Raw genomic sequence first — 71,899 nt, forward strand, 5'->3', positions numbered from 1 at the left:
CATCTAGCTAATAACTATGGACCCAAAGGTCTGAGGTAAACTACTCACACATCATCGGAGAGGCTATGGTGTTGATGTAGAAGCCCTCCGTGATCGATGCCCCCTCCGGGGGAGCTCCAGAACAGGCCCCAAGATGGGATCTCACGGGTACAGAATGTTGCGGCGGTGGAATTAGGTTTTTGGCTCCGTATCTGGTAGTTTGGGGGTACGTAGGTATATATAGGAGGAAGGAGTACGTCGGTGGAGCAACAGGGGGCCCACGAGGGCGGAGGGCGCGCCTGGGGGGTAGGCGCACCCCTACCTCGTGCCCTGCTGGTTGATGTCTTGACGTAGGGTCCAAGTCCTCTGGATCACGTTCGTTCCGAAAATCACATTCCCGAAGGTTTCATTCCGTTTGGACTCCGTTTGATATTCTTTTTCTGCGAAACTCTGAAATAGGCAAAAAACAGCAATTCCGGGCTGGGCCTCCGGTTAATAGGTTAGTCCCAAAAATAATATAAAAGTGTATAATAAAGCCCAATAATGTCCAAAACAGAATATAATCTAGCATGGAACAATAAAAAATTATAGATACGTTGGAGACGTATCAAGCATCCCCAAGCTTAATTCCTGCTCGTCCTCGAGTAGGTAAATGATAAAAACAGAATTTTTGATGTGGAATGCTACTTGGCATAATTTCAATGTAATTCTCTTAATTGTGGTATGAATATTCATATCCGAAAGATTCAAGACAAAAGTTTAATATTGACATAAAAATAATCATACTTCAAGCATACTAACTAAGCAATTATGTCTTATCAAAATAACATAGCCAAAGCAAGTTATCCCTACAAAATCATATAGTCTGGCTATGCTCCATCTTCCCCACACAAAATATTCATATCATGTACGACCCCAGTTTTGGCCAAGCAATTGGTTCATACTTTTAACGCGCTTCAGCCTTTTCAACTCTTACGCAATACATGAGCGCAAGCCATGGATATATCACTATGGTGGAATAAGGTATAATGGTAGGGGTTATGTGGGAAGACAAAAAAGGATAAAGTCTCACATCAACGAGGCTAATCAACGGGCTATGGAGATGCCCATCAATTGATGTTAATGCGAGGAGTAGGGATTGCCATGCAACAGATGCACTAGAGCTATAAGTGTATGAAAGCTCAAAAAGAAACTAAGTGGGTGTGCATCCAACTTGCTTGCTCACGAAGACCTCGGGCATTTGAGGAAGCCCATCATTGGAATATACAAGCCAAGTTCTATAATGAAATTTCCCACTAGTATATGAAAGTGATAAAATGAGAGACTCTCTATTATGAAGATCACGGTGTTACTTTGAAGCACAAGTGTGGTAAAGGATAGTAACATTGTCCCTTCTCTCTTTTTCTCTCATCATTTTTTTATTTGGGCCTTTTCTCTTTTTTTATGGCCTTTTTTTATTTAGTCCAGAGTCTCATCCCGACTTGTGGGGGAATCATAGTCTCCATCATCCTTTCCTCACTTGGGACAATGCTCTAATAATGATGATCATCACACTTTTTTTTACTTACAACTCATGAATTACAACTCAATACTTAGAACAAAATATGACTCTATATGAATGCCTCTGGCGGTGTACCGGGATATGCAATGAATCAAGAGCGACATGTATGAAAGAATTATGAACGGTGGCTTTGCCACAAATACAATGTCAACTACATGATCATGCAAAGCAATATGACAATAATGGAGTATGTCATGATAAATGAAACGGTGGAAAGTTGCATGGCATTGTATCTCGGAATGGCTATGGAAATGCCATGATAGGTAGGTATGGTGGCTGTTTTGAGGAAGATATAAGGAGGTTTATGTGTGATAGAGCGTATCATATCACGGGGTTTGGATGCACCGGCGAAGTTTGCACCAACTCTCAAGGTGAGAAAGGGCAATGCGCGTTACCGAAGAGGCTAGAAAATTGCGGAAAGGTAAGTGTGCGTATAATCCGTGGACTCACATTAGTCATAAAGAACTCATATACTTATTGCAAAAATTTATTAGCCCTCGAAGCAAAGTACTACTACGCATGCTCCTAGGGGAAGGGTTGGTAGGAGTTAACCATCGCGCGATCCCGACCGCCACACAAAGGAAGACAATCAACAAATACTTCATGCTCCGACTTCGTTACATAACGGTTCACCATACGTGCATGCTACGGGAATCACAAACTCCAACACATGTATTTTTCAATTCCACAATTACTCAACTAGCACAACTATGATATTACTACCTTTATATCTCAAAACATTATCAAGCATCAAATTTCTCATGATATTAATTAAAGCAAATTGCCATGCTATTTTAAGACTCTCAAAATAATATAAGTGAAGCATGAGAGATCAATAGTTTCTATAAAACAAATCCACCACCGTGCTCTAAAAGATATAAGTGAAGCACTAGAGCAAAAACTATATAGCTCAAAAAATATAAGTGAAGCACATAGAGTATTCTAATAAATTCCGAATCAAGTGTGACTCTCTCAAAAGGTGTGTACAGCAAGGATGATTGTGATAATAACAAATAAAGACTCAAATAATACAAGACGCTCCAAGCAAAACACATATCATGTGGTGAATAAAAATATAGCTCCAAGTAAAGTTACCGATGGAAGTAGACGAAAGAGGGGATGCCTTCCGGGGCATCCCCAAGCTTTGGCTTTTAGGTGTCCTTATATTATCTTGGGGTGCCATGGGCATCCCCAAGCTTAGGCTCGTGCCACTCCTTGTTCCATAATCCATCAAATCTTTCACCCAAAACTTGAAAACTTCACAACACAAAACTCAGCAGAAAATCTCGTAAGCTTCGTTAGCGAAAGAAAACAAAAGACCACTTCAAGGTACTGTAATGAACTCATTCTTTATTTATATTGATGTTAAACCTAGTGTATTCCAACTTCTCTATGGTTTATAAACTATTTTACTAGCCATAGATTCAACAAAATAAGCAAACAACACACAAAAACAGAATCTGTCAAAAATAGAACAGTCTGTAGTAATCTGTAACTAACGCAAACTTCTGGAACTCCAAAACTTCAGCCAAAATAGGAAGACCTAGAAAATTTGTTTATTGATCAGAAGCAATTGGAATCAATATTTTATCACTCTCTGGTGATTTTTAACAATTATTTTTGTGAACAGAAAGTTTCTGGAATTTACAGCAAGATCAAATAACTATCATCCAAGAAGATCCTATAGGTTAAACTTGGCACAAACACTAATTAAAACATAAAAACACATCTAACCAGAGGCTAGATCAAATATTTATTCCTAAACAGAAGCAAAAAGCAAAAAACTAAAAATAAAATTGGGTTGCCTCCCAACAAACGCTATCGTTTAACGCGCCTAGCTAGGCATAAAAGCAAGGATAGATCTAGGTATTGCCATCTTTGGTAGGCAATCCATAAGTGGCTCTCATAATAGATTCATAAGGTAATTTTATTTTCTTTCTAGGGAAGTGTTCCATGCCTTTCTTTAATGGAAATTGGAATCTAATATTCCCTCCCTTCATATCAATAATTGCACCAATCGTTCTAAGGAAAGGTCTACCAAGAATAATAGGACATGAAGGATTGCAATCTATGTCAAGAACAATAAAGTCTACGGGCACATAGTTCCTATTTGCAACAATAAGAACATCATTAATTCTTCCCATAGGTTTCTTAATAGTGGAATCCGCAAGGTGCAAGTTTAAAGAGCAATCATCAAATTCACAGAAACCTAATAAATCACATAAAGATTTGGAATTTTGGAAACACTAGCACCCAAATCACACAAAGCATAGCATTCATGATCTTTAATTTTAATTTTAATAGTAGGTTCCCACTCATCATAAAGTTTTCTAGGGATAGAAACTTCCAACTCAAGTTTTTCTTCGTAAGATTGCATCAAAGCATCAACGATATTTTTGGTAAAGGCTTTATTTTGACTATAAGCATGAGGAGAATTTAGCACGAATTGCAACAAGGAAATACAATCTATCAAAGAGCAATTATCATAATTAAATTCCTTGAAATCCAAAATAGTGGGTTCATTAATATCTAATGTTTTGATCTCTTCAATCCCACTTTTATCAATTTTAGCATCAAGATCTAAAAACTCCGAATTTCTGGAACGCCTTCTAGGTAAAGGTGGATCATATTCAGTCCCATCATTATCAAGATTCATATTGCAAAACAAAGATTTAATAGGGGACACATCAATAACTTTTAGATCTTCATATTTATTTTCATAAAATTTGAAGAACACGCTTTCACAAAGCAATCTTTCTTAGCACGCATCCTAGCGATTCTTTCTTTGCACTCATCAATGGAAATTCTCATGGCTTTGAGAGACTCATTGATATCATGCTTAGGAGGAATAGATCTAAGTTTTAAAGAATCAACATCAAGAGAAATTCTATCAACGTTCCTAGCCAATTCATCAACTTTAAGCAATTTTTCTTCAAGAAAAGCATTGAAATTCGGTTGTGAATTCATAAATTCCTTAACACTAGTCTCAAATTCAGAAGGCATCTTATTAAAGTTTCCATAAGAATTGTTGTAGGAATTACCATAATTATTAGAGGAATTACTAGGATAAGGCCTAGGATTAAAGTTTCCTCTATACGCGTTGTTACCAAAATTATTCCTACCAACAAAATTCACATCCATAGGTTCATTATTATTCTCAATAGAAGTAGACAACGGCATATCATTAGGATCAGAAGAAACACTCTTAGTAGCAAATAATTTCATAAGTTCATCCATCTTTCCACTCAAAACATTAATTTCTTCTATCGCATGCACTTTTTTATTAGTAGATCTTTCAGTGTGCCATTGAGAATAATTAACCATAATAGTATCTAGGAGTTTAGTAGCTTCTCCTAAAGTGATTTCCATAAAAGTGCCTCCCACGGCCGAATCTAAAAGATTTCTAGAAGCAAAATTCAATCCGGCATAAATTTTTTGTATAATCATCCATAAATTCAAACCATGCGTAGGGCAATTACGTATCATTAATTTCATCCTTTCCCAAGATTGTGCAACATGTTCATGATCAAGTTGCTTAAAATTCATAATATCATTTCTAAGAGAGATGAACTTAGCGGGAGGAAAATATTTAGAGATAAAAGCATCTTTGCACTTATTCCAAGAATCAATACTATTTTTGGGCAAAGATGAAAACCAAGCTTTAGCACGATCTCTAAGCGAAAAAGGAAATAGCTTCAATTTAACAATATCATTGTCCACATCTTTCTTCTTTTGCATATCACACAAATCAACGAAGCTATTTAGATGGGTAGCGGCATCTTCACTAGGAAGGCCGGCGAATTGATCTTTCATGACAAGATTCAACAAAGCAGCATTGATTTCACAAGATTCAGTATCGGTAAGGGGAGCAATAGGAGTGCTAAGAAAATCATTGTTGTTGGTATTGGTGAAGTCACACAATTTAGTATTATCTTGAGCCATCGTGACAAACAAGCAATCTAACACACGAGCAAACAAGAAGCGAGCGAAAAAGGCGAACTGAAAAGAGAGGGCGAATAAAACGGCAAGGGTGAAGTGGGGGAGAGGAAAACGAGAGGCAAATGGCAAATAATGTAATGCGAGAGATAAGGGTTTGTGATGGGTACTTGGTATGTTGACTTTTGCGTAGACTCCCCGGCAACGGCGCCAGAAATGGCTCGTTGACGGGAAATCAAATCTTGACTTGACTTAGTGTGAGTTTCCCCGGCAACGGCGCCAGAAATCCTTCTTGCTACCTCTTGAGCACTGCGTTGGTTTTCCCTTGAAGAGGAAAGGGTGATGCAGCAAAGTAGCGTAAGTATTTCCCTCAGTTTTTGAGAACCATGGTATCAATCCAGTAGGAGGCCACGCACGAGTACCTCGCACCTACACAAACAAATAAATCCTCACAACCAATGCGATAAGGGGTTGTCAATCCCTACACGGTCACTTACAAGAGTGAGATCTGATAGAAATGATAAGATAATATTTTTGGTATTTTTATGATAAAGATGCAAAGTAAAATAGAAGCAAAATAAAAGGCAATGGAAATAGCTTGTTGATGGGAGATTAATATGATGAAAAATAGACCTGGGGGCCATAGGTTTCACTAGTGGCTTCTCTCAAGAGCATAAGTATTACGGTGGGTGAACAAATTACTGTTGAGGAATTGACAGAATTGAGCATAGTTATGAGAATATCTAGTTATGATCATGTATATAGGCATCACGTCTGAGACAAGTAGACCGACTCCTGCCTGCATCTACTACTATTACTCCACACATCGACAGCTATCCAGCATGCATCTAGAGTATTAAGTTCATAAGAACAGAGTAACGCTTTAAGCAAGATGACATGATGTAGAGGGATAAACTCATGCAATATGATATAAACCCCATCTTTTTATCCTCGATGGCAACAATACAATACGTGCCTTGCTGCCCCTACTGTCACTGGGAAAGGACACCGCAAGATTGAACCCAAAGCTAAGCACTTCTCCCATTGCAAGAAAGATCAATCTAGTAGGCCAAACCAAACTGATAATTCGAAGAGACTTGCAAAGATAACCAATCATACATAAAAGAATTCAGAGAAGATTCAAATATTGTTCATAGATAAACTTGATCATAAACCCACAATTCATCGGTCTCAACAAACACACCGCAAAAGAAGATTACGTCGAATAGATCTCCACGAGAGAGGGGGAGAACATTGTATTGAGATCCAAAAAGAGAGAAGAAGCCATCTAGCTAATAACTATGGACCTGAAGGTCTGAGGTAAACTACTCACACATCATCGGAGAGGCTATGGTGTTGATGTAGAAGCCCTCCGTGATCGATGCCCCCTCTGGCGGAGCTCCGGAACAGGCCCCAAGATGGGATCTCACGGGTACAAAAGGTTGCGGCGGTGGAATTAGGTTTTTGGCTCCGTATCTGGTAGTTTGGGGGTACGTAGGTATATATAGGAGGAAGGAGTACGTCGGTGGAGCAACAGGGGGCCCATGAGGGTGGAGGGCGCGCCTTGGGGGGGTAGGCGCGCCCCCCTACCTCGTGCCCTCCCGGTTGATGTCTTGACGTAGGGTCCAAGTCCTCTGGATCACGTTCGTTCCGAAAATCACGTTCCCGAAGGTTTCATTCCGTTTGGACTCCGTTTGATATTCTTTTTCTGCGAAACTCTGAAATAGGCAAAAAACAGCAATTCTGGGCTGGGCCTCCGGTTAATAGGTTAGTCCCAAAAATAATATAAAAGTGTATAATAAAGCCCAATAATGTCCAAAACAGAATATAATCTAGCATGGAACAATCAAAAATTATAGATACGTTGGAGACGTATCAATAATGTCTCAGTTAATATGAATGAATCACACTGATGGAGAATTGCTACTCTCCTGCTTTGTTTCCCATTAAGATAAGGTAGATCAATAGATGTTTTTCTTCTGGGAGTACAAGTCATCAACCGTTATTTCTCATTAATTGTTTCCCTTATACCTATTGTTGCTTACAGGGATATCAAAATTAAAACTCGGTTTTATTCCGACTTTGATTTTAGTTGAACTTCACAAAAGGAGCCAATGTGTCTAAGGTGCTGCATTAGTGGGTCCAGTTGGTTTTACCACTTTGCAGAAAGAAGCAGTCACTGTTTGCGCTACATTACAAAAGGAATGATCGAGAAGCTTTACAGAGTATTAGTAGACGCTGGTGACATGACTAGTCTGCAAAGAGCATAGGCAACTCTACAACACGTGGAGGGCACTGGGCAAAAAGTGCCCAAACAAGTACAAGAAGCCATGACAGGACTCCAAGTCTGTCAATGTCATTCTAAGCAACAATGATGGGGCATCTGGGTATGGTATTCTGTTTACCGTACTTTCAGTTTGTTAGTCCACCGATTGGTGGGTTGACACTGGGTCAATATTCATGTGTGTGCTGATGTGTCTTTGTTTTCTTGCAGCATATAAATATGAAATCCACAGGGATGCTCAGCTTGATTTTAGTGGAACTGCACAAAATGTTCAGATGGTTCGTGTCCTCCATAATACTTCATAATGCACAATACATCGAATGGTTCTCTAATCATTCATCGTCACCTTGACCCACCGGACTATCGGATGACAAACTGATGACAAACCCTGCCCATTCCACAATCATAGGCATTACATATTTTGAATGGGAAAAGCTTGTCAAAGTTTAATCATTGATGTTAGCAAGAAGACATTAGTTTAATATATTGGAATTAGAAAACCTTGTCAAATTTTGCTCATTGATGTTAGCCAGAAGACATGCATTTGATATTTTTGAGTGGGACGCCCTTTGCTGAGCAACGTCGATCTTTTTTCCTATTCCTGTCTTCAGTTCAGAAGTAAATATTTACTCTGCTGAGATGCATAGTCACATGAATGTTGACTTATGTAAGGTATTTTAAGAGTTTGTTCCGAATGTTGTCTATGTAATGCCAGGCCTTGTGAGTTTGATTGCAAAGTTGAGCTTGGAATGCTGTGGCATGCAGCATTACGAGCTGTTCACCATGCCTCCTGAGAATAATGCTTCATATTGTTTTGCATGTTGAGCTAATGCCTGTGATTTGCATATTAAGAAGATCATCCTCTTCTGTTGTTTCTGTGATTAAGAAGTTCACTGTCTTATGTTTCATTCATAGCCTATACGACAACTTGGGTAGGTTAGAGGTGAAACCATATGATCTTCCAACCAACTCATCATCTTAGACCGTGATTGGATCGTCATTTTCCAACCAAAACCACTTTTAAAACTGACGCTTGTAAATAAAAGCAGATGGTCTCGGGCGAAGCGTTTGGTTGGTCGATTTCGACTAGTAAAATATACACTGGTCTCTCAAATTACACGTGTAACTCGCCGGGTTTTGTTACAGACCTCGGGCCCTCGGTTTCATTATGCCTGTATTTTACGCGTTGTTTCCGATGACGAGTAAATTACACTTGTATCTTAATACAGGTGTGAAATAAACCAGAGCTCCCAAGCGCAGCCTTACCGTTTCATGCCGTCTCAGTCTCTCGAAGGTGCTCATAGGTGTCCGATGATCCTGGCTTCCTGAATGAGCAGCGGGTGTTGTATCAGACCATCTATAGGGCCTGCGAGGCCCTCTCCGTCGTCCTTCGAGTTGTTGCGCTCGCCGTGGCGCTGAGCATTGTCAACATGGTCAATGAACATGAGGATTCAGGAGATGACTTTATTTTGACTGGATGACAGTAGGGACCCACTAGGGCCATAGCCGTACATACGCAAGTGCCTCCTTATTATGTACAACTATTTTTTTTGCTTCCTCCTGGTTTCCTGACATCACGGTCCCACACCATTGTCAACCTATGTAGTCAATAAACGAGAGAATTGCACAAGGAGCGGCCGACAGCTGGGACCAAGCAGTTCTAGCAGTATTTGCTTTTTTGAGGTGTGAGCACTACAGAGTTTTTCTTGAGCGATGTTTTCGTTGTTGTTCAGAGGAGAGCAGGGTATTAACTGGGCGGGCTGTGGCCCGTCTAGCCCAGGCCAGATATCCAGCCCAGGTATTAATTTTTTTCAAGCTGAAAATGGCTAGCCCAGCTATACTTTTTTTGAGGAATACCCAGGCAAGGTCAACTTGTTATTCTCCGCCCCGCTGGGCTGCAAATCTTTCCTAGGAGGGATGCATTAGGCTTAATAGGAAAATGGGCTTTAAGAAATAATAAATTGGATGTAATTATAAAAACTGGGCAGTAACTATAAAAAAATGCACCAAACACGTAATTAGTTTATAAAATATTATTTTTGGATTTTGTCGACTTATAGTCAACACACGGCTCTAGCGGCAGTGGCCGTTGGATGTCCATCCAACGGATGTCGTGCTTCTTCTTCAATCCCGGATATTCTTGCTTCAGCCGCCCAAAAAATTATTCCTCCCCGTGACATCTGGGGCGCACCGTTTCGGAGGCTGACTTGTGGGCCTACTAAGTTGACGCGTACCAAGGGCTTTGTCAACTTAGTCAATATAAACGATTCTAGCTGCAGTGACCGTACGATGTCCATCCAACGGCCGTAGTGCTTCTTCAACCTCTGGTCTTCTTGCTCCAGCCGCCCAAAGCAGCGCCGGTCGTGCCGCGTGCTCCTACCTCCCGTGGCCGGCTGTGATGCCGCGGAGGCCTCACCGCCCCCTACTACTCCCACCGCTGGCCAGACCATCCGCCTCTACTCACCCACACCCCCTGTTATTCTGCGGCGACGGCAGCCTCACATCGCAGCCGAACCAGTGAACCCTCGTACTCCTCTCCGCGTGGGCTTCCGTTGCCGCGTCTTCCCCGGCTTCGCGTCGTCCCCTTCCTAGGCCTCGCCGTCGTCCACCGCCGTGGTGCTCTCGGCGCGGCGTGGTCAACGTGGTCAAGGAACGACTTCCATCGGAAGGGTATTGTACATGGAGAGGCTGACAGCTGGATCCACGGCCGCAGCAAGGAAGTGCCTCCTTATTACGCGCAAAATAATTATTCCTCCACCTGACAGCAGAGACCCACCGGACGGGCCACCGTATTTCGCAAAAAAAACGTTTCCCCCCTGACTGCTGGGACCCACCAGCTACATCTTCGCACGCAAGGAAGTGCGTCCATATTACGGGTAAAAAAAAGATTCGCCCCCTAACTGCTGGGACCCACTAGCTACATCTTCGCACGCAAGGAAGTGCCTGACAGTCGGGACCCACCTGGTCGAAGCATACGTAGCGCTGTCATTCTGGTCGCGAATGTGTATGTACATACGATCGGTCTGTCTGCAGGCCGCAGCGATGAACCGTGGCCGTGCAAGGAAGGGCACGTGTCGTAGTAGAGGCGCGCACGTGTCGTAGTAGAGGCGCGCACGTAGCATGTACACGTACGTACATCGGCCAGGGTGCAAGAAAGAAAATACGGCCACGTACGTACATACGGGCGGGGTCTCGAACGCCTACTCACGCATACGTACGGCCAGGGCTCGTGTACATGGCTGGGTCGGAACGGAGAAACTGCGTCGTCGCCGTGTTCATGGGGAGGCAACGGAATGCGTCGTGTTCATCGGGAGGCAACGGAACGCGTGCTGTTCATCGGGAGTCAACCGGCTTGGACGGAACAGCCGATGGAAACGAGGCCTGGCGTACCGCAGAACGGAGGAAACGGCCTTGGGTTCGACCGACCACGGTCGAAACGGGATCCTGTTCATCGGGAGGGGTCTGGCGTATCGCAAAACGGAGGAAACAGACCTCCTACGATGGAAACGGGGTCCTGTTAATCGGGAGGGGTGTGGCGTACCGCAAAACGGATGAAACGTACTTGTGTTGGAGCGCTACGGTCGACACGGGGGTCCTGTTCATCGGGAGGGGTGTGGCGTACCGTAAAACGGGACTCCACGGGATACTGTTCATCTCCACCGTCGACTGCCTCCACGGGCTACTGTTCATCCACCGTCGACTGCCTCCACGGGCTCCTGTTCATCCACCGTCGACCTCCTCCAGCCTCCACCTGCGACTGTTCATCCACGGGCTCCTGTTCATCCAGCCTCCACCGCTCCTCCACCGACTACTGTTCAACCAGCCCTCTCCACGGGGTCCTGTTCAACCACCCCTCCACGGGCTACTGTTCATCCAGCCCTTCACCGGCTACTATTCAACCAACCCTCCACCGGCTACTGTTCAACCTTCCCTTCACGGGGTCCTGTTCATCCACGCCCAACCGGCTCGATCGATCGGGGTCCTGTTCATCCAGCGGCAACACCACGGGGTCCTGTTCATCCACGCCCAACCGGCTCGATCGATCGGGGTCCTGTTCATCCAGCGGCAACACCACGGGGTCCTGTTCATCCAACCCTCCATCGGGAACTGTTCCTCCAACCACCCTCCCAACAACGCTCATTGTTCATCAAGGGAAGGAGGCAGCAGGTTCGATCGGCTTCAGTTAGCAGCAGTAGCGAACGAAGGAATCGCTCGATCGGGTTCAGTTAACAACCATCGATCGATCGCTCGGATTCAGTAACGCGTAGCCTGTAGTGCAATCGCTCGGGTTCAGTTAGGCGAACGCCTCGCTCGGGTTCAGTTAGAGCCCAATGCCTCGCACCCACGCGCGTACGTGTACGAGAGAAACGAACATCGCTCGGCCCCCGACCACCCACCGTAACCGGGAACTCCTCGACATTTTCCTCGCCCTCGCTTCTACCACGGTTTTTTCCGTCATGGACGGCCCAAAGAATGTCATGCAGCTGCGTCTCCGGCCCGCCCAGGACAAAAAGCCCATTTTCTGTCATGATTTTTTATCATAGAAGTAGGAGCCCACCACATCTATGATGATACCGGGTTTTGTCACAATTATCGTCATAAAAGTGTCATAAGCATGACAGAAAAAAATTCGTTCTGCCCAAAATGTCACGGATGTGTCTTTTTTTTGTAATGACTCCCTCCGTCCGGTGAAAAATGTACATCTAGAAATTTTAGGACAAATTATAGAGTAAAGTAAAAAATGCATTGGGAAGATGCAAGCCACCATCTCTCTCCTCTTTAATTACCCAACCCCCAATGAGCTAAGTGCATGTAAAAATTAAGAAGACTATGTATAGAATGCTATTGGTCTTGATTACCGTGTGATGGGAGAAAATACTTTAAAGTGCATTGGAAAGATAGAAGTACACACTTTTGTGGACAAATTTTAAATCCAAACATACACTCTTCACCGGACGGAGGGAGTATACGACTATATGTGAAATATATCACACAATGCAAGGATTACAAGGATCAAAGAATGTATATATCGCTTACATGGTTGCAACAGTTACCCTAGCGCAAACACCACAATACTCTCCTACTTAGCAAAAGATGTACACATGGCATTTGAAGTTGAAGCTTGGGATCAACTAGGGATTCAAAACATCAGAACACGACTATTGGTTCATTCACCATACAACTGCAACACAGACTTGCCTTTGGATAAGAGTATTTTGTTGTTTTTATCAAATTAGGTAAATCTAAGAGTATTTTGTTGTTTTTATCAAATTAGGTGAATCAATCATGTTTGTTTTGAGTATGTGGTTGCTAAGAAGATTACATATTTCATTTCAAGAAGTTTTTTCAATTCTTGGGGAGGGGTACAATTTGGAAGATATTTGTGGCAGAATGTTGGATTAGTGAAAGAACTACGCGTGTTAATGACATTCCGCATTATATTGTTCGTTTGGTCTTTATGTAAAAATTGCGGAACAATGTATGCTTTCGGGCATCACACTCGATATCTTACGATAATTGTGGTGATTCGGAACTCAATGATGTGCAACATTAGCAAGTAGATGGATCAATGCATAGGCTCTCTAATTAATTAGCCAAGCTACATTCAAGATTTGGGGTCAATTAACCATATATAGTTTCTAAAATAATTTAGCTTCTCATATAAAGATGGTGACACCACTTGAAGAATTCTTGTACCACAACAGCGCTGAAGTGTTCATGAAGGCACCCAACCTAACATCAAAGATTCCCTATCTTGGTTGATGGCATGGTTTGCATAGAGCATAGGTAGTTTAGCCATGTTTTGCACATAGAGAATCTCATGATTCATGTAGAGTGTACATATGAAAAATAAGAGCTAGCCAACAAGCAATGAAAACAAATCAAGAAAATTTGCCAGTAAAATCCTTAGCATAACCAGAATATATATGTGATGATATGTGAATTGTATTGTTGAGTTACTCCGTGGCTATAATTGACTCCCTTTAAATGCAGGTGGGGCAAGACAGCTGAAGTGAGAAACAAGTATAAACTCCATATATTTTTAGGTGAACTTTTATTACTTGGAGTAACACATAGGCAACACCCGAATATAAATACCACAAGGCTAAAGAGCAATACCATACAAAATCTAAGTTATGGCTATAGAATGTCTAAGGCAAATCCTTCGAGGTTCACCTCACCATGCTGGCATAGTAGGTTTGGGATGCATTCGGGATTAACACAACACCAATCTTATCCATTGGGTAAGCAAAGTAGTGCAAAGCCTACATGTTCATTAGATATGACGCAATTCATAGTTCTAAACTTTTGAGACTGTAGTTTGCGTATTGTTTAACCATTAAAGATGCCACCATTATTTTATAGTAGAATAAAGGATCTATAGCACTTGACGACGAGCCAGGATAATTGTATATTCATAAATCACTATATTTTTTTTCTATACTGTTTTGTAGGTGTTGAAATTTCCAGGTCCAACTATACAGTCCACTTGGTTATGCTCGACGAGAGCTTGGCAAGGGAGCATGTCCATGACGGCAAGCCCAAAATCATGGAAGCAACCAAAGCTCAAGTCTATTAATTTGGAACTAACTGAGTATAGTTGTTAGACTATGATTGTTTTTGTTTGGGCTACAACTTCCAGGGCTGCAAGTGCGCCATCTTTGACTTGAAGGAGCAACTGTAACGGCTAGAGATGGCTGGGAAGTTCGAACTCAAGTGCAGTCGTTTGGAGCACCGCACACCAGATTTGTAGCCGCAAAAATGGTCGAATATAACCAGCTCTGTGCATTATCCATTTTACCGGCTACTGGGATCTCTAACAAACACGTTTTGCCAAATATTACGCGCTGCCGTTGCTTGTTCCTTTGAAAAGAAAAAGGCGAGTCTGGCCTCTGTATCCACGTATGCCTCGCTAGTCCCGCTCGACACGTCGCAGAGCACGTGCCAGTGCCAGCCCCATCCCCGGATAGGAACTCTCACACCTACTACCTCCGATTCAAAACTCAACCATCCAGATCCCGCCACGTCCCCAACGATGACGGGCAGGCCCTTCATCGCGTACCGCGCAGCAGAAGCCTGACCCGACGCGACACAACCAGCAGACCCCACTGACACGGCCGGCCCCAGGATGGCGTCCCCACACGTCATTGACGTGACCCCTCCGCCGCTCAGGTGCAGGTGAGCGCGCACCGCCTAACAGCGGGCTAGAACCGTCCAGAAGCCGGCACGGCCCCCCGCGCCGTCTGCCCCCCAGGTCGGCCGCGCACGCTGCGTGCGCCCGGTCCATGGACCCCCCGTGCGAACCCGGACGCACCAACCCATCCTCCGGTGCATAGACCGGGCGCAGGCCAGAGTCCGGGCCGGTCACGCCGTCCGCGTGGCGCAGCGCGCAGGAGGCCACGGGCGCGACGGGCACGCGGCCACCAGAGGAGAACCGTTATCTTTACCGTGCCCCCCCGCTCCCCATAATCCCAAATCGCGCAAGGAGGAACTCAAATCCAGAGCCCTCTCCTCCCCAAACCCTCCCCTCCCCTAGCGGATCCACACTCGCGGCGGCGGCGAGAGCGGGAAGCGAAAACTCGAAGCAGCCCCCGAGCGGCGAGGAGCATGGCCAGCGAAGGCGAGCACGCGGCGGCGGGCGAGCAGACGCCGCTCAAGAAGGCGGGCGAGGCGGAGCAGGGCGAGGAGCTCCAGGCCCCCTCCGGCTGGACCAAGAAGGTAGCGCGCTTTCCCCGCCCGCTCCAGCTCCCTAGTCCGGCGCCGGCTTCTTAGATGCGTCCGAGCTCGGATTCGAGGGTTCCCGGCTTCGATGCGTGGGGGAAATCTGGCCCGAGCGTTCCGGGTCGCGTTCTAGGGTTTCGGAGCTTAGTCGAGCTGGGATCCCCCGCTGGTCGTGTGGGTGTGCCTGTTGACTTTTTTGTTCCGCGGAGTTCCAGCTCGGGTTGTTGCATCCGAAGCTTAGTTAGGGTTCGTAGTAGTTCCTTGGCCGATTCGTTTAGCTAGGGTTCGTAGTTCACGATCTATTCAGCTAGCGACGTTTCCAGGTTAGGGTTTGTAGCTCCTTGGCCTGTGGTTTCTAGTACTGTCGCGATTCGTGTAGCTAGGGTTTCTAGTTCACGGTCTCTTCAGCTAGCAATGGATGTACGGCTTTGATGTGGCCCTGGCAGGATTTGTGATGCCGAGCCTATGTGCAGTTAGTTTAGGGTTCATAAGCCCTATTGGCATAGGTTTAGGGTTCCGAGTTTTACTATAGCTATATGTTTTGGTTATATTGCATTCTTTTGGTACATGGTGAAGAGCGGAAGTTCAGCATTACTGAAGCTGTATGAATTGTGATGTTTGAGCTTTTGATTCACAGTCATGTCTACTAGTACCTTTGTTTGAACGAGCTAACAGCAGCTTTTAGCGATTCACCATGTTTCTGGTATAACTTATGAAATATCCTCCCAGATACATGCGAGTGAATGAGTCTTGCTCAAGTCTCCTGGAAGCAGCCAGGCAGTCACTAGCAAATAATACCTAGGTTTAACCTGCCATTTCTGGTATTTTGATAGTCAAAAAAAATTCTACCTCCAGTACGGTTTTACTTGGACAGGGTTGTCCACTTCTTATGCCACATAAGATGCCCTTAATCCATGTCGGATTCGGAAACCTGCATCCATGTCCGAGTTAAATTTGACATGTCCTACCCGAACCCGAGTCTGATTCGGACACTCGTATACGTGTCCAAGTGCTAACCAGGCAGTTTTTGTCGCGTTGTGGTTCTGCTTGTTGATTTGTTCGTAGTGCAGGTCTCATGAGTTTAATTTATACCATGTATAGCTTGGTCAGCTTCACCAAATTAATGTTTGTGTGTGGTAAGGTTGGGGTCAGGGATTGTGTTGTATAGGTATAGTAAGATGCTATTTATTAAAGCGTCCCGATGATGAAATCATTTTAGAGTGAACCGTTTTCCAACTGAAAGATTCTATTATATGGTGAATATTACTTCGTCAATTAATTAGAGTGAACCGTTTTCCAACTGAAAGATTCTATTAGATGGTGAATATTACTTTCCTCAATTAATTAGGTTTTGTCCTCATTCCTAATAACGTGTTGTTATGTCTGTCTTGGATCATTAAATCATCTGAGGATGGAAAATTAAATTCTAAAAGTTACTATCGTGGCATCCAAGGTTGGCTGGCCAGTTTTTCATTCTAATCCAGGCTGCAGTGGTCTGGTGGCCTGTGAGAAAGGGCACCGCTTATTGACAATTCTACGAGGATGTGGTTGGAGCCTTGGACGTAGATGGTAGATGAAAAAGTTTATTGGATATCAGGGAGACCGTGTTACGAAAGTGGGGCAGGATTCTCTGTTTGTGACTAACAGTCTCTGTAAAACCTACCCGTTTGCGATGTTATTTCCAAGTCAAATCTGGTTCTGTGTTATCTAGCTAAGTTTCTATCTTTGTGAGTCCGCTAGCTGGTTTTGCCTATTTGGTAAGTGCAGTGTGATTAAAATGATGGTTGCATCGTACTGTATATTTTGCCATGGTTGCAGTATTCTTGAATTTATGTTTGTTACTCTTACTGCTGTTATATTCTCTTGAGATCTAGCTTCTCAACCTATCCTATTGATATACTTACTGTCATGTCTTAGCTAAATATTTAATTGAATAATTGTGTAATGCTTGCTAAATTATTGTATTTAATAGTATTATCTAGCCAGTCTTGTGCATGCTTTAAATAAGATGTCGTCCTCTTTTTAAAAAAAAAATCACTTTAAGTTGTGTCCAAGACTTCAGTCTTGGATGAATTTATGGTACAAGTATCATGTGCAATTTGTAGGCTTAGTAAAATTCATGGCGGAACTGTTTCTTTAATAATATTGTGATAGAATGGTAAAACACACACACAGTCAGCCTCAGCATGAAAGAGTGCTACTGCTGTGTTGGCATAATCTATTGTGGTTATCTTGTTGTTTTGTTTCTCCACGCATATTCAAAGCAGATCAGCATGGCTATTGATGTCATTTTGTAGCATGTGTTGGTTATGAAAACATATTTTTGTGGCTTGTTTAATTGCATTTATATACTTTGTCGATTCTCAAATTATGGTGGCAGCCAGTTAAACAAATACTCCCTCTGTAAAGAAATATAAGAGCGTTTATATTTCTTTACGGAGGGAGTACTGGAGAATGCTTGAGGGATGATACCTCTCTGGGACCCAGACACTGAAGACTTGGTTGGACTATCTATATACTAATGGGAATCCATGTTATAGCACATAGTGTACTACTGTCGTAGTGAAGCATTTACATGGTAGTTAGGCTACTAGACCATGTTTTTAGTATAGTTGTCTTCTTGTGTGTATGAACATTATTTTTTCTTGGTGATCATCTTGGAAAGTGAAATGATCTATGGAGTTGCAGTTTCAATTGAATAATAGCTTGTGCACTTATTGGGCTGCATGGAGATTGATCCTGCAGGCTGGGATGTACTTATTGGGTGTGCTCTTTTAAGGCCACTGACTTGGTATTTTTTGGAAGTACTGCTTCAAGGATTGCACAGAAATAATCATAACATGTTTAAGGAAACATTGCCGCTAAAAGAATCATGTGTATTGAATCTTGTTTGACAGGCTAGTCCTTAGGTATATTCCGCTTCTAGGCAGAACTAGTTAGGGTTGACATATGGTGTAACTAACTTCATTACTGATTACCGACATGTGTATGTATAATCTGAAATTCATTCCCTCTTGAACAATATATCTCTGAATAATCACGTTTGTTTTGGTTGCCATTTGGTACAATGTGCAACTGATGGGCTAGGGAGATGCACTCACTAAAGTGCATGATATTCTAGTGTTGAGTCTCTTGGTTGGTTTTCATCTGGTGCTCCTCTGCTCCAGTTGCTTTCATACAAAGTTCTTGCAGTCAAAGTTCACGGTTTGTCTGGTTCAGTGTTCCCTTTTTGGTGATGATAGTTCATATCTGTTTTTTGTTCAGGGCAAATGTTTGATTATTTAGAATGGTTGTTGAGAGTACTTCAGTTTACTTATCTTCTGCCGGTGGTTTAGTTGGAATATTCCCTTACACTTGAATATGCATTACCAGTACATGTATGAACAAATTGACAGATGCCATGTGGGATTGGAATTTATTCTCTTTAGGTTTATGTAGCGTTTTTCCATAATGGTGCTGAAATAATATGTTTGCTTCCTGTGCAATTGCAGCTTAATCCCACTCGGGGTGGGAAGTTTGAGGTTGTTTTTGTTGCACCAACTGGCGAGGAGGTCAAGACCAAGAGAGCTTTAACCACATACCTAAAAGCACACCCTGGAGGCCCTGCTCTTTCAGAGTTCGTCTGGGCAACTGGTACATGCATTATCTCGTCATTCCTTGATTACTTTATTTATGATTTAGGTAGGACTATCATTATCCAATCAAAGTCTTGCCTATACTGAAAGATCCATAAGCAGGCAATACTCCCAGACGGTCCTCACGTCTAAGTGCAAAGCCTAAGGCTACTGAGAGCCCAGAAGACGAGAAACCCTCACGCCGAAGTGGAAAGTCTAAGGCTACCGAGAGCCCAGAAGATGAGAAGCCTGCCAAACGGGGAAGGCCCTCAAGCTCTAAGAAAGGCAAAAAGGGGAAACAGGAGGATGCAGAGGACGCAGAAGCTGAAAGTGGAGATCATGCTGATGCTGAAGAAGCCAAAGGCACTGAAGTGGAGATGAAAGATGCTGAAGAAGCCAAAGTCACTGACCTGGACCTGGAGATGAAAGAAGCTGACAGTGCTCAGGAAGAGAAGAAAGAGGAAGAGGCTGGAAGTTCGGTTGGAGAGAAGAAAGAGACCGACACTGTTGCTCAGGAAGAGAAGAAAGCGGCTGACACTGTTGCTCAGGAAGAGAAGAAAGCGGCTGACACTGTTGCTCAAGAAGAGAAGAAAGCGGCTGACACTGTTGCTCAGGAAGAGAAGAAAGCGGCTGACACTGTTGCTCAGGAAGAGAAGAAAGCGGCTGACACTGTTGCTCAAGAAGAGAAGATAGATGCCCCTGTCGCTGATGCTCCAGAGAAGACTGAAGAAGTGGAAGGTAAGGCAACTGAATCTGAAGTAGCTCCCGTGGAGGCTGAGATGTCTGACCCTGTAACAGAGAACAAGGAAAACGAGAAGCCAGCTGAATTTGAAGAAGTTCCCGTGGAGTTTGAGATGTCTGACCTTGTATCAGAGAACAAGGAAAACGAGAAGCCAGCTGAATCTGAAGAAGTCCCCGTGGAGTTTGAGATGTCTGCCCCTGTATTAGAAGAGCACAAGGAAGATGAGAAGGCAGCTGAATATGAAGTAGCTCCCGTGGAGGGTGAGAAAAGTGAAAACGGTATGGCAGTCGAATCCACAGTGCCACCTCCAGCATCTTCAGAGGAAAAGAAAGTAGAGGCAGATAGCACCATCAATCCGGCGACCCCTCCTCCAGTGGAGGTGAAGGCAGATGCTCCAGCGGCAGAGGCAGCAAAAGCCACGGAGAATCCAGCAGACAACACCGTCCCCGAAGAACAATCCGCCGTGAACGTCGACAACAATGGACAGATTCATCCAGGTGTTTCTCCCGTGAGGTGCATCTGAAGGTAGGTTCCGTGGACGACAGGCGAGGCGAGGCGAAACGGGGAACAAACCTGGTCTCTGTTTGCTTTGAGAACTGTAAGCGTGTTTAACCTGACAGCGCCTGTAATTGTAGGCCCTTTCCGCATACTTCACAGCTTGTTGTCTTATGAGGTGCTGCAGGGCAGCAGGCTGGCTTGTGCCGCCTCGGTCATTATTATCATTTGTAACTTGTTAGAGTGCACATTAATCTCAGGAGGACATAGACATAATACTTATGCTGCTGTTGTTGTAACCTGACGACCTTTATGCCTTTGCCTTGTGTTGTTATTCATAAATAAGCCATGGAGGCTTGAACATGTTTTGGGTTGGTAGCTGGGTAGGGTTCAGTTAATCTCTTCTGAAGATGTTTTAAGAAGATCAATTATAAGTTTGTTCTCAGATGTTTGCAGTACATCGTGAGTTTTCTTACTCCTGCAGTACAGGTGCAACCGCAACCATTTTATTGACAATATTTTGATCCTAGCGAGAAGATACATGATATTTACTAAAAATTGCGCTCGCTATAAAAATACTCCTTTCGTCTCAAAATAAGTGCTTAAAGTTTAGTATAATTTTGTATTAAAGATAATATAAATTTGAGACACTTATTTTGAGACGGAGGGAGTAGAAGTTTTTATTTTGATTTTTCTGCAGCCATTATAAGTTTTTTCTCAAAGCATCTGCACCTGTCATGAAAATCCGACCCAGACGGGCCTCAAACGCTGAACGCTCGGGCTCCTCATATCTAGCTTAAATATGGGGCTGATATGCGGCGCCCTGGCGCGTTTGTAATGTAGGACTGACGATGGAGTCCCACACGGAATCGTTCAAAAACCAGGGCAGTCTGACGGACGCCTCCTCCGTCGTTGTAGTGTGAACATCACGTGGAGCCGCTCCGACTCGTCGATTGAGGCAAAATTTGGCTATTTAAGCCGGCCGGCGTGTCTCATACCTAGCCTATCCACCTTCTCCCTCTCTGTGCCACCATTCAAGCCCGTTCGTCTCCTCTTCCCCGTTCTCCCATGCTCTCCGGCATCGCCATGGTCCGATGAAAGATCACCATGTACGATATGCTCACGCCGGAGCACCGGAGGCAGATCGCGAAGGAGATCCAATCAAGGCGCGCCGCCCGCATAGTTCTCGGGCTGCCTTCGAACTTACCGGAGCCGGAGGAGAAGCAGGGGCAGCAGCCGGAGGAGGAGGAGGGGGAGGAGGAGGAGGAGGAGGGAGAGCAGCTCCCGGAGCCGATGAAGGTGGCAGATCCGGAGGAGGCCAAGGCGGAGCAGCCTGCTTCGGGGTTCATCATGGCAGAGGCGGAGGCGGAGTTCGCAGTCGTCCAAGCCACGGTGATGGCAGAGCAGCATGCTATTCTGGAGTCCATCCAAAATGAGGTCTATGTGGAGGCCAACTGGCAGTTCCTCCGGCTGGAGCAGACAGCGACCGACGTGCTCTTCGTCGAACTTGACACAGAGATAGAGGAGGAGGATGCCGGAGCGAAGGAGCCGGAGCTGCAGCTGCCGTCTATGTACCCGGAGGCAGGACAGAGATAGTCAACATCTCCGACGAGGAGTACCTAGATCGTCTATGTAGTATGTAGGTTATTTCGTTTGTATAATTTTGTATGGATTTGAGAATCTAATATAAAATATTCGGATATAGCTGTGCTAATTTGAGAAGTGACCAGTCACTGCCCGCAGACGCGTCTGGACACATTCACGGACGTTTGAAGGTCATATTTGTCATATGTGGCTGTAGATGGTCTCATGGTACATCGTTGTTTCATGGCCTGTCGTACATGGTTTCTGGACTTCTGGTTTTATATCGCATTGCTCTCTCTAAATAGTAATTGATCGTCGAAATACTCGATGAAATTATTATACCCGATTGTGCTAACATACTCCCTACTTCCTCTGTACATAAATATACGACGCTTTAGAGATTTGACATAAAATGGCTTATATTTATGTACAGTGTGATTAACTCATATGTCTTGTCCTTCTTTTTTTGTTTGACAATCAATACCATGATATATTTATAGTAACTTCATATGTCTTGCCCTTGAACGCCTATAGTTTTTCCTAGTTCTTCCGCAACTTAAAGAGAGAATGAAAAGTACGAGACCTTCTTTAGCCCGAGTGCTTATTTCTGTTTCAGGATTGCTATGTGTTGAAACTTTTATTTATGTTAGTACTGGTAGAGAGGAGTAGGGCATAGCCGGAGATGACTCATTTGCCCGTCGTGTCGCTGACCTAGGAATGACATTGGATGATTGGTTCGGGGAGGGCGAAGAGGGTGCGTGGTTGTCATTGTCGTCGCAAATACAATTGGTGGGGGGCCTTTTCAAGGGAGGGGGCAGCACAATGAATACGATAACTTGGGTACGGCGAGCGATGCGTGGATGGTGGGGGCATGTAGTTCCGCCGGCATGTACGTGGGTGGGTGGGGTGGGGGGGGGGGTTGAACAACAACATGTTGACTTGTTCGGGTGCACAGTCGTCAGTGATACAACACAATTTTTTTCTAGAGTACGCCAAAGGCGTACCTTACTTTTATAGAAGAGAAGAGCAACGAACAATGTACAAGAGAGTTACAGATGGAAGCGAACTTCCATCGGGGACACACACCCTACCACACCCTACAATTAACCTATGCCTACACTCTCACAAAACGTGCCATAGCCTCCTCCTCCCAAGCCCGCCAACCTCCACTCTTTGAGTTCCGCAATGATGGCAAGGGCCAAATCTGGCGCCGTCATCTGTTGATGAGTCCTGTGGAACACTCTAGCGTTGCGTTGCTTCCATAAAGCCCAAGTGGTCGCAATGATCACCGTGTCGAAACCACGCTTGGAGCCCTTCCTAAATTGAGCTCTCCTTGCCAGCCACCACTCCAGCAAACAGTCCTCCGGCTCCGGGATGCTGCCCTGTAGGCTCAGCGCCTCGAAAATGTAGTGCCACACTTCTCTAGCGTAAACGCACTGAGCAAGAATGAGTTCCGCGTTATCGTCTTCTTGAAGGCACGTGAAGCAGGCAGAAGAGGCGTCCTGAAGGCCGTGCCTCGCTCTTCTATCAGACGTCCAAATCCGGTGTTGAACTGCCAGCCAGACAAAAAAATTGCACTTGAGGAGGGCCCAACTCTTCCATATGCATGAGGCGTAAGGGACCCTCTCCGCACCCAAACAGAGCCTATGATACGTGGACTTGGCAGTGTGACTGCCAGAAGGGTCCGCCGGCTAGGAAAAGGAATCTTCACTGGAAGGGTCACGATTTACCGTACTGATCGCAAGGTTGAGGTGTAAAAGTTGCATGTGGCCACCAAAGTTAACTTCACCGGCAATGTCAAGCAACCATCTCGCATTTTCTAAGCCTTCCTCAACCGTGCGGCGGTTGATCGTTCTTATGTCCACCAAAGCATGAATGTAGGGTGCAATGTCTTTAACCGCGAAGCAATGAATCCATCTATCTCTCCAGAACAGAACTTTATTGCCCACCCCAACCGCAATGTGCACCATACTATCAAAGACCGCACGAGCCTCTTTGTCCACAACCATGGGTAGCCCTTGCCACGGCCTCTCGGGATCCGTCCTTCTCAACCACTCCCACCTCACTCTCAAAGCCAAGCCTTGAAGTTGCATGTTGCGCACACCCAAACCTCCAAGCCAACCGAGTTCCAAGCCACCAAGCACTGACCCCCATTCACTTTCTCTTTGCCGGCCCAAAAGAAGGAGCGCATCCATTGGTCTAACTCTTCGAACACCCAGGATGGGGCCTCCGTGACCATGAAGTGATGGATTGGCTTGGCTGCGATTACGGACTTGACCAGCACGAGACGTCCCGGGCGGTGCAACAACCCCCTTTGCCAGGCCGGGGCAAACTTTTTGGCTTGATCGATCAAACTTTTTGGCTTGATACAACACAATTGTTTGGGTCCTTCCATGGAAGAGAGAAGGGAGGGAGGGAGGGGGGGGGGGGCAACACAATGGAGACGACGATTTAGGCAAGGAAGGCGGCAGCAGGCACCGTCGGTTAGAAGCGTGCCTGGTGTGGATGGGTGGGGGATATATAATCGATTTTGAAACCAAAACTTTTTTTCCAGACAATTGTTGTACAGGTGGTCCCATTTTTCCTTCGTAGGTGCGGGCGCGCAAATTTGCCGAGCAAAGAGGTGGACAAATTATCGCGGTGAGTTTGGGCAAATTACCTTTTGCGCTCCGCATCGCAACTTAAAGTTTTGTTATGCTCGCCCTTTCTTTTCAATTTCCCCGTGGGTCTCGGTCGCCCCGGTAGCCGTTGCTCCCACGTCCCCTCCCCTCGGCTGCTCTGCTCCGTCAGCCGATGCTTTAAAAACGGCAACTCACATTTTCCCCTGCTCTTCTCTTCTAGCCGTTGCGCGACCCCCTCTTGTTGCCATCTTGGCGTCTGCGCCCGCAATTTTAATTGCCAGCATAGAGCGGAAGCATCCTAAGCAGCAGCAATCAGTGCCCCCACCCCACAGCCGCACTGAATCAAGACGGGGATCGCATTGCCGCCGCTGCGCAGTGTGTGAGAGAGGAGATTGATCGGGGAGGAGGATGAGAGGCCTCAGATCGCGGATCCTCCGGACCTTGCAGTCCTTCCCCAACGCCGCCGCCGCGCAGTCCAACGCCCTCCTCCCGCCGCCCGACGCCGCCGCACCCGCGCCGTCGGAGGACGTGCCCGAGCCGGCCGATGGCGACTGCCGGGGCGGCGGCGGCGGCGACGACGACAAGGAGAACTTCTCGCCGAAGGCCAAGAAGATGAAGGTGGGCTCCGGCCGCGAGGGTGACTGTCCCGGGGAGCCTGGCAGGGGCTACCGCCGGCCCGAGCTCGAGTCGCCGAGCCTCTTCGACCCGGACCTCCTCGCCGCCTTCCGCGGCGTCGTGGACGCGTACGCCCAGGCGCTGGAGAAGACCCAGCGCCACGGTGACGACTTCGACGACGCGGACGACGACATCGCCGCCGCGCTGGACGCCGGCGGCCGCGACGAGGACCCCCTGGCCGGGCTCGAGAGCCGGTGCCCGCCCGGCGGGGCGCGCGCCGTGGTGCTCTACACCACGTCGCTGCGCGGGGTGCGCAAGACGTTCGAGGACTGCGCCACCGTGCGCCGCCTGCTCGACGGGCTCCGCGTCGCCTTCCTGGAGCGCGACGTGTCCATGCACGCGCCCTACCGGGACGAGCTCCGCGCGCTGCTGCCGCCTCCGCCCGGTGGCGCCGGCGACGGCGCCAGCATGCCCCTGCCGCCGCGGCTGTTCGTGGACGGGCGGTACGTGGGCGGCGCGGACGAGGTGGTGGCGCTGCACGAGCGGTCGCGGCTCCGGCCGATGCTCCGGCGCGCCGCGCGCCGGCGCGCGGGCGACGCGGCCTGCGCGGTGTGCGGCGGCGCCTGGTTCGTCGTGTGCGGCGGGTGCAGCGGCCGTCATTGGCTCTATGACGACGGCTCGGCCGCCGCCGTCGCCGCCAGCCGCGTGCCGTGCCCCGGATGCAACGAGAACGGGCTGGTGCCGTGCCCCCTGTGCAGCTGAGGCGATCCCTGCCCTGCCCCCGACAGACATGTACATCTTTTTTGTGTGTTACCATGGCGACAGCGAAATTCTTTGCGATTGTTTCAACCTGTAGTAAGTACTGTATAATTTGTCAGACATTGTTCTCCGCTCATTCACCCTGCAAATTGTGAAATCGACGAAGCCGTTGTGTATGTACGACATGATCTGATGCGCGTGTGACACGCCCATCTGTTGTTCAGACCTGCCGTGATAAATATGCAGCATTGCCGGAGGCCAGAGGATGAGTTACAAGGCTACAGCCATGTATTGAGTCAGACTTGAATCCCAAAGCCAGAGGGTGAGTTCTTGTCAGACTTGCTCTGTATTGTTTCAGACTGAAAAATGTGAAATCGCAGAAGCCACTCTGTCTGAAACAAACTGATGACAGTGCCTCCTGATGAGGTTTGTGGTGTCCGAGGTAACACCGACTGGTTGCGCTCAGGTTTTGTGAAAAGAACTAAGGAAGTGTTGCCCTGAACATCCTCGACAACGAACAAAACTATCGAGCCCCATGGCTGTGAACTCTGGGGCGTGTTTGGTTGCCCGCATCAAGCCCAACCACACCCGCGCGGGAAGGAAGAGACCTGTTTGGTTGCCTGGTTTTTCTGTTGGACCTGCATTGCACGCTTCTCAAAGCAGCCCAGAGCCTGGCTCGCTGGAAACGCTCGGATCGGCAGTTTCTCGCGAGACAGGCTGAGTGCGGCGCGAGGTCGCACGGGCGGGAGCGAGGCGAGGGCGAGGGGGGGGTGGCGGGAGATGGAAATCGGGCGCGCCGTCCCGGCGCCAGATTAGCCTCACCCCCCTTTCACTCGCTCACCCATAGCCACTGCCCCCCTTTCTTCCCTACTGCCTCACCACCGGCGGTGACTGCGATTTCAGATCTGCGATAGAGGCGACGGCGGCGACGGAAGAGGCGGCGGCGTTTGCGGCGGATCTGGTGCTCCCCTTGCTGTTGGCCACCGTCTGGTCGACCTAGTTGATGGGAATCGTAGCATAATTTTAAAATTTTCCTACGCTCACCAAGATGCATCTATGGAGTATACTAGCAACGAGGGGAAAGGAGTGCATCTACATACACTTGTAGATCGCGAGCGGAAGCGTTCCAATGAACGTGGATGACGGAGTCGTACTCGCCGTGATCCAAATCACCGATGGCCGAGTGCCGAACGGACGGCACCTCCGCGTTCAACACACGTACGGTGCAGCGACGTCTCCTCCTTCTTGATCCAGCAAGGGGGAAGGAGAGGTTGATGGAGATCCAGTAGCACGACGGCGTGGTGGTGGATGCAGCGGGATGTCGGCAGGGCTTCGCCGAGCTTATACGAGAGAGAGAGGTGTTGCAGGGGAGGAGGGAGGCGCCAAGGGCTGTAGGTTCTGCCCTCCCTCCCCCCTCCCCTTTATATAGGCCCCCTGGGGGGGCGGCCCTAGAGATCCCATCTGGATGGGGGGCGGCGGCCAGGGGGGTGCCTTGCCCCCCAAAGCAAGTGGGAAGCCCCCCCACCCTAGGGTTTCCAACCCTAGGCGCATGGGGAGGCCCATGGGGGGGCGCCCAGCCCACTAGGGGCTGGTTCCCTTCCCACTTCAGCCCACGGGGCCCTCCGGGATAGGTGGCCCCACCCGGTGGACCCCCGGGACCCTTCCGGTGGTCCCGGTACAATACCGGTAACCCCCGAAACTTTCCCGGTGGCCGAAACTTGACTTCCTATATATAATTCTTCACCTCCGGACCATTCCGGAACCTCTCGTGACGTCCGGGATCTCATCCGGGACTCCGAACAACTTTCAGGTTTCCGCATACACATATCTCTACAACCCTAGCGTCACCGAACCTTAAGTGTGTAGACCCTACGGGTTCGGGAGACATGCAGACATGACCGAGACGCCTCTCCGGTCAATAACCAACAGCGGGATCTGGATACCCATGTTGGCTCCCACATGTTCCACGATGATCTCATCGGATGAACCATGGTGTCGAGGATTCAATCAATCCCGTATACAATTCCCTTTGTCAATCGGTATGTTACTTGCCCGAGATTCGATCGTCGGTATCCCAATACCTTGTTCAATCTCGTTACCGGCAAGTCTCTTTACTCGTACCGCAATGCATGATCCCGTGACTAACGCCTTAGTCACATTGAGCTCATTATGATGATGCATTACCGAGTGGGCCCAGAGATACCTCTCCGTCACACGGAGTGACAAATCCCAGTCTCGATCCGTGCCAACCCAACAGACACTTTCGGAGATAACCGTAGTGCACCTTTATAGTCACCCAGTTACGTTGTGACGTTTGGCACACCCAAAGCACTACTACGGTATCCGGGAGTTGCACGATCTCATGGTCTAAGGAAAAGATACTTGACATTGGAAAAGCTCTAGCAAACGAAACTACACGATCTTTTATGCTATGCTTAGGATTGGGTCTTGTCCATCACATCATTCTCCTAATGATGTGATCCCGTTATCAATGACATCCAATGTCCATAGTCAGGAAACCATGACTATCTGTTGATCAACGAGCTAGTCAACTAGAGGCTTACTAGGGACACGTTGTGGTCTATGTATTCACACATGTATTACGATTTCCGGACAATACAATTATGGCATGAACAATAGACGATTGTCATGAACAAAGAAATATAATAATAACCATTTATTATTGCCTCTAGGGCATATTTCCAACAGTCTCCCACTTGCACCAGAGTCAATAATCTAGTTACATTGTGATGAATCGAACACCCATTGCGTCCTGGTGTTGATCATGTTTTGCTCTAGGGAGAGGTTTAGTCAACGGATCTGCTACATTCAGGTCCGTATGTACTTTACAAATATCTATGTCTCCATTTTGAACACTTTCACGAATGGAGTTGAAGCGACGCTTGATATGCCTGGTCTTCCTGTGAAACCTGGGCTCCTTCGCAAGGGCAATAGCTCCAGTGTTGTCACAGAAGAGAGTCATTGGGCCCGACGCATTGGGAATCACCCCTAGGTCGGTAATGAACTCCTTCATCCAGACTGCTTCCTGTGCTGCCTCCGAGGCTGCCATGTACTCCGCTTCACATGTAGATCCTGCCACGACGCTTTGCTTGCAACTGCACCAACTTACTGCTCCTCCATTCAAAATATACACGTATCCGGTTTGTGACTTCGAGTCATCCAGATCTATGTCGAAGTTAGCGTCGACGTAACCCTTTACGACGAGCTCTTCGTCACCTCCATAAACGAGAAACATATCCTTAGTCCTTTTCAGGTACTTTAGAATATTCTTGACCGCTGTCCAGTGTTCCATGCCGGGATTACTTTGGTACCTTCCTACCAAACTTACGGCAAGGTTTACATCAGGTCTGGTACACAGCATGGCATACATAATAGATCCTATGGCCGAGGCATAGGGGATGACACTCATCTTTTCTCTATCTTCTGCCGTGGTCGGGCATTGAGCCGTGCTCAATTGCACACCTTGCAATACAGGCAAGAACCCCTTCTTGGACTGATCCATATTGAACTTCTTCAATATCTTGTCAAGGTATGTACTCTGTGAAAGACCAATGAGGCGTCTTGATCTATCTCTATAGATCTTGATGCCTAATATATAAACAGCTTCTCCAAGGTCCTTCATTGAAAAACACTTATTCAAATAGGCCTTTATACTTTCCAAGAATTCTATATCATTTCCCATCAATAGTATGTCATCCACATATAATATGAGAAATGCTACAGAGCTCCCACTCACTTTCTTGTAAACACAGGCTTCTCCATAAGTCTGTGTAAACCCAAACGCTTTGATCATCTCATCAAAGCGAATGTTCCAACTCCGAGATGCTTGCACCAGCCCATAGATTGAGCGCTGGAGCTTGCATACTTTGTTAGCATTCTTAGGATCGACAAAACCTTCCGGCTGCATCATATACAACTCTTCCTTAAGGAAGCCGTTAAGGAATGCCGTTTTGACGTCCATCTGCCATATCTCATAATCATAGTATGCGGCAATTGCTAACATGATTCGGACGGACTTCAGCTTCGCTACGGGTGAGAAAGTCTCATCGTAGTCAACCCCTTGAACTTGTCGATAACCCTTAGCGACAAGTCGAGCCTTATAGATGGTCACATTACCATCCGCGTCCGTCTTCTTTTTAAAGATCCATTTGTTTTCTATGGCTCGCCGATCATCGGGCAAGTCAGTCAAAGTCCATACTTCGTTTTCATACGTGGATCCTATCTCGGATTTCATGGCTTCTAGCCATTTGTCGGAATCCGGGCCCGCCATCGCTTCTTCATAGTTCGAAGGTTCATCGTTGTCTAACAACATGATTTCCATGACAGGGTTGCCGTACCACTCTGGTGCGGAACGTGTCCTTATGGACCTACGAAGTTCAATAACTTGATCCGAAGCTTCATGATCATCATCATTAACTTCCTCCCCAGTCGGTGTAGGCACCACAGGAACATTTTCCCGCGCTGCGCCACTTTCCGGTTCAGAAGGGGTGACTATCACCTCATCAAGTTCCACTTTCCTCCCACTCAATTCTTTCGAGAGAAACTCCTTCTCAAGAAAGGACCCGTTCTTGGCAACGAAGATCTTGCCTTCGGATCTGAGGTAGAAGGTATACCCAATGGTTTCCTTAGGGTATCCTATGAAGACGCATTTTTCCGATTTGGGTTCGAGCTTTTCAGGTTGAAGTTTCTTGACATAAGCATCGCATCCCCAAACTTTTAGAAACGACAGCTTAGGTTTCTTTCCAAACCATAATTCATACGGTGTCGTCTCAACGGATTTCGACGGAGCCCTATTTAAAGTGAATGCGGCACTCTCTAAAGCATAGCCCCAAAATGAGAGCGGTAAATCGGTAAGAGACATCATAGATCGCACCATATCCAATAGAGTGCGATTACGACGTTCGGACACACCATTTCTCTGAGGTGTTCCAGGCGGCGTGAGTTGTGAAACTATTCCACATTTCCTTAAGTGTGTACCAAATTTGTGACTTAAATATTCTCCACCACGATCTGATCGCAAGAATTTTATTTTCCTGTCACGTTGATTCTCAACTTCACTCTGAAATTCCTTGAACTTTTCAAAGGTTTCAGACTTGTGTTTCATTAGGTAGACATACCCATATCTACTTAAATCATCAGTGAGAGTGAGAACATAACGATATCCTCCGCGAGCCTCAACACTCATTGGACCGCACACATCGGTATGTATGATTTCCAATAAGTTGGTTGCTCGCTCCATTGTTCCGGAGAACGGAGTCTTGGTCATCTTACCCATGAGGCATGGTTCGCACGTGTCAAATGATTCGTAATCAAGAGACTCCAAAAGTCCATCTGCATGGAGCTTCTTCATGCGCTTGACACCAATGTGACCAAGGCGGCAATGCCACAAGTATGTGGGACTATCGTTATCAACTTTACATCTTTTGGTATTCACACTATGAACATGTGTAACATCACGTTCGAGATTCATCAAAAATAAACCATTGACCAGCGGGGCATGACCATAAAACATATCTCTCAAATAAATAGAACAACCATTATTCTCGGATTTAAATGAGTAGCCATCTCGAATTAAACGAGATCCAGATACAATGTTCATGCTCAAAGCTGGCACTAAATAACAATTATTGAGGTTTAAAACTAATCCCGTGGGTAGATGCAGAGGTAGCGTGCCGACGGCGATCACATCGACCTTGGAACCATTCCCGACGCGCATCGTCACCTCGTCCTTCGCCAGTCTCCGTTTATTCCGTAGTTCCTGCTTTGAGTTACAAATATGAGCAACCGCACCGGTATCAAATACCCAGGAGCTACTACGAGTACTGGTAAGGTACACATCAATTACATGTATATCACATATACCTTTGGTGTTGCTGGCCTTCTTCTTGTCCGCTAAGTATTTGGGGCAGTTCCGTTTCCAGTGACCACTTCCCTTGCAATAAAAGCACTCAGTCTCGGGCTTGGGTCCATTCTTTGACTTCTTCCCAGTAACTGGTTTACCGGGCGCGGCAACTCCCTTGCCGTCCTTCTTGAAGTTCTTTTTACCCTTGCCCTTCTTGAACTTAGTGGTTTTATTCACCATCAACACTTGATGTTCTTTTCTGATCTCTACCTCAGCTGACTTCAGCATTGAATATACCTCAGGAATGGTCTTTTCCATCCCCTGCATATTGTAGTTCATCACAAAGCTCTTGAAGCTTGGTGGAAGTGACTGAAGGATTCTGTCAATGACCGCATCATCCGGGAGATTAACTCCCAGCTGAGTCAAGCGGTTGTGCAACCCAGACATTCTGAGTATGTGCTCACTTACAGAACTATTCTCCTCCATTTTACAGCTGAAGAACTTGTCGGAGACATCATATCTCTCGACCCGGGCATGAGCTTGGAAAACCAATTTCAGCTCCTCGAACATCTCGTATGCTCCATGTTTCTCAAAACGCTTTTGGAGACCCGGTTCTAGGCTGTAAAGCATGCCGCACTGAACGAGGGAGTAATCATCAGCACGCTGCTGCCAAGCGTTCATAACGTCTTGGTTCTCAGGGATTGGTGCATCACCTAGCGGTGCTTCTAAGACATAATCTTTCTTGGCTACTATGAGGATGAGCCTCAGGTTCCGGACCCAGTCCGTATAGTTGCTGCCATCATCTTTCAGCTTGGTTTTCTCTAGGAACGCGTTGAAATTGAGGACAACGTTGGCCATTTGATCTACAATACATAGTGTAAAGATTTTAGACTAAGTTCATGATAATTAAGTTCATCTAATCAAATTATTTAATGAACTCCCACTCAGATAGACATCCCTCTAGTCATCTAAGTGAAACATGATCCGAGTTTAACTAGGCCGTGTCCGATCATCACGTGAGACGGACTAGTCAAGATCGGTGAACATCTCCATGTTGATCATATCTTCTATACGACTCATGCTCGACCTTTCGGTCCTCCGTGTTCCGAGGCCATGTCTGTACATGCTAGGCTCGTCAAGTCAACCTAAGTGTATTGCGTGTGTTCCGAGGCCATGTCTGTACATGCTAGGCTCGTCAACACCCGTTGTATTCGAACGTTAGAATCTATCACACCCGATCATCACGTGGTGCTTCGAAACAACGAACCTTCGCAACGGTGCACAGTTAGGGTGAACACTTTCTTGAAATTATTATAAGGGATCATCTTACTTACTACCGTCGTTCTAAGCAAATAAGATGCAAAAACATGATAAACATCACATGCAATCAAATAGTGACATGATATGGCCAATATCATTATGCTCCTTTGATCTCCATCTTCGGGGCACCATGATCATCTTCGTCACCGGCATGACACCATGATCTCCATCATTGTGTCTTCATGAAGTCGTCACGCCAACGATTACTTCTACTTCTATGGCTAACGCGTTTAGCAACAAAGTAAAGTAATTTACATGGCGTTATTCAATGACACGCAGGTCATGCAAAATAATAAAGACAACTCCTATGGCTCCTGCCGGTTGTCATACTCATCGACATGCAAGTCGTGATTCCTATTACAAGAATATGATCAATCTCATACATCACATATATCATTCATCACATCTTCTGGCCATATCACATCACATAGCACTTGCTGCAAAAACAAGTTAGACGTCCTCTAATTGTTGTTGCAAGTTTTTTTTACGTGGTTTGTAGGTTTCTAGCAAGAACGTTTTCTTACCTACGTATGACCACAACGTGATTTGCCAATTTCTATTTACCCTTCATAAGGACCCTTTTCATCGAATCCGTTCCGACTAAAGTAGGAGAGACAGACACCCGCTAGCCACCTTATGCAACTAGTGCATGTCAATCGGTGGAACCTGTCTCACGTAAGCGTACGTGTAAGGTCGGTCCGGGCCGCTTCATCCTACAATACCGCCGAAACAAGAAAAGACTAGTAGCGGCAAGAAGAATTGGCAACATCAACGCCCACAACTGCTTTGTGTTCTACTCGTGCATAGTAACTAAGCATAGGCCTGGCTCATGATGCCACTGATGGGAATCGTAGCATAATTTAAATTTTCCTACGCTCACCAAGATGCATCTATGGAGTATACTAGCAACGAGGGGAAAGGAGTGCATCTACATACCCTTGTAGATCGTGAGCGGAAGCGTTCCAATGAACGTGGATGACGGAGTCGTACTCGCCGTGATCCAAATCACCGATGACCGAGTGCCGAACGGACGGCACCTCCGCGTTCAACACACGTATGGTGCAGCGACGTCTCCTCCTTCTTGATCCAGCAAGGGGGAAGGAGAGGTTGATGGAGATCCAGCAGCACGACGGCGTGGTGGTGGATGCAGCGGGATGTCGGCAGGGCTTCGCCGAGCTTATACGAGAGAGAGAGGTGTTGCAGGGGAGGAGGGAGGCGCCCAAGGCTGTAGGTTCTGCCCTCCCTCCCCCCTCCCCTTTATATAGGCCCCCTGGGGGGGGCGCCGGCCCTAGAGATCCCATCTGGATGGGGGGCGGCGGCCAGGGGGTGCCTTGCCCCCCAAAGCAAGTGGGAAGCCCCCCCACCCTAGGGTGTCCAACCCTAGGCGCATGGGGGGAGGCCCATGGGGGGGCGCCCAGCCCACTAGGGGCTGGTTCCCTTCCCACTTCAGCCCACAGGGCCCTCCGGGATAGGTGGCCCCACCCGGTGGACCCCCGGGACCCTTCCGGTGGTCCCGGTACAATACCGGTAACCCCCGAAACTTTCCCGGTGGCCGAAACTTGACTTCCTATATATAATTCTTCACCTCCGGACCATTCCGGAACCTCTCGTGACGTCCGGGATCTCATCCGGGACTCTGAACAACTTTCGGGTTTCCGCATACACATATCTCTACAACCCTAGCGTCACCGAACCTTAAGTGTGTAGACCCTACGGGTTCGGGAGACATGCAGACATGACCGAGACGCCTCTCCGGTCAATAACCAACAGCGGGATCTGGATACCCATGTTGGCTCCCACATGTTCCACGATGATCTCATCGGATGAACCACGGTGTCGAGGATTCAATCAATCCCGTATACAATTCCCTTTGTCAATCGGTATGTTACTTGCCCGAGATTCGATCGTCGGTATCCCAATACCTTGTTCAATCTCGTTACCGGCAAGTCTCTTTACTCGTACCGCAATGCATGATCCCGTGACTAACGCCTTAGTCACATTGAGCTCATTATGATGATGCATTACCGAGTGGGCCCAGAGATACCTCTCCGTCACACGGAGTGACAAATCCCAGTCTCGATCCGTGCCAACCCAACAGACACTTTCGGAGATACCCGTAGTGCACCTTTATAGTCACCCAGTTACGTTGTGACGTTTGGCACACCCAAAGCACTCCTACGGTATCCGGGAGTTGCACGATCTCATGGTCTAAGGAAAAGATACTTGACATTGGAAAAGCTCTAGCAAACGAAACTACACGATCTTTTATGCTATGCTTAGGATTGGGTCTTGTCCATCACATCATTCTCCTAATGATGTGATCCCGTTATCAATGACATCCAATGTCCATAGTCAGGAAACCATGACTATCTGTTGATCAACGAGCTAGTCAACTAGAGGCTTACTAGGGACACGTTGTGGTCTATGTATTCACACATGTATTACGATTTCCGGACAATACAATTATGGCATGAACAATAGACGATTATCATGAACAAAGAAATATAATAATAACCATTTATTATTGCCTCTAGGGCATATTTCCAACACTAGTCTGTGCCATGGCTCCCCCTACGCCGTCCTCTTCTCCGATGCCAGTAAGCAGCACCCCCTCCCCCCTTTGTTAGCTCAGTGGTTAGGCCGTTAAGCTAGGTGTGGGATCAATTTCCCACTGAACGAACCGTCGATGTCGACTAGGTTATGGACGCACGGATGTGGCTGATAATCCAGGCAGCATCACTGATTAGTGTGATTCAGGCATGGTTCATGTTCATGCACCAAAGAGCTGTTCGTCGTGCTGGGAGACCTTTGATCCGCTATGGTCCATTGTTTCCCCGGGAACAAGAGAGGATCCAAAATCTGAACTACATCTACAACTGCAATGACGTCGAGGCTCTGTGGATGCTTCGAATGAAAAGAATACCATTTGCCAGGCTTGTCGAGACCTTCAGGAGAAGGGGGCTGCTACAAGGTAGCATCAACACCAGTGTCGAAGAGCAAGTGGCCATGTTCCTCCATGTTGTTGGCCATAACCAGAGGTTCAGGGTCATTCACAACACGTTCAGAAGATCAATGGAGACCATCTCTAGGTACTTCAAGCAAGTGCTTTTTACTATTGGGGAGCTTAGAGGAGAGATGATCAGGAGACCATCTGGTCAGACTCCACCCATGATTCGCGAAAGCCCAAGATGGTATCCATACTTCAAGGTGAGCATTGACAATATACACTATTCATGGCTTGATATGCTTATATTGTTCAAGTTGAGCACTAACACAGGCTTGTGATGCCATTTTCAGGATTGCATTGGGGCAATAGATGGTACTCATGTCACTGCCAGAGTTCCTAGGTCACATTCTGCAGCATACAGGCGGAGGAAGCACTACACAAGCCAGAATGTGCTTGCTGCTGTTGACTTTGATCTGAAGTTCACATATGTGTTGGCTGGCTGGGAGGGATCAGCGCATGATGCTAACATTCTCACTGACAGCATGAGTCGACCTGAGATCAACATCCCCGACGGCAAGTTCTACCTTGGAGATGCTGGCTATGCATGTCGGCCGGGTATTCTTCCACCCTTCAGGAAAACAAGGTACCATCTCAACGAGTTCTCTGGTAGGAACTATCCTAGGACTGCACATGAGCTGTTTAATCTCAGACACTCCAGCCTTAGACTAACTGTTGAGAGGGCATTTGGAGCTCTGAAGAATAGGTTTAAGATCCTGGATCAGAAGCCATTCCACCCAGGTTAAGCTAGTTCTTACTTGTTGCATTTTGCATAACTGGATCCTCTAGTGCGGCTTTGATGAACATGTGCCTGAGGAGGAAGATGTCGAGCCTGACGATATTGTTAGCTCCGGCCATGGTGAGGAGGCATTTGACAATGACGCTTGGAAGAACAAAATGTTGGAGTGGGCAGAGGCGATGTGGCTTAACAGAGGCCAGTGTAGGATTTGAAGAAGATGGAAGAAGAACAAGAAGCAGCAGCAGCAGTAGCAGAAGCAGCAGCAGAAGAAGAGGAAGAGGAAGAGGAAGATTTGGTAGCAGCAACACCGGTGAACTATCCCCTATTTAGCCAATGGCTCTTAATAATTTGAACTATCATTTTATAGTAGTTAGGATGAACTGTCATTTGTTTAAGTAGATGGCGCTACATGTTCAGATTCTGTGTGGTATGCTCACCACTAGTTAGAAGTGGTGACAACACCTTATGCAGGATGCAACCAAACACCATGTCGTATGTGCGCCTAATGCAATGCGGGCAACCAAACGCCGAGTCGAAAATGGTTGTCTCATGCAACTAGGGGCATGTAGGCAACCAAACTATGTGCATCTGGTTTTTTTTGGCCTGCATCCCCTCAAACCGGCTCAATAGAGCCAGGCTCGCCGGGCCAGGATGGATTGGCAATGTAACCAAACACGCCCCTGATGTTTTATCATGTTCCATCTCAAAGGCTACAACCTTGAACCTTTGTGATTCCGCAAAGGTAGCGACTGCTCCTCCCCTAGTTCTCGTTCTCAAGTTTAGAGCAACTCCACGGTGGTGCACCAAAAGGGACACCTCAAAGGTCTCAAAGGTCCACAAACATGTTCAAATGTTAGGGGAGCCGGTCATACAAATGTAGTCATCAAATCCAGGCAACGAGAGTGAACCAAGCGGACCTAGAGGAAAAAACACATAGGTTGTGAAGATCATGTGGTCCAAGTGACAGTTAGCCAAGCGGAATGCCCAGACTCCCTCGGACCTCCCCAAAGTTTGCTTTCAGTTTAGGGGATTTTTGTGGTCCGGACTGGTCCGCAGACATTTTATGTCCCTGTTGGATGACAATAATTATAAGGGCACACTGGTCAGATTTTTGCGAGCGTTTTGACGAACCGCGGTGGAGTTACCCTTACGCATCCAAGAAGGCAAGAGACACTTAAAACAGACATTTTGTCGCGCATTGTAGATAAAGTCACTCGGCTGAACGTGTGTCGAGGAAATTCTCATACAAGTTGATTGAAGAAAAAAACTAGGCTACACACGACCAACAAGGCACCAGGAGTGCGCTATCATACGCCGCACACGTGCCACCGAGCAGAGGGGAGGGAGTGACCGAACCGACTAAAAGAAACCAAAGAACCGACACCTGGCAGACTCACGTATTCTGGGAGAAGCCACTGGACTATGCCTTAAAGATCTCATTAAGATGTGCCCAACAACTCCAAGAGTAAAAAGTTCGACATAACAAAAGCAGGCGAACCACGATTTGGTTCGGTGGAAGTGTATATCTAGGGTTCCTCCTCGTATCCTTGAAGTATGTGTTGGGGAACGTAGCAGAAATTCAAAATTTTCTACGCATCACCAAGATCAATCTATGGAGTAATCTAGCAACGAGGGGAAGGGGAGTGAATCTACATACCCTTGTAGATCGCGATGCGGAAGCGTTGCAAGAACGCGGATGAGGGAGTCGTACTCGTAGCGATTCAGATCGCGGTTGATTCCGATCTAAGCACCGAAAGTACGGTGCCTCCGCGTTCAACACACGTGCAGCCCGGTGACGTCTCCCACGCCTTGATCCAGCAAGGAGAGAGGGAGAGGTTGGGGAAGACTCCATCCAGCAGCAACACGACGGCATGGTGGTGGTGGAGGAGCGTGGCAATCCCGCAGGGCTTCGCCAAGCACCGTGGGAGAGGAGGAGGAGGGAGAGGGGTAGGGCAGCACCAAAAGGCGACTTTCTCGTGTATGTATGGCAGCCCAAACCTCAAGTATATATAGGGGGGAAGGGGGCTGCGCCCCCCTTAGGGTTTCCACCCCCAAGAGGAGGCGGCCAGCCCTAGATCCCATCAAGGGGGGCGGCCAAGGGGAGGAGAGGGGGAGGCGCCCCACTAGATGGGCCCTAAGGCCCATCTGGACCTAGGGTTTGCCCCCTCCCACTCTCCCATGCGCCTTGGGCCTTGGTGGGGGGGCGCACCAGCCCACCTGGGGCTGGTCCCCTCCCACACTTGGCCCACGCAGCCTTCTGGGGCTGGTGGCCCCACTTGGTGGACCCCCGGGACCCTCCCGGTGGTCCCGGTACATTACCGATTTCACCCGAAACTTTTCCGGTGACCAAAACAGGACTTCCCATATATAAATCTTTACCTCCGGACCATTCCGGAACTCCTCGTGACGTCCGGGATCTCATCCGGGACTCCGAACAACATTCGGTAACCACATACATGCTTTCCCTATAACCCTAGCGTCATCGAACCTTAAGCGTGTAGACCCTACGGGTTCGGGAACCATGCAGACATGACCGAGACGTTCTCCGGTCAATAACCAACAGCGGGATCTGGATACCCATGTTGGCTCCCACATGTTCCACGATGATCTCATCGGATGAACCACGATGTCGGGGATTCAATCAATCCCGTATGCAATTCCCTTTGTCCATCGGTATGTTACTTGCCCGAGATTCGATCGTCGGTATCCCTATACCTTGTTCAATCTCGTTACCGGCAAGTCTCTTTACTCGTTCCGTAACTCACATCATCCCGTGATCAACTCCTTGGTCACATTGTGCACATAATGATGATGTCCTACCGAGTGGGCCCAGAGATACCTCTCCGTTTACACGGAGTGACAAATCCCAGTCTCGATTCGTGCCAACCCAACAGACACTTTCGGAGATACCCGTAGTGCACCTTTATAGCCACCCAGTTACGTTGTGACGTTTGGCACACCCAAAGCATTCCTACGGTATCCGGGAGTTGCACAATCTCATGGTCTAAGGAAGTGATACTTGACATTAGAAAAGCTCTGAGCAAACGAACTACACGATCTTGTGCTAGGCTTAGGATTGGGTCTTGTCCATCACATCATTCTCCTAATGATGTGATCCCGTTATCAACGACATCCAATGTCCATGGTTAGGAAACCGTAACCATCTATTGATCAACGAGCTAGTCTCCTAGAGGCTTACTAGGGACATGGTGTTGTCTATGTATCCACACATGTATCTGAGTTTCCTATCAATACAATTCTAGCATGGATAATAAACGATTATCATGAACAAGGAAATATAATAATAACCTATTTATTATTGCCTCTAGGGCATATTTCCAACAGTCTCCCACTTGCACTAGAGTCAATAATCTAGTTCACATCACCATGTGATTAACACTGACAGGTCACATCACCATGTGACCAACACCCAAGAATTTACTAGAGTCAACAATCTAGTTCACATCTCTATGTGATTAACACTCAATGAGTTCTGGTTTGATCATGTTATGCTTGTGAGAGAGGTTATTAGTCAACGGGTCTGAACCTTTCAGATCCGTGTGTGCTTTACGAATATCTATGTCATCTTTGTGGATGCTACCACGCGCTATTTGGAGCCATTTCAAATAATTGCTCTACTATACGAATCCGGTTTACTACTCAGAGTCATCCGGATTAGTGTCAAAGTTCGCATCGACGTAACCCTTTACGACGAACTCCTTTCCACCTCCATAATCGAGAAAATTCCTTAGTCCACTAGGTACTAAGGATATGTTCGACCGCTGTCATGTGATCCATTCCCGGATCACTATTGTACCCCTTGACCAACTCATGGCAAGGCACACTTCATGTGTGGTACACAGCATAGCATACTGTAGAGCGTACGTCTAAAGCATAGGGGACGACCTTCGTCCTTTCTCTCTCTTCTGCTGTGGTCAGGTCTTGAGTCTTACTCAATACTCACACCTTGTAACACAGCCAAGAACTCCTTCTTTGCTGATCTATTTTGAACTCTTTCAAAATCATGTCAAGGTGTGCGTTCTTTGAAAGTATCATCGGGCGTCTTGATCTATCTCTATAGATCTTGATGCCCAATATGTAAGTAGCTTTTATCCAGGTCTTCCTTTGAAAAACTCCTTTCAAACAACCCTTTATGCTTTCCAGAAATTTTACATCATTTCGGATCAACAATATGTCATTCACATATACTTATCAGAAATGTTGTAGCGCTCCCACTCACTTTATTGGAAATACAAATTTCTCATAAACTTTGTATAAATCCAAAATCTTTGATCATCTCATCAAAGCGTACATTCCAACTCCGAGATGCTTACTCCAGTCCTTAGAAGGATCGCTGGAGCTAGCATACCTTTTAGCATCCTTAGGATCGACAAAACCTTTCTGATTGTATCACATACAACCTTTCCTTACGAAAACTGGTAAGGAAACTTGTTTTGACATCCATCTGCCAGATTTCATAAATGCAGCTAATGCCTACATGATTCCGACGGACCTAAGCATCGCTGCGGATGAGCAAATCTCATCGTAGTCAACTCCTTGAACTTGTGGAAATACTCTTTGCCACAAGTCGAGCTTCATAGACGGTAACATTACCGTCCACGTCCGTCTTCTTCTCAAAGTTCCATTTATCTCGGATTTCATGGCTTCTAACCATTTGTCGGAATATGGGCCCACCATCGCTTCTCCATAGCTCATAGGTTCATCGTTGTCCAACAACATGACTTCCAAGACAGGATCACGTACTACTCTGAAGTATTACGCATCCTCGTCGTCCTACGAGGTTTGGTGGTGACTTGATCCGAAGTTTCATGATCACTATCATAAGCTTCCACTTCAACTGGTGTAGGTGCCACAGGAACAACTTCCTGTGCCCTGCTACACACTAGTTGAAGTGACGGTTCAATAACCTTATCAAGTCTCCACCATCCTCCCACTCAATTCTTTCGAGAGAAACTTTTCCTCGAGAAAGGACTCGTTTCTAGAAGCAATTACTTTTGCTTCCAGATCTGAAATAGGAGGTATACCCAACTGTTTTGGGTTTTCTATGAAGATGCATTTATCCGCTTTGGGTTCGAGCTTATCAGCCTGAAACTTTTTCTCATAAGCATCGCAGCCCCAAACTTTTAAGAAACGACAACTTAGGTGTCTCTAAACGGTGTCGTCTCAACGGAATTGCGTGGTGCCCCTTTTAAAGTGAATGCGGGTGTCTCTAATGCCTAACCCATAAACGATAGTGGTAATTTGATAAGAAACATCACGGTATGCACCATATCCAATAGGGTGCAGTCATGATGTTCGGACACACCATCACACTATGGTGTTCCAGGCGGTATTAATTGTGAAACACTTTCCACAATGTCTTAATTGTGTGCCAAACTCGTAACTCAGATATCTCTATGATCATATCATAGACATTTTATCCTCTTGTCACGACGATCTTCAACTTCACTCTGAAATTACTTGAACCTTCCAATAATTCAGACTTGTGTTTCATCAAGTAAATATTCTCAGCATCTACTCAAATCATCTGTGAAGTAAGAACATAATGATATCCACTGCATGCCTCAGCACTCATTGGACTGCATACATCAAAATGTATTACTTCCAATAAGTTGCTCTCTTGTTCCATCTTACTGAAAACGAGGACTTTCAGTCATCTCGCCCATGTGGTATGATTTGCATGTCTCAAGTGATTCGAAATCAAGTGAGTCCAAGCGATCCATCTGCATGGAGTTTCTTCATGCATATATACTAATAGACATGGTTCGCATGTCTCAATCTTTTCAAAAACGATTGAGTCCAAAGATCCATCTACATGGAGCTTCTTCATGCGTTCTATACCAATATGACTCAAATTGCAGTGCCATAAGTATCTGGAACTATCATTACTATTTTACATCTTTTGGCACGAACATGTGTATCACTACAATCGAGATTCATTTTAGGTGCAAGACCATTGAAAGTATTATTCAAATAAGCAGAGTAACCATTATTCTCCTTAAATGAATAACCGTATTGCGATAAACATAATCCAATCATGCTCAACGCAAACACCAAATCTCGATGGTAGAGGGAGCATGCGATGCTTGATCACATCAACCTTGGAAACATTTCCAACACATATCGTCATCTCACCTTTAGCTAGTCTCCATTTATTCCACAGCTTTTATTTCGAGTTACTAACACTTAGCAACCGAACCAGTATCTAATACCCTGGTGCTACTAGGAGTACTAGTAAAGTACACATTCATATGACGTATATCCAATATACTTCTGTCGACCTTGCCTGTCTTCTCATCTACCAAGTATCTAGGGTAGTACTGCTTCAGTGACCGTTCCTCTTATTACAGAAGCACTTAGTCTCGGGTTTGGGTTAAACCTTGGGATTCTTCACTAGAGCAGCAAACGACTTGCTGTTTCATGAATTATCCCTTTTGCCCTTGCCCTTCTTAAACTAGTGGTTCTACTAACCATCAACAATTGATGCTCCTTCTTGATTTCTACTCTCGCGGTGTCAAACATCGCGAATAGCTCAAGGATCATCATAACTATCCTTGATATGTTATAGTTCATCACGAAGCTCTACTAGCTTGGTGGCAGTGACTATGGAGAACTATCGCTATCTCATCTGGGAGATTAACTCCCACTCGATTCAAGCGATTGTGGCATTCAGACAATCTGAGCACACGCTCAACGATTGAGATTTTCTCCCTTAGTTTGCAGGCTTAAGAAACTTGTCAGAGGTCTCATACCTCTTGACGTGGGCACTAGTCTGAAATCCCAATTTCAGTCTTTGGAACATCTCACATGTTCTGCGACGTTTCAAAAACGTCTTGGGTGCCACAATTCTAAACCGCACTGAACTATCACGTAGTTATCAAAACGTGTATGTCAGATGTTTCGCAACATCTACAGACGATGCTGAGGTTCAGCACACCGAGCGGTGCATTAAGGACATAAGCCTTCTGTGTAGTAATGAGGACAATCCTCAGTTTACGGACCCAGTCCGCATAATTGCTACTACCAACTTTCAACTAAATTTTCTCTAGGAACATATCTAAACCAGTAGAACTTAAAGCGCAAGATATGACATAATTTGCAAATACCTTTTTGACTATGTTCATGATAATGAAGTTCATCTGATTATGAACTCCCACTCAGATAGACATCCCTCTAGTCATCTAAGTGAAACATGATCCGAGTTCAACTAGGCCGTGTCCGATCATCACGTGAGACGGACTAGTCAAGATCGGTGAACATCTCCATGTTGATCGTATCTTCTATACGACTCATGCTCGACCTTTCGGTCCTCCGTGTTCCGAGGCCATGTCTGTACATGCTAGGCTCGTCAAGTCAACCTAAGTGTATTGCGTGTGTGCCGAGGCCATGTCTGTACATGCTAGGCTCGTCAACACCCGTTGTATTCGAACGTAAGAATCTATCACACCTGATCATCACGTGGTGCTTCGAAACGACGAACCTTCGCAACGGTGCACAGTTAGGGTGAACACTTTCTTGAAATTTTAGTGAGGGATCATCTTACTTACTACCGTCGTTCTAAGCAAATAAGATGCATAACATGATAAACATCACATGCAATCAAATAGTGACATGATATGGCCAATATCATTTTGCTCCTTTGATCTCCATCTTCGGGGCACCATGATCATCTTTGTCACCGGCATGACACCATGATCTCCATCATCATGATCTCCATCATTGTGTCTTCTTGAAGTTGTCACGCCAACGGTTACTTCTACTTCTATGGCTAACGCGCTTAGCAATAAAGTAAAGTAACTTACATGGCGTTATTCAATGACACGCAGGTCATACAAAAAATAAAGACAACTCCTATGGCTCCTGCCGGTTGTCATACTCATCGACATGCAAGTCGTGATCCCTATTACAAGAATATGATCAATCTCATACATCACATATATCATTCATCATATCTTCTGGCCATATCACATCACATAGCACTTGCTGCAAAAACAAGTTAGACGTCCTCTAATTGTTGTTGCAAGTTTTTACGTGGTTTGTATAGGTTTCTAGCAAGAACGTTTCTTACCTACGTAAGACCACAACGTGATATGCCAATTTCTATTTACCCTTCATAAGGACCCTTTTCATCGAATCCGTTCCGACTAAAGTGGGAGAGACAGACACCCGCTAGCCACCTTATGCAACTAGTGCATGTCAGTCGGTGGAACCTGTCTCATGTAAGCGTACGTGTAAGGTCGGTCCGGGCCGCTTCATCCCACAATGCCGCCGAAACAAGATAAGACTAGTAGCGGCAAGAAGAATTGACAACATCGACGCCCACAACTTCTTTGTGTTCTACTCGTGCATAGAAACTACGCATAGACCTAGCTCATGATGCCACTGTTGGGGAACGTAGCAGAAATTCAAAATTTTCTACGCATCACCAAGATCAATCTATGGAGTAATCTAGCAACGAGGGGAAGGGGAGTGAATCTACATACCCTTGTAGATCGCGATGCGGAAGCGTTGCAAGTACGCGGATGAGGGAGTCGTACTCGTAGCGATTCAGATCGCGGTTGATTCCGATCTAAGCACCGAAAGTACGGTGCCTCCGCGTTCAACACACGTGCAGCCCGGTGACGTCTCCCACGCCTTGATCCAGCAAGGAGAGAGGGAGAGGTTGGGGAAGACTCCATCCAGCAGCAACACGATGGCATGGTGGTGGTGGAGGAGCGTGGCAATCCCGCAGGGCTTCGCCAAGCACCGTGGGAGAGGAGGAGGAGGGAGAGGGGTAGGGCAGCACCAAAAGGCGACTTTCTCGTGTATGTATGGCAGCCCAAACCTCAAGTATATATAGGGGGGAAGGGGGCTGCGCCCCCCTTAGGGTTTCCACCCCCAAGAGGAGGCGGCCAGCCCTAGATCCCATCAAGGGGGGCGGCCAAGGGGAGGAGAGGGGGAGGCGCCCCACTAGATGGGCCCTAAGGCCCATCTGGACCTAGGGTTTGCCCCCTCCCACTCTCCCATGCGCCTTGGGCCTTGGTGGGGGGGCGCACCAGCCCACCTGGGGCTGGTCCCCTCCCACACTTGGCCCACGCAGCCTTCTGGGGCTGGTGGCCCCACTTGGTGGACCCCCGGGACCCTCCCGGTGGTCCCGGTACATTACCGATTTCACCCGAAACTTTTCCGGTGACCAAAACAGGACTTCCCATATATAAATCTTTACCTCCGGACCATTCCGGAACTCCTCGTGACGTCCGGGATCTCATCCGGGACTCCGAACAACATTCGGTAACCACGTACATGCTTTCCCTATAACCCTAGCGTCATCGAACCTTAAGCGTGTAGACCCTACGGGTTCGGGAACCATGCAGACATGACCGAGACGTTCTCCGGTCAATAACCAACAGCGGGATCTGGATACCCATGTTGGCTCCCACATGTTCCACGATGATCTCATCGGATGAACCACGATGTCGGGGATTCAATCAATCCCGTATGCAATTCCCTTTGTCCATCGGTATGTTACTTGCCCGAGATTCGATCGTCGGTATCCCTATACCTTGTTCAATCTCGTTACCGGCAAGTCTCTTTACTCGTTCCGTAACTCACATCATCCCGTGATCAACTCCTTGGTCACATTGTGCACATAATGATGATGTCCTACCGAGTGGGCCCAGAGATACCTCTCCGTTTACACGGAGTGACAAATCCCAGTCTCGATTCGTGCCAACCCAACAGACACTTTCGGAGATACCCGTAGTGCACCTTTATAGCCACCCAGTTACGTTGTGACGTTTGGCACACCCAAAGCATTCCTACGGTATCCGGGAGTTGCACAATCTCATGGTCTAAGGAAGTGATACTTGACATTAGAAAAGCTCTGAGCAAACGAACTACACGATCTTGTGCTAGGCTTAGGATTGGGTCTTGTCCATCACATCATTCTCCTAATGATGTGATCCCGTTATCAACGACATCCAATGTCCATGGTTAGGAAACCGTAACCATCTATTGATCAACGAGCTAGTCTCCTAGAGGCTTACTAGGGACATGGTGTTGTCTATGTATCCACACATGTATCTGAGTTTCCTATCAATACAATTCTAGCATGGATAATAAACGATTATCATGAACAAGGAAATATAATAATAACCTATTTATTATTGCCTCTAGGGCATATTTCCAACAGTATGGAGATATTTGGTTGGAGGAATCAAAACGGAGTGAGCATTTTCAAGGTGAGCGGTGGGGCAACTAAGATTTAGTGGATAGGGCTGAAGGTACAAGCACGGGTCGTATATAGCTCCCCTCAAAATCCAACCATTAATCCCTCGGCATACCCCGGAGATCCGAGAGATTTAGACCCCGAAGCTCCAACATGTTCATTAATGAAAGCACACATTAACCCTGAGATCCATGCTCTCGAAGCCCAGACCTTTTGGTTGTTCAGTGCCAAAACCACCCAATATTTTAGAAAAGACAACAACAACTAAAAACGGGCAGACCAGTGCATGTAGCCCCCGCTTGTGCACGGTCCGATCACTTTGGGTCTATTGTACGCAGTCTTTTCTACATTTCTGCAAGAGGTTGTTTCCAAGATTCGAACCCGTCACCTCATGGTTACAAGGCAACAACTTTACCATTGCGCCAAGGCTACCCTTCAAAAGACATCAACAACTAAGTTTAACAAAAGGGTTGACATACGCCCCCTAGTCCTGAACCCCTCTTGGTAATGAAGAAACCTCCTTCATAATCATTCACCCTAACTCAGTTTAACATGTAGGCTCTCTTCATAATCATAGCCACCCAATTCAGTTTATCCATCTAGATTCAAAGCCTCTATGACCAAGAATTTCCACAGTAAAATCTAAATCACCTTATTGTAAGCCTTCTCATAATCTGTATTATGAACCAAACAAATAGTTTCTGTAGGCAATATGAAATCCCGTCAAGTTTATATTGAGTGAATGAACATCAGTCCCATATGATTATGCTTGTTTTTCTATATCTTTTTCAGTTTTTCCTAGACACCTCAATTGTTATTTTTGTTAGTATTTAAGTGTTCTCCTTCCTCTCATTCCTGTCATCTAGCAATAACATGATCAAGTGTAATGCAATGTCATTTTCTCAATTGGCAAAGCTAAGGAGACTAGCACCTGTAAGCAAGCAGATGTAAAATTCACAACAATCTACAATAGTACTCCGAATACATCCGTCTTTCAATTTCTCTCTCAGTTTATAGCGCACACAACACATCATCTCCTAGCCTCTCTCGAGCAAGGCGGTCCTCGTGCGCGCAACGGGAGCAGGCTAGGGCCATCGACCACCACTCCTGGCAACAACTTCGTCCTCGCCACTAAGGATGTGAATGGGCGGATCCACGCTGTCTCGAACCTGGTACTCGTCGTCCCCTTTGCTTTGTTCAGAGACATGGAGCCGAACTAATGGTCAAGTGATGATTGGTCTCATGTCCAGAGGCAGAGCTATGTGTGCTGCTTGAGGGGTGGGGGTGGGGGGGGGGTGGGGCCCCCAACCTTGGATCAATTTGTGAAGGATTTTTTAGGAAGGCCTAGATTAGATTATTCTTTAGCACCCCAAACACCGATGATTTGTGTCCCCCCCCCTCGCCCCAAATGATTTTCCTCTAGCTCCACAACGGCTCATGTCCTATTGGATAACATGGTCCGACTCAATTTTAATACTAGATTTGCAAAAAATGGAAGTAGTAACACAACAGCATCTTTCCAAATAGCATCATCTATGGTAGGAATTTTTAGTATATGTTAGGATATCTAGAGTTTATCTATTCAAAGAAAAAACAAGGCATATATGAGGCCTCATTTCTGGTTCTAGCTTGAACAAAGGTAAACTTGGATTAATATTTTAACAAAAATTATAAACACAAGGCTAACAATCCTCACATTTTTTTGAGGGGAACAATCCTAACCAATGCTTATGCTATCATAAAGGCTGTTTTTTTTTAGACAAATCATAGAGGCTGGTGGTGTCTGACTACTCCCTTGGCCCAGTTTCCATACGAGGCCCGACCAAAAGAACCATCGGGCTTGAAATTTTGTGTCGGAACATCGGCCCATTTGACCCGTCACCAAGGCACCAACAACCCGCCCGCGCCGGCCACCACCGCTCCAGTCCCGCCAGGATCTGCCGCCCCACACCGTGCCCAGCTCCGCCGCCCCCGCGCCCCCCCTCTCAGCCGCTCGACGCTCGCCGGAGCGGCGGATCTCCGACGCGTCGCTCCCTCCCGCAGGTCAACCTCCCCCCCTCCCTCGGTCTGAGAAAAGATGGCAAAAGGCTGCGTGCTGGCGGGCAGAGCCGCCTACCATCCCCATCCCTAAACCCTAGCCATTATCCCCTCTTATTGCAGGCAACAGACGGCATCTAGGCAGAACCTCCCACCATTCCACCGGAATCGGAGAACCTAGTCGCGGCGCCTCAACCTCGCCTGAACTCACCGTCGATGGCGGCCGCTGCGGGGTCGTACGGCAAGCTCGACAAGTCATTCAAGCTTGCCGCTCGCTCCATACTCACCGCCTTCTCCCGCGAGGTTGGTTCCCTTCCCACCCTCAATGACGCCGGGCGTGCCTAGTGAAAAAGCTTCGGGCCCTCGCCGTGAGTGGGATCCGTTCGGCTTAATGTGCCCTTGAGATGAATTGACCCGTGTGTTATTCTTGCATCTTAGGATCTTAACAATGCTTTCCCATCGTTCACGGACGCCGAAAGGGAGCGCCTGTACCAAATGTTCATCTATGTGAGTGCTCCAATCTTCCCCCAGTTCACAATTATTGCTAAATCTGTCAATCTTTGCCCTACGTGCAAGTCCTACGCCGTTAAAAGTTTCGATTGTGTATCTGTATCTGAACTGAACACTTAACTTCTGATCTGCTTTCCTTTTTATTTTATTTCAGGTGATCAAGTCTTTGCATGGCAATATAGTGGTACAGTTATCGCGCCCAAGCTGGTTTCTACTTTCTAGTATGATGCAAATATTTAAGGCTACACTGAACACTTAATTTTCAGCAGAGTTTAACTGTCTCATCAAGTCCTGCATATGTTGAAAAAAACATACATTACGTGCATTTCTAGATATGTGTGGTGCTAACTGACTGGTGACACAATCTTATCTTCAGAAACAGAAATACCCAGCACCTTGTCTTGTCCTTTTTTCATGGAATTGTATTACCTGTAAACTGTGCAATTACTCACAAAAGTGTCATTTCACTTTACTATGCGGTATGCGCCTTGGGGTTTGGCAAGACATACTCAATGTCTAGGCTATCAAACACCATCTCAATGGTTAAAAAGAAGGTGATGAGCTAATTACTGTATAGTGCAGGATTAATTCATAATTAGTAGTGCCAATTTTGCTAGTATCTGCTCTCCTTTGATCCCTTTCCATGTGCCTAACCACGATATTTTGAGAGGACTGGGCGCATAATTTGTTTACTTTTGCATATGCGGCTGAACTACGAAGCTGATATATCTTATGTTATGTTTGCTGAACCTGATGATGTTTTATTTATTTCTTGTATGCGCCAGCACTGTATTAATGCCATTGTATTGAAGTGATACCTCTTGTTCATGCTGCAGGAGGAGTTCCGAAATCTCTGCGATGAAATAGAAGTAATTTCTTGAGCAACACTGATAGATTTTGAGCACACTTTTGGGCTCAACATAATCAGCTTCAAGTTTATTAACACCCGCGACAAATGTTGTGATTTGTAGCAGCATTTTTAAATGTTTAATGACATGACTATCAATTGTTTTAGATTGCTACTGCCCTTGACAAGGTAGATCAGTTTGCCGAAGAACAAACTCTGGACGTATTATCTTCAGACAAGTATGAACTTTTCCTTTGCCTTTGAGATTCTGTTGTAGAATTTCTGGGTTCTAAATAGTGTTTACTCTTTTAAGAAACAGGACCACACGGTACAGATAGGCTGCTTAGGATTTGCAATTGCAGTAGAGGTTCTCTTTTGCATGCTACTCATTACCCAAACCTATATAAATGCATGAATATGTTCTTTCTGGAAATCTAGCACATTTTTCCTTGTTTTTCCTTTCTCCAGAGTTAACCACATACAGTTCACTTGGGATGAAAGCTGATTCAATTATGAACCTATATAAATGCATCATATGTTCTTTCTTGAAGTTCAGCAAACCTTTTCTTGAATTATTGCTGTTTGTTAAAAGTTACACAATATAGTTTACTTGGGATGACAGCTCATTCATTTGCAGGACTAGCATTGAAGACATCAAAGAAAGGATATCAAAGGAGAAGAAGGATGAAATTGAACTTTTAAAAGGTTTACTAGAGAAGGTATTATCCATCTAAAAACACTTTTGCAACCTTAAGTTTATTATCGAAATGGGCCTTCAGTACTCCATGCCCTGTGGTTGAGTTTTGAATTATAGTCTTCTTTAAGTTTTTACTAAGTAGCAGTTGAGTTCTTATCACTCCATTGCTGTCAACACGGTATTTAGTTGCAAAGAGTTGCTCTCTCCACCACAAAAAGAAAACAAAACAAAAAAAACAAAATTTGTGGCGCTGTTAATGCTGCAAGTGTTACATGATTTTCACCTTAAGAAGCGCAGACAACGCAATTTATCTTCATCTCAAACTAATACTGACTAGCTTTCTGCTCACACCAATACTGCAGACTCAAGAAAGGAACAATGCCATGAAGGCCCGAATCGAACCCTTGAAGCAAGGGGAGGATTTCAATGACACAAGAGATGTTCTCACGAAGGTCTTACTTCAGGTCTATGTTTCTGTCGTGCTTTCTTCTTATTACCCTTCCTATTTTCATTCGATTTCCTGGGACTTGTTTTGCAGCTGAAGGAATGGAATTCTGCATGTCAGAGCTGCAATGACCATTGAGCTTCTCTGGTTACTCGATGTAGTCAAGAGACATCTGCTGTGTAGCTTTGTGTGTTCGTAGAGTGGAGGTCGAGTCAGGGGTCATGCTCCCCCATGAACCAATGGTGCTAACCAATTGTAGCGTGATTTCGTTTCTTCGTTGCAAGGCATAGCTGTTGCGTTTCTGTATTTTCGTCGCCTCATGTTTCCTGCACCCATAGTTGATGCTTGCTTTAGTGATCATCCAGATGACACTCCTGGTTTCATGTTCTCCCTTGACATTTTTTTTTCTGGTTTGCTGTCCAAGTCTTCATGAGAAAAGCCCAAGAAAAAAACGTGCATCCGTTCCCCAAATTACTGCATTTATATACGAGGAAATCTGGCAAAAAGGAAATAAAGAACACATTTTGAATCTGAAGGTTAAATCTCAGGGGGGTTGCTGCAACACTTTATAGCATAGCCATTTTACCTCTTCTTTTTTTGTAATTTTCCAACCTAATATGGTGCCAATACTGAATGTTGCATCCTTTTCTTCGAGAAAAATATCTGATCTGAATCATGACATAGGTTTAGTTGCTTCTGTGATGTACTACTAGTATGTAATATAAAAAACATTCAAAGAACAGCTGCTTCGCATGCTGAATGATAAACTGAATTGAACTTACCGAAGGATTGCAGTTAGCAGCTGCGATTAAAATTGGTTGGTTTGGGATCTAATCATGGTGGGGGGTGGAGTCTGGAGGGAATGCAGCAAGTCAGGTGACCAAGTGCTCTACACAAAGCAGCTTCTTTGGAGGTGAACTCTCGCCGGCAGACAAGCTGGGGTTCACCAAGACGGTCATCCAGGCAAAGCCAGACTCTGTTTACTCTGCAGTAAGCAAGTCCAGGCAAAGCCAGACTCTGTTTACTCTGCAGCAAGCAGGCGTTCTCGCCTTCTGCATGCATAGTTGGTTTGTTCGGAGATCAATCTCAGGTCTGAATTTCAGGAAAATAATTTCCCTGTAAGATGGAGTGGGTTCCCATTGATCCTTAGGTCTTTGCAAAATTCTCATTTTGCATGATGCAATCAGGGGTGGTGGGAATGTTGATGTGAAGCGCCTGTCGAAGGCCGGCGCCGCCTCGGCTTGGCCGAAAGTTGACTGATTCCTACCCAAGCCTTTTGAAGAACAGGTAAGATGAGACATGGTTTCCCTTAGTTCCATTAGCAGGAATCAGCTTTTCCACATGTGTAGTTGCCTGATAACTTATGTGTCTTATGACTGATTATCTCATTCTTAGCATGATGATTAAATAGTGTCATAAATGCATGAAAATGGCCTGACCTTTAAGCATCCTATTTATATGCCATGTTTCTCCAGGATTTGTTCATCTACCAGATTAAAGTAGGCCCACTGCCTCCACTATACTCCAGGACAGTAGACATCAGCATCCACAAGCACAGGTAGTTACAATTAGTTGCAACCAGAAGAAGCTGATGAAACCTGCATTACATTGTCATCTTCTACAGCTTGCCCACTACTAGTACTTATTAGCTGCAAGATCAGAAGCGACATAGAGAGCAAGCTGAACGAAGAGGCTGCCATGAGCTACTGGGGTTCCTCGCCGGCGTGGGGGGCGGCCCGCCACGGGCCGTCTCCGATGGTGCCCCTCATGGTGGTGCTGGCCCTGGGGTGGGTCATCTACAACGAGGCCCTGCTGGAGTGTTACGAGCGGGTGACCGAGGCGCGGGACACCGTGGCCGACAATGCCATGGTCTTCATCCTCGCCGCCGGGCTCCTGCTGCTCGCCGTCCTCCTCCTCAGCAACCAGATGGAGGTGGTCCTGGTGCCGGCGGTGCTGGTGCTGGTCATGCTCTTGATCCAGAACATCGTCGTCGCGGCGCTCCTGCTGCTGCTGGCGGTGTACCTGGCCGGGATATACTACTACCCGCCTCACCGGGGCTACGGCGGCGGCTTCGCCGGAGCCGGGGGTGACTGGACGGGCTGGGGCTGCGGGCTGGGGTTCTACATGCTGCTGCTGCTCTGCCTGGTGCTGTGCGCCATGTTTTCGGAGGAGGGCGGCAGCTGGTGGATCCCGGGCGTGCTGCTGGTTGCATGCCTGCTCTGCCTCAACCTCTTCTCAGGTGGCAAAGTCTTAGGCCAGGAGTACTTTTGACTCTTGTGTTCTTCGGGACAGAGCTTAGTTATTGCTGTCTCGTGGTATTACCGGATGGTGATGTAGCCGCTCATGGCGCATAAATTTTGTGTTTTGACCCTTTTGTGAAACAAAATCAAGATCTGACCCCGGTTTGAAAGATTTTCGGGATTGGACCATTTTGCTACCGCCAGGGGATCTGGCGGTAGGGTTAGTGGCGGTAGGGTGTGACGGAGGGGGACGGCGGCCGTCACCGCGTGCTGACGTGGATAAGTACCTTACCGCCAGGGACCCTGGCGGTAGGTTGTCTAACCCTACCGCCAGAGGTCCTGGCGGTAGGGTGTGGTAGGGGTTTTGCCGTGCATTCACTCTGTAACGAAATATGTGAGGGCCCTGGCGGTAGGTTCGCCCTACCGCCAGCCCCCATGGCGGTAGGTTGTCTGACCCTACCGCCAGGACCCCTGGTGGTAGGGTCCTGTGTTTTGCCGTATATAGCTTCTGTAACGAAAATTGCAAGGGCCTTGGCGGTAGGTTCACCCTACCGTCATCGGGGCTGGCGGTAGGATGCCTAATCCTACCGCCAGGGTGGCTGGCGGTAGGGTTCTCTGTTTTGTTTTTTCAAGTTCATTTGGTTGCTTGTTTTCAAATTCAATATGACAACAATATCACAGCAAGTTTCACAAATATGACAACAATATCACAGATTTTAAACAATTAAACTTGGGCACACATAGATCCATATTAAGATAATTTCAACTAATCAGTAAACGGAGTTCCACATAGTAGCAAACACATAGATCCACAAATACCAAACACATAGTTCCACGTAGTTTCACAACCACTAGACAAGTTCAACCAACGAAGTTCAACCAAACTAAAAGAGCCAAGTAGCGAAGAGCATAATCAGTTGCTCCTTCCCCTCTTGGAGGTACGGTCCTCGTTACTCTTTGAACGAGTCTCTTCGGTCTTCTTCTTGGGCCATCGAGGAACCGGTCTCTGGAAAGGGTCCGAACTCAGCAAATCCTACTTCTTCGGATTCCTCTTCGGCAGCTGAGATACTTGAGATGTTTGAGTTGGTGGAGGTCCATAATCTTCACCGTACTCCTCCTCCCCGTTGCTCTCATCCTCCTCCTCCTCCCCTTCTTCATGTGTGGCCTCCTCCTCCTCATCCTCTTCCTCCTCCTCCTCCTGCTCCTCCTCCTCCCCAACCAACCTAGACGACGAGGGAGCATGGCTCGATGAGCCGATGAGACCCTGTGTGGCTACAGGCTGATAAGCTTCAACTGACACAGCTCCAGCACACCCAAGCAGCCCTACCAGCTTGCGACAACGCTGCACGAACTTCTGCACTCACAATGAAACAAGGTCATAATAAGTATCAGATCGACTGATTGCAAGTGAACAAGATGCATCTGTTCCGAGGAGGCTGAAATCGTACCTTCATCGTCCCCCTCACTTTGGTCTCAGATTGTACGCTCCCGGGGAGATCACCTAGTGCATCTGAGACTTCAAAGATGCATCTGTTCAGCTCACCGGACTGCAACAGCATAAGTCAGTCACAATGATGAATAAAAGAGTTTAAATACAACCGTCGGTTCAAACTTACCACTCTGTTGATGAGGGGTGCAAACTCCCTAAATCCACTGTGCATGTCTCTGATGCCGGTCTGGTAGGCCTCTTCCTCGGGGTCATCCCTCTCCAGCTCCGCGATGTCTTCCGCCGTCCATCGAGGTCTGAGACAAAGACGGTGCTTCTGGCCATCATCGTACCACCTCATGTGTCGGCCCAAGTAAGCACCCCAGTCAGTCACTTTCCTCTCCACGTCTTTCCGGTACCTCCGTCGGTCCCACGCCGCCACATAAGTCTTATGCTCCTCTCCCCAGTCTGTGATCGACTGATTCTTCCGCCGGCTCATCCTGCAAGGCATAGGCAAGAGATCATCATAAGAAACATGATAAGCGTAATGAAATCATGGGCACGGAGAACAAAGCGCTCACAGGTGGAGCGCGTGGCCGCCGGTATCAGTGGGCTGGCCCGGTGGGGTATGCTGATAAATCCCAAACTGCATGGCCACGCGGTGTGGCAAGTGCCACTCGACGGCGTACACACAGATCATGGGCACAATGCACTGCCAGAGACCACGGTCCGCATCGCACATCACGTTCAGATCAAAGTCCCACTGTCGGTCTTGTCGATATGGCCACCAGTTTACCTATTACATATACATTGGTAAGTTCGCACTCTCGGTCAAAAGTGGAATCAAAGAGAAAGGTGTTGAGCGAGTTCATATACCTGCGTATGCGTCAAAGCGTCCAACTCGTTGGTGTAGGTCTTGTACGAAGTCTTGTTTAGGCCCGTGTAGAGTTTGACAACGTCCCACTCGTAAGCTACGGTGGGGTTTCGAGTCTCGTCGCCGTCTTCGCTATAGTCTTCCCATGGGCGTCTTCGCAACTTCTCCGGACGCCCCACCGGCAGCCGCTCCCACATCCAAATGGAGAAGGCCCAGACAAAGCCACCCATATTGGACTTGTCTCCTGTCCTCTGCGTTGCGTCGTCAAGCTGCAAAACATCAAATGAGGATCAGATATAAGAAAATGTCATGGACACACTTTCGTAGGTAGGTAGGCAATTAGACACTCTCTTACCGAACGGTATAGGTAGGCGAGAGATGCGGTCCCCCAACTGTACGCTGCATCCCAGTCCGCTAGGAAGAACAGATACGCCCAGTTGGCAGAGTTCCCGGAGCTGTCTGGAAACACGACCTCCGAGAGAATATACCACAGATAGGCCCTCGCGTACAACTCCACAGTCGCCTCATCTGCGCCTTGGGGGCATGTCTTCCGGTGCTCCGAGAGCCAGCTCAACGGCACACCGGATGTACGGTTACTCTTGGCACCGGGGCAGTCGCCGATGAGGGTGGTAACCCTCTGCTGCCAGTTGGTCCTCTCCACTCGACCGGTGAGTGCATGACCCTCGATCGGCATGGCAGTAATCATCCCCAGTCCTCGAGGGTCACCGTCATCTCCCCGCATGGCAGATGGAAAGAATGGGTCTCCGGTCGCCACCGGTCAATCAGAGCTGTGAGAGCTACGTGGACAAGCATCGGCGACTGACGCTTGAACTGCAACACAAAACCCAACAGCCGGGCTTTCTTGAAGAACGGCGCGTAGCGCTCGTCGTAGTCCATATGCCCATGAACCCCGTGACCCCTCATGCGCAGTGGCTGGAGCATCTGTCAAAAAGTGAACGCCAAAAGTTAGGCAATCATTTTCATCAATCCGAAAACTTTGATCAAAATTTCATTCATATAACTTACCTCTCCGTTCTCTATGAAACGGGCACGATGACCCTTGTCGAATGCTGTTGGGGATCGTTGCAGAAATTAAAAAATTTCTACGCATCACCAAGATCAATCTATGGAGTTTACTAGCAACGAGAGGGGAGTGCATCTTCATACCTTTGAAGATCGCGATGCGGAAGCGTTGCAAGAACGCGGTTGGAGGAGTCGTACACGTAGCGATTCAGATCGCGGCAGAATCCGATCCAAGCACTAAACAACGGTGCCTCCGCGTTCAACACACGTGCAGCCCGGTGACGTCTCCCGCGCCTTGATCCAGCAAGGCGGAGGGAGAGGTTTAGGTAGAAGGCTCCAACAGCAGCACGACGGCGTGGTGGTGGTGGAGTGGCAGTTCTCCGGCAGGGCTTCGCCAAGCTCACGCGGAGGAGGAGGAGGTGTTGGGGAGGGGAGGGGCTGCGCCTTGGATGTGGTGCGGCTGCCCTCCCACCCCCTTCTATTTATAGGGGCAAGGGAGAGGGGGGCCGGCCCCCTCCAGATGGATCTAGAGGGGGGGCGGCGGCCAAGGGGGGAGGCTTGCCCCCCAAGCCAAGGGGGGCGCCCCCTCCTGGGCTTCCCCCCAACCCTAGGCGCATGGGCCCTGGGGGGGGGGGGGGTTTGGCGCCCAGCCCACCTAGGGGCTGGTTCCCCTCTATATTCAGCCCATAGGGCCCTCCGGGGCAGGTGGACCCTCCCGGTGGACCCCTGGAACCCTTTCGGTGGTCCCGGTACAATATCGATATACCCCCGAACACTTCCGGCGACCGAATAAGGACTTCCCATATATAAATCTTCGTCTCCGGACCATTCCGGAACTCCTCCTGACGTCCGGGATCTCATCCCGGACTCCGAACAACATTCGGTAATCACATACAAACCTTCCTTATAACCCTAGCGTCATCGAACCTTAAGTGTGTAGACCCTACGGGTTCAGGAATCATGCAGACATGACCGAGACACCTCTCTAGCCAATAACCAACAGCGGGATCTGGATACCCATGTTGGCTCCCACACGTTCCACGATGATCTCATCAGATGAACCACGATGTCGAGGATTCAAGCAATCCCGTATACAATTCCCTTTGTCAATTGGTACGTTACTTGCCCGAGATTCGATCGTCGGTATACCGATACCTTGTTCAATCTCGTTACGGCAAGTCTCTTTACTCGTTCCGTAACACATCATCCCGTGAACAACCCCTTAGTCACACTGAGCTCATTACGATGATGTCTTACCGAGTGGGCCCAGAGATACCTCTCCGTCATACGGAGTGACAAATCCCAGTCTCTATTCGTGCCAACCTAACAGATACTTTCGGGGATACCCGTAGTGTACCTTTATAGTCACCCAGTTACGTTGTGAAGTTTGGCACACCCAAAGCATTCCTACGGTATCCGGAAGTTGCACAATCTCATGGTCTAAGGAAATGATACTTTGACATTAGAAAAGCTTTAGCAGACGAACTACACAATCTTGTGCTATGCTTAGGATTGGGTCTTGTCCATCACATCATTCTCCTAATGATGTAATCCCGTTATCAACGACATCCAATGTCCATGGTCAGGAAATCGTAACCATCTATTGATCAACGAGCTAGTCAAATAGAGGCTCACTAGGGACATGATGTGGTCTATGTATTCACACATGTATTACGATTTCCGGATAACACAATTATAGCATGAACAATAGACAATTATCATGAACAAGGAAATATAATAATAACCATTTTATTATTGCCTCTAGGGCATATTTCCAACAGTCTCCCACTTGCACTAGAGTCAATAATCTAGTTACATTGTGATGAATCAAACACCCATAGAGTTCTGGTGTGGATCATGTTTTGCTCGTGGAAGAGGTTTAGTCAACGGATCTGCGACATTCAGGTCCGTATGCACTTTACAAATATCTATGTCTCCATCTTGAACATTTTCACGAATGGAGTTGAAGCGACGCTTGATATGCCTGGTCTTGTGAAACCTGGGCTCCTTGGCCAGGGCAATAGCTCCAGTGTTGTCACAGAAGAGAGTCATCGGGCCCGACGCATTGGGAAAAACTCCTAGGTCAGTAATGAACTCCTTCATCCAGATTGCTTCATGCGCTGCCTCCGAGGCTGCCATGTACTCCGCTTCACATGTAGATCCCGCCACGACGCTTTGCTTGCAACTGCACCAGCTGACTGCCCCACCATTCAAAATATATACGTATCTGGTTTGTGACTTAGAGTCATCCAGATCTGTGTCGAAGCTAGCGTCGACGTAACCCTTTACGATGAGCTCTTCGTCACCTCCATAAACGAGAAACATATCCTTAGTCCTTTTCAGGTACTTCAGGATATTCTTGACCGCTGTCCAGTGTTCCATTCCGGGATTACTTTGGTACCTTCCTACCAAACTTATAACAAGGTTTACATCAGGTCTGGTACACAGCATGGCATACATAATAGACCCTATGGCCGAGGCATAGGGGATGACACTCATCTTTTCTCTATCTTCTGCCATGGTCGTGTTGGAAATATGCCCTAGAGGCAATAATAAATTGGTTATTATTATATTTCCTTGTTCATGATAATCGTTTATTATCCATGCTAGAATTGTATTGATAGGAAACTCAGATACATGTGTGGATACATAGACAACACCATGTCCCTAGTAAGCCTCTAGTTGACTAGCTCGTTGATCAATAGATGGTTACGGTTTCCTGACCATGGACATTGGATGTCGTTGATAACGGGATCACATCATTAGGAGAATGATGTGATGGACAAGACCCAATCCTAAGCATAGCACAAAAGATCGTGTAGTTCGTTTGCTAGAGCTTTTCCAATGTCAAGTATCCTTTCCTTAGACCATGAGATCGTGCAACTCCCGGATACCGTAGGAGTGCTTTGGGTGTGCCAAACGTCACAACGTAACTGGGTGACTATAAAGGTACACTACGGGTATCTCCGAAAGTGTTTGTTGAGTTGGCACGGATCGAGACTGGGATTTGTCACTCCGTATGACGGAGAGGTATCTCTGGGCCCACTCGGTAATGCATCATCATAATGAGCTCAAGGTGACTAAGGAGTTAGCCACGGGATCATGCTTTACGGTACGAGTAAAGTGACTTGCCGGTAACGAGATTGAACAAGGTATTGGGATACCGACGATCGAATCTCGGGCAAGTGACGTACCGATTGACAAAGGGAATTGTATACGGGATTGATTCCTCGACATCGTGGTTCATCCGATGAGATCATCGTGGAACATGTGGGAGCCAACATGGGTATCCAGATCCCGCTGTTGGTTATTGACCGGAGAGGTGTCTCGGTCATGTCTGCATGTCTCCCGAACCCGTAGGGTCTACACACTTAAGGTTCGATGACGCTAGGGTTGTAGAGAAATTAGTATGCGGAAACCCGAAAGTTGTTCGGAGTCCCGGATGAGATCCCGGACGTCACGAGGAGTTCCGGAATGGTCCGGAGGTGAAGAATTATATATAGGAAGTCAAGTTTCGGCCACCGGGAAAGTTTCGGGGGTCACCGGTATTGTACCGGGACCACCGGAAGGGTCCCGGGGGTCCATCGGGTGGGGCCACCTATCCCGGAGGGCTCCATGGGCTGAATTGGGAAGGGAACCAGCCCCTAGTGGGCTGGGGCGCCCCCCATGGGCCTCCCCCTGCGCCTAGGGTTGGAAACCCTAGGGGTGGGGGGCGCCCCACCTGACTTGGGGGGCAAGTTTCCCCCCTGGCCGCCCCCCTTGTAGATGGGATCCAGGGCCGGCGCCCCCCCAGGGGGCCTATATATAATGGGGGGAGGGAGGGCAGCAGCACCACAGCCCCTGGCGCCTCCCTCTCCCCCTGCAACACCTCTCCCTCTCGCAGAAGCTTGGCGAAGCCCTGCCGAGATCCCCGCTACTTCCACCACCACGCCGTCGTGCTGCTGGATCTCCATCAACCTCTCCTTCCCCCTTGCTGGATCAAGAAGGAGGAGACATCGCTGCTCCGTACGTGTGCTGAACGCGGAGGTGCTGTCCATTCGGCACTCGGTCATCGGTGATTTGGATCACGGCGAGTACGACTCCATCAACCCCGTTCACTTGAACGCTTCCGCTCGCGATCTACAAGGGTATGTAGATGCACTCCTTTCCCCTCGTTGCTAGTATACTCCATAGATGGATCTTGGTGATGCGTAGGAAATTTTAAAATTCTGCTACGATCCCCAACAGTGGTATCAGCAGGCCTATGCGTAGTTACTATGCACGAGTAGAACACAAAGCAGTTGTGGGCGTAGATGTTGTCAATTTTTCTTGCCACTACTAGTCTTATCTTGTTTCGGCGGTATTGTGGGATGAAGCGGCCCGGACCGACCTTACACGTACGCTTACGTGAGACAGGTTCCACCGACTGACATGCACTAGTTGCATAAGGTGGCTAGCGGGTGTCTGTCTCTCCCACTTTAGTCGGAACGGATTCGATGAAAAGGGTCCTTATGAAGGGTAAATAGAAATTGGCATATCACGTTGTGGTTTTACGTAGGTAAGAAACGTTCTTGCTAGAAACCTATACAAGCCACGTAAAAAAAACTTGCAACAACAATTAGAGGACGTCTAACTTGTTTTTGCAGCATGTGCCTTGTGATGTGATATGGCCAGAAGATGTGATGAATGATATATGTGATGTATGAGATTGATCATATTCTTGTAATAGGAATCACGACTTGCATGTCGATGAGTATGACAACCGGCAGGAGCCATAGGAGTTGTCTTTATTTTTTGTATGACCTGCGTGTCAATGAAAACGCCATGTAATTACTTTACTTTATTGCTAAACGCGTTAGCCATAGAAGTAGAAGTAATCGGTGGCGTGACAACTTCATGAAGACACGATGATGGAGATCATGATGATGGAGATCATGGTGTCATGCCGGTGACGAAGATGATCATGGCACCCGGAAGATGGAGATCAAAGGAGCAAAATGATATTGGCCATATCATGTCACTATTTGATTGCATGTGATGTTTATCATGTTTACATCTTATTTGCTTAGAACGACGGTAGCATAAATAAGATGATCCCTCACTAAAATTTCAAGAGACGTGTTCCCCCTAACTGTGCACCGTTGCGAAGGTTCGTTGTTTCGAAGCACCACGTGATGATCGGGTGTGATAGATTCTAACGTTCGAATACAATGGGTGTTGACGAGCCTAGCATGTACAGACATGGCCTCGGAACACATGCGAAACACTTAGGTTGACTTGACGAGCCTAGCATGTACAGACATGGCCTCGGAACACAAGAGATCGAAAGGTCGAACATGAGTCGTATAGTAGATGCGATCAACATGGAGATGTTCACCGATGATGACTAGTCCGTCTCACGTGATGATCGGACATGGCCTAGTTTGACTCGGATCATGTATCACTTAGATGACTAGAGGGATGTCTATCTAAGTGGGAGTTCATTAATCAGATGAACTTCATTATCATGAACATAGTCAAAAGGTCTTTGCAAATTATGCCATAGCTTACGCTTTAGTTCTACTGTTTAAAATATGTTCCTAGAGAAAATTTAGTTGAAAGTTGATAGTAGCAATTATGCGGACTGGGTCCGTGAACTGAGGATTGTCCTCATTGCTGCACAGAAGGCTTATGTCCTTAATGCACCGCTCGGTGTGCTGAACCTCAGCGTCGTCTGTAGATGTTGCGAAACATCTGACATACACGTTTTGATGACTACGTGATAGTTCAGTGCGTAGTGCTAACGGTTTAGAATTGTGGCACCAAAGACGTTTTGAAACATCGCATAACATATGAGATGTTCCGAAGACTGAAATTGGGATTTCAGACTAGTGCCCACGTCAAGAGGTATGAGACCTCTGACAAGTTTCTTAAGCCTGCAAACTAAGGGAGAAGAACTCAATCGTTGAGCATGTGCTCAGATTGTCTGAGTACCACAATCGCTTGAATCGAGTGGGAGTTAATCTTCCAGATGAGATAGTGATGGTTCTCCATAGTCACTGCCACCAAGCTATTAGAGCTTCGTGATGAACTATAACATATCAGGGATAGATATGATGATCCTTGAGCTATTCGCAATGTTTGACACCGCAAAAGTAGAAATCAAATAGGAGCATCAATTGTTGATGGTTAGTAAAACCACTAGTTTCAAGAAGGGCAAGGGAAGAAGGGATACTTCATGAAACAGCAAATCATTTGCTGCTCTAGCGAAGAATCCCAAGGTTAAACCCAAACCCGAGACTAAGTGCTCCTGTAATGAGGGGAACGGTCACTGAAGCAGAACTACCCTGGATACTTGGTAGATGAGAAGGCAGGCAAGGTCGACAGAAGTATATTGGATATACATTATATGAATGTGTACTTTACTAGTACTCCTAGCAGCACTAGGGTATTAGATACCGGTTCGGTTGCTAAGTGTTAGTAACTCGAAATAAAAGTTGCGGAATAAATGGAGACTAGCTAAAGGTGAGATGACGATGTGTGTTGGAAGTGTTTCCAAGGTTGATGTGATCAAGCATCACATGCTCCCTCTACCATCGAGATTGGTGTTTGCGTTGAGCATAAACATGATTGGATTATGTTTATCACAATACGGTTATTCATTTAAGGAGAATAATGGTTACTCTGTTTATTTGAATAATACCTTCAATGGTCTTGCACCTAAACTGAATCTCGATCGCAGTGATACACATGTTCGTGCCAAAAGATATAAAATAGTAATGATAGTACCACATACTTGTGGCACTGCCATTTGAGTCATATTGGTATAGAACGCATGAAGAAGCTCCATGTAGATGGATCTTTGGACTCAGTCGTTTTTGAAAAGATTGAGACATGCGAACCATGTCTATTGGTATATATGCATGAAGAAACTCCATGCAGATGGATCGTTTGGACTCACTTGATTTTGAATCACTTGAGACATGCAAATCATACCACATGGGCAAGATGACTGAAAGGCCTCGTTTTCAGTAAGATGGAACAAGAGAGCAACTTATTGGAAGTAATACATTTTGATGTATGCAGTCCAATGAGTGCTGAGGCATGCAGTGGATATCGTTATGTTCTTACTTCACAGATGATTTGAGTAGATGCTGAGTGTATTTACTTGATGAAACTCAAGTCTGAATTATTGAAAGGTTCAAGTAATTTCAGAGTGAAGTTGAAGATCGTCGTGACAAGAGGATAAAATGTCTGTGATATGATCATAGAGATGAGTATCTGAGTTACGAGTTCGGCACACAATTAAGACATTGTGGAAAGTGTTTCACAATTAATACCGCCTGGAACACCACAGTGTGATGGTGTGTCCGAACATCATAACTGCACCCTATTGGATATGGTGCATGCCATGATGTCTCTTATCGAATTACCACTATCGTTTATAGGTTAGGCATTAGAGACAACCGCATTCACTTTAAATAGGGCACCACGCAATTCCGTTGAGACGACACCATTTAGAGAAACCTGAGTTGTCGTTTCTTAAAAGTTTGGGGCTGCGATGCTTATGTGAAAAAGTTTCAGGCTGATAAGCTCGAACCCAAAACGGATAAATGCATCTTCATAGAATACCCAAAACAGTTGGGTATACCTCCTATTTCAGATCTGGAAGCAAAAGTAATTGCTTCTAGAAACGGGTCCTTTCTCGAGGAAAAGTTTCTCTCGAAAGAATTGAGTGGGAGGAAGGTGGAGACTTGATGAGGTTATTGAACCATGACTTCAACCAATGTGTAGCAGGGCACAAGAAGTTGTTCCTGTGGCACCTACACCAATTGAAGTGGAAGCTTATGATAGTGATCATGAAACTTCGTATCAAGTCACTACCAAACCTCGTAGGTCGACAAGGATATGTACTACTCCTGAGTGGTACGGTAATCCTGTCTTAGATATCATGTTGTTAGACAATACTGAACCTACGAGCTATGGAGAAGCGATGGTGGGCCCATATTCCGACAAATGGTTAGAAGCCATGAAATCCGTGATAGGATCCATGTATCAGAACAAAGCACGGACTTTGGTGAACTTGCCCAATGATCGGCAAGCCATTGAGATAAATGGATCTTTAAGAAGAAGACAGACATGGACGGTAATGTTACCGTCTATGAAGCTCGACTTGTGGCAAAGAGTATTTTCACAAGATTCAAGGAGTTGACTACGATGAGATTTTCTCATCCGTATCGATGCTTAAGTCCGTCGGAATCATGTTAGCATTAGCTGCATTTATGAAATCTGGCAGATGGATGTCAAAACAAGTTTCCTTACCAGTTTTCGTAAGGAAAGGTTGTATGTGATACAATCATAAAGGTTTTGTTGATCCTAAGGATGCTAAAAGGTATGCTAGCTCCAGCGATCCTTCCATGGATTAGAGCAAGCATCTCGGAGTCAGAATATACGCTTTGATGGAGTGATCAAAGTTTTTGGGTTTATACAAAGTTTGTGAGAAACTTGTATTTTCAATAAAGTGAGTGGGAGCGCTACAACATTTCTGATAAGTATATGTGAATGACACATTGTTGATCCGAAATGATGTAGAATTTCTGGAAAGCATAAAGGGTTGTTTGAAAGGAGTTTTTCAAAGGAAGACCTGGATAAAGCTGCTTACATATTGGGCATCAAGATCTCTAGAGATAGATCAAGACGCCCAATGATACTTTCAAAGAACGCACACCTTGACATGATTTTGAAAGAGTTCAAAGTATATCAGCAAAGAAGGAGTTCTTGGCTGTGTTACAAGGTGTGAGTATTGAGTAAGACTCAAGACCTGACCACAGCAGAAGAGAGAGAAAGGACGAAGGTCGTCCCCTATGCTTTAGACGTAGGCTCTACAGTATGCTATGTTGTGTACCGCACATGAAGTGTGCCTTGCCATGAGTTGGTCAAGGGGTACAATAGTGATCCGGGAATGGATCACATGACAGCGGTCGAACTTATCCTTAGTATCTAGTGGACTAAGGAATTTTTTTGATTATGGAGGTGAAAAGGAGTTCGTCGTAAAGGGTTACGTCGATGCGAACTTTGACACTAATCCGGATGACTCTGAGTAGTAAACCGGATTCGTATAGTAGAGCAGTTATTTGAAATGGCTCCAAGTAGCGCGTGGTAGCATCCACAAGATGACATAGATATTCGTAAGGCACACACGGATCTGAAAGGTTCAGACCCGTTGACTAATAACCTCTCTCACAAGCATAACATGATCAAACCAGAACTCATTGAGTGTTAATCACATAGTGATGTGAACTAGATTGTTGACTCTAGTAAACTCTTTAGATGTTGGTCACATGGTGATGTGACCTGTGAGTGTTAATCACATGGTGATGTGAACTAGATTATTGACTCTAGTGCAAGTGGGAGACTGTTGGAAATATGCCCTAGAGGCAATAATAAATTGGTTATTATTATATTTCCTTGTTCATGATAATCGTTTATTATCCATGCTAGAATTGTATTGATAGGAAACTCAGATACATGTGTGGATACATAGACAACACCATGTCCCTAGTAATCCTCTAGTTGACTAGCTCGTTGATCAATAGATGGTTACGGTTTCCTGACCATGGACATTGGATGTCGTTGATAACGGGATCACATCATTAGGAGAATGATGTGATGGACAAGACCCAATCCTAAGCATAGCACAAAAGATCGTGTAGTTCGTTTGCTAGAGCTTTTCCAATGTCAAGTATCATTTCCTTAGACCATGAGATCGTGCAACTCCCGGATACCGTAGGAGTGCTTTGGGTGTGCCAAACGTCACAACGTAACTGGGTGACTATAAAGGTACACTACGGGTATCTCCGAAAGTGTTTGTTGAGTTGGCACGGATCGAGACTGGGATTTGTCACTCCGTATGACGGAGAGGTATCTCTGTGCCCACTCAGTAATGCATCATCATAATGAGCTCAAGGTGACTAAGGAGTTAGCCATGGGATCATGCATTACGGTATGAGTAAAGTGACTTGCCGGTAACGAGATTGAACAAGGTACTGGGATACCGACGATCGAATCTCGGGCAAGTAACGTACCGATTGACAAAGGGAATTGTATACGGGATTGATTCCTCGACATCGTGGTTCATCTGACGAGATCATCGTGGAACATGTGGGAGCCAACATGGGTATCCAGATCCCGCTGTTGGTTATTGACCGGAGAGGCGTCTCGGTCATGTCTGCATGTCTGCCGAACCCGTAGGGTCTACACACTTAAGGTTCGGTGACGCTAGGGTTGTAGAGATATTAGTATGCGGAAACCCGAAAGTTGTTCGGAGTCCCGGATGAGATCCCGGACGTCACGAGGAGTTCCGAAATGGTCCGGAGTTGAAGAATTATATATAGGAAGTCAAGTTTCGTCCACCTGGAAAGTTTCGGGGGTCACCGGTATTGTACCGGGACCACCGGAAGGGTCCCGGGGGTCCACCGGGTGGGTCCACCTATCCCGGAGGGCCCCATGGGCTGAAGTGGGAAGGGAACCAGCCCCTAGTGGGCTGGGGCGCCCCCCATGGGCCTCCCCCTGCGCCTAGGGTTGGAAACCCTACGGGTGGGGGGCGCCCCACCTAACTTGGGGGGCAAGTTTCCCCCCTGGCCGCTGCCCCCCCTTGTAGATGGGATCCAGGGCCGGCGCCCCCCAGGGGGCCTATATATAGTGGGAGGAGGGAGGGCAGTAGCACCACAGCCCCTGGCGCCTCCCTCTCCCCTTGCAACACCTCTCCCTCTCGCAGAAGCTTGGCGAAGCCCTGCCGAGATCCCCGCTACTTCCACCACCACGCCGTCGTGCTGCTGGATCTCCATCAACCTCTCCTTCCCCCTTGCTGGATCAAGAAGGAGGAGACGTCGCTGCTCCGTACGTGTGTTGAATGCGGAGGTGCCGTCCGTTCGGCACTTGGTCATCGGTGATTTGGATCACGGCGAGTACGACTGCATCAACCCCGTTCACTTGAACGCTTCCGCTCGCGATCTACAAGGGTATGTAGATGCACTCATTTCCCCTCGTTGCTAGTATACTCCATAGATGGATCTTGGTGATGCGTAGGAAATTTTAAAATTCTGCTACGATCCCCAACAGGTTGGGCATTGAGCCGTGCTCAATCTCACACCTTGCAATACAGGCAAGAACCCCTTCTTGGACTGATCCATATTGAACTTCTTCAATATCTTGTCAAGGTACGTGCTTTGTGAAAGACCAATGAGGCGTCTCGATCTATCTCTATAGATCTTGATGCCTAATATATAAGCAGCTTCTCCAAGGTCCTTCTTTAAAAAACACTTATTCAAGTAGGCCTTTATGCTTTCCAAGAATTCTATATCATTTCCCATCAATAGTATGTCATCCACATATAATATGAGAAACGCTACAGAGCTCCCACTCACTTTCTTGTAAACACAGGCTTCTCCATAAGTCTGCGTAAACCCAAACGCTTTGATCATCTCATCAAAGCGAATGTTCCAACTCCGAGATGCTTGCACCAGCCCATAGATTGAGCGTTGGAGCTTGCACACATTGTCAGCATTCTTAGGATCGACAAAACCTTCCGGCTGCATCATATACAATTCTTCCTTAGGGAAACCATTAAGGAATGCCGTTTTGACGTCCATTTGCCATATCTCATAATCATAGAACGCGGCAATTGCTAACATGATTCGGACGGACTTCAGCTTCGCAACGGGTGAGAAAGTCTCATCGTAGTCAACCCCTTGAACTTGCCGATAACCCTTAGCGACAAGTCGAGCTTTATAGATGGTAACATTGTTGGGGAACGTAGCAGAAATTTAAAATTTTCTACGTATCACCAAGATCAATCTATGGAGTCATCTAGCAACGATATAGAGGAGAGTGCATCTACATACCCTTGTAGATCGCGCGCGGAAGCGTTCAAGAGAACGGGGTTGATGGAGTCGTACTCGTCGTGATCCAAATCACCGATGATCCTAGCGCCGAACGGACGGCACCTCCGCGTTCAACACACATACAGAGCAGCGACGTCTCCTCCTTCTTGATCCAGCAAGGGGGAAGGAGAGGTTGATGGAGATCCAGCAGCACGACGGCGTGGTGGTGGAAGTAGCGGGGATCCCGGCAGGGCTTCGCCAAGCACTAACGGGAGGGAGAGGTGTCACGGGAGGGAGAGGGAGGCGCCAGGGGCTAGGGTACTGCTGCCCTCCCTCCCCCCACTATATATAGGCCCCCTGGGGGGGCACCGGTCCTGGAGATCCCATCTACAAGGGGGGCAGCGGCCAAGGGGGGAAACTTGCCCCCCAAGCCAGGTGGGGCGCCCCCACCCCCAGGGTTTCGAAGCCTAGGCGCAGGGGGAGGCCCATGGGGGGCGCCCCAGCCCACTAGGGGCTGGTTCCCTTCCCACTTCAGCCCATGGGGCCCTCCGGGATAGGTGGACCCACCCGGTGGATCCCCGGGACCCTTCCGGTGGTCCCGGTACAATACCGGTGACCCCCGAAACTTTCCCGGTGGCCGAAACTGGACTTACTATATATAATTCTTCAGCTCCGGACCATTCCGGAACTCCTCATGACGTCCGGGATCTCATCCGGGACTCCAAACAACTTTCGGGTTACCGCATACTAATATCTCTACAACCCTAGCGTCACCGAACCTTAAGTGTGTAGACCCTACGGGTTCGGGAGACACGCAGACATGACCGAGACGACTCTCCGGTCAATAACCAACAGCGGGATCTGGATACCCATGTTGGCTCCCACATGCTCCTCGATGATCTCATCGGATGAACCACGATGTCGAGGATTCAATCAATCCCGTATACAATTCCCTTTGTCTATCGGTATGTTACTTGCCCGAGATTCGATCGTCGGTATCCCGATACCTTGTTCAATCTCGTTACCGGCAACTCTCTTTACTCGTTCCGTAACACATCATCCCGTGATCAACTCCTTGGTCACATTGTGCATATTATGATGATGTCCTACCGAGTGGGCCCAGAGATACCTCTCCGTTTACACGGAGTGAAAAATCCCAGTCTCGATTCGTGCCAACCCAACAGACACTTTCGGAGATACCTGTAGTGCACCTTTATAGCCACCCAGTTACGTTGTGACGTTTGGTACACCCAAAGCATTCCTACGTTTTGCACAATCTCATGGTCTAAGGAAATGATACTTGACATTAGAAAATCTCTTAGCAAACGAACTACACGATCTTGTGCTAGGCTTAGGATTGGGTCTTGTCCATCACATCATTCTCCTAATGATGTGATCCCATTATCAACGACATCCAATGTCCATGGTCAGGAAACCGTAACCATCTATTGATCAACGAGCTAGTCAACTAGAGGCTTACTAGGGACATGGTGTTGTCTATGTATCCACACATGTATCTGAGTTTCCTATCAATACAATTCTAGCATGGATAATAAACGATTATCATGAACAAGGAAATATAATAATAACCAATTTATTATTGCCTCTAGGGCATATTTGCAACAGTCTCCCACTTGCACTAGAGTCAATAATCTAGTTCACATCACCATGTGATTAACACTCACAGGTCACATCACCATGTGACCAACATCCAAAGAGTTTACTAGAGTCAACAATCTAGTAAACATCACTATGTGATTAACTCAATGAGTTCTGGTTTGATCATGTTATGCTTGTGAGAGAGGTTATTAGTCAACGGGTCTGAACCTTTCAGATCCGTGTGTGCTTTACGAATATCTATGTCATCTTGTGGATGCTACCACGCGCTACTTGGAGCCATTTCAAATAACTGCTCTACTATACGAATCCGGTCTACTACTCAGAGTCATCCGGATTAGTGTCAAAGTTCGCATCGACGTAACCCTTTACGACGAACTCCTTTTCACCTCCATAATCGAGAAAATTCCTTAGTCCACTAGATACTAAGGATAAGTTCGACCGCTGTCATGTGATCCATTCCCGGATCACTATTGTACCCCTTGACCAACTCATGGCAAGGCACACTTCATGTGCGGTACACAACATAGCATACTGTAGAGCCTACGTCTAAAGCATAGGGGACGACCTTTGTCCTTTCTCTCTCTTCTGCTGTGGTCAGGTCTTGAGTCTTACTCAATACTCACACCTTGTAACACAGCCAAGAACTCCTTCTTTGGTGATCAATTTTTGAACTCCTTCAAAAAACTTGTCACGGTATGTATTCATTTGAAAGTATCATCATGCGTCTTGATCTATCTCTATAGATCTTGATGCCCAATATGTAAGCAGCTTTATCCAGGTCTTCCTTTGAAAAACTCCTTTCAAACAACCCTTTATGCTTTCCAGAAATTCTACATCATTTCGGATCAACAATATGTCATTCACATATACTTATCAGGAATGTTGTAGCGTTCCCACTCACTTTATTGTGAATACAAGTTTCTAACAAACTTTGTATAAACCCAAAAACTTTGATCACTCCATCAAAGCGTATATTCTGACTCCGAGATGCTTGCTCTAATCCATGGAAGGATCGCTGGAGCTAGCATACCTTTTAGCATCCTTAGGATCGACAAAACCTTTCTGATTGTATCACATACAACCTTTCCTTACGAAAACTGGTAAGGAAACTTGTTTTTGACATCCATCTGCCAGATTTCATAAATGCAGCTAATGCTAACATGATTCCGACGGACTTAAGCATCGCTACGGATGAGAAAATCTCATCGTAGTCAACTCCTCTAACTTGTGAAAATACTCTTTGCCACAAGTCGAGATCCATAGACGGTAACCTT

General features: G+C 46.8%; 4 protein-coding genes across 6 annotated transcripts; all 4 read left to right on the plus strand.

The window, feature by feature from the left end:
* The first annotated feature begins 15,168 nt into the window (after nt 1-15,168).
* On the plus strand, nt 15,169-20,696 carry LOC109760581 (uncharacterized). The gene is made up of 3 exons (XM_020319387.4): nt 15,169-15,479; nt 18,974-19,115; nt 19,220-20,696. Exons 1-3 carry the CDS (start codon nt 15,369-15,371, stop codon nt 20,359-20,361), a joined length of 1,395 nt encoding a protein of 464 aa, XP_020174976.1. The 5' UTR covers nt 15,169-15,368; the 3' UTR covers nt 20,362-20,696.
* A 3,771-nt stretch (nt 20,697-24,467) lies between these two features.
* Nucleotides 24,468-26,097, plus strand: LOC109760582 (uncharacterized). Its single transcript, XM_020319389.4, has one exon. The coding sequence runs from the start codon at nt 24,947-24,949 to the stop codon at nt 25,913-25,915; it is 969 nt and encodes a 322-aa protein (XP_020174978.1). The 5' UTR covers nt 24,468-24,946; the 3' UTR covers nt 25,916-26,097.
* A 22,834-nt stretch (nt 26,098-48,931) lies between these two features.
* LOC109760584 (uncharacterized) lies at nt 48,932-51,990 on the plus strand. The gene is made up of 9 exons (XM_020319393.4): nt 48,932-49,109; nt 49,227-49,406; nt 49,542-49,610; nt 49,768-49,797; nt 50,450-50,482; nt 50,629-50,699; nt 51,098-51,179; nt 51,520-51,609; nt 51,696-51,990. Exons 2-9 carry the CDS (start codon nt 49,320-49,322, stop codon nt 51,738-51,740), a joined length of 507 nt encoding a protein of 168 aa, XP_020174982.1. The 5' UTR covers nt 48,932-49,109; nt 49,227-49,319; the 3' UTR covers nt 51,741-51,990.
* A 454-nt stretch (nt 51,991-52,444) lies between these two features.
* LOC109760583 (uncharacterized) lies at nt 52,445-54,014 on the plus strand. Of its 3 annotated transcripts, none has more exons than XM_020319390.4 (3): nt 52,445-52,692; nt 52,790-52,889; nt 53,078-54,014. In XM_020319390.4, exon 3 carries the CDS (start codon nt 53,301-53,303, stop codon nt 53,871-53,873), a length of 573 nt encoding a protein of 190 aa, XP_020174979.1. In that variant the 5' UTR covers nt 52,445-52,692; nt 52,790-52,889; nt 53,078-53,300; the 3' UTR covers nt 53,874-54,014. The 3 variants fall into 3 exon arrangements, with proteins under 3 accessions (XP_020174979.1, XP_020174981.1, XP_040246790.1); XM_020319392.4 differs by having other exon boundaries at nt 53,227-54,014; XM_040390856.3 differs by having other exon boundaries at nt 52,670-52,889; nt 53,078-53,160; nt 53,227-54,014.
* The last annotated feature ends 17,885 nt before the right edge of the window (nt 54,015-71,899 follow it).

The sequence above is a fragment of the Aegilops tauschii genome, chromosome 5 (assembly GCF_002575655.3).
Source record: "Aegilops tauschii subsp. strangulata cultivar AL8/78 chromosome 5, Aet v6.0, whole genome shotgun sequence".
NCBI lineage: Eukaryota > Viridiplantae > Streptophyta > Magnoliopsida > Poales > Poaceae > Aegilops > Aegilops tauschii.

Bases quoted from the DNA above. Each gene is read 5' to 3' on its own strand.
- LOC109760581 (XM_020319387.4), top strand. From the start codon at position 15,369: ATGGCCAGCGAAGGCGAGCACGCGGCGGCGGGCGAGCAGACGCCGCTC. The intron at 15,480-18,973 runs GTAGCGCGCTTT...GTGCAATTGCAG, and splicing joins CCTCCGGCTGGACCAAGAAG to CTTAATCCCACTCGGGGTGG. The intron at 19,116-19,219 runs GTACATGCATTA...ATCCATAAGCAG, and splicing joins AGAGTTCGTCTGGGCAACTG to GCAATACTCCCAGACGGTCC.
- LOC109760584 (XM_020319393.4), top strand. From the start codon at position 49,320: ATGGCGGCCGCTGCGGGGTCGTACGGCAAGCTCGACAAGTCATTCAAG. The intron at 49,407-49,541 runs GTTGGTTCCCTT...CTTGCATCTTAG, and splicing joins TCACCGCCTTCTCCCGCGAG to GATCTTAACAATGCTTTCCC. The intron at 51,180-51,519 runs GTATTATCCATC...CCAATACTGCAG, and splicing joins TAAAAGGTTTACTAGAGAAG to ACTCAAGAAAGGAACAATGC.
- LOC109760583 (XM_020319390.4), top strand. From the start codon at position 53,301: ATGAGCTACTGGGGTTCCTCGCCGGCGTGGGGGGCGGCCCGCCACGGG.
- LOC109760582 (XM_020319389.4), top strand. From the start codon at position 24,947: ATGAGAGGCCTCAGATCGCGGATCCTCCGGACCTTGCAGTCCTTCCCC.